At 39.4% G+C, this 72089-nt stretch overlaps 2 protein-coding genes across 2 annotated transcripts; one reads left to right on the forward strand and one right to left on the reverse strand.

Moving 5' to 3' along the window:
• Positions 1–7160: 7160 nt before the first annotated feature.
• On the reverse strand, positions 7161–40347 carry gdap2 (ganglioside induced differentiation associated protein 2). The gene is made up of 14 exons (XM_062431369.1): positions 40144–40347; positions 38329–38562; positions 33810–33949; positions 33084–33237; positions 31757–31845; positions 30556–30632; positions 28715–28874; positions 26658–26808; positions 26102–26178; positions 22157–22233; positions 20651–20790; positions 13510–13564; positions 12591–12734; positions 7161–10123 (listed from the first exon to the last, which is right to left on the reverse strand). The coding sequence occupies exons 2-14, from the start codon at positions 38508–38510 to the stop codon at positions 10082–10084; spliced, it is 1488 nt and encodes a 495-aa protein (XP_062287353.1). The 5' UTR covers positions 38511–38562; positions 40144–40347; the 3' UTR covers positions 7161–10081.
• Positions 40348–41572: 1225 nt separating this feature from the next.
• On the forward strand, positions 41573–55296 carry wdr3 (WD repeat domain 3). Its single transcript, XM_062431367.1, has 27 exons — positions 41573–41602; positions 43214–43416; positions 43512–43721; positions 43858–43976; positions 45099–45177; positions 45711–45806; positions 46270–46383; positions 46512–46613; positions 47512–47612; positions 47846–47950; positions 48271–48501; positions 48611–48704; positions 48947–49048; positions 49201–49283; positions 49657–49795; positions 49912–49968; positions 50909–51009; positions 51399–51510; positions 51961–52095; positions 52196–52246; positions 52990–53055; positions 53243–53335; positions 53706–53756; positions 53847–53890; positions 54001–54129; positions 54789–54882; positions 54980–55296. The coding sequence occupies exons 2-27, from the start codon at positions 43243–43245 to the stop codon at positions 55133–55135; spliced, it is 2838 nt and encodes a 945-aa protein (XP_062287351.1). The 5' UTR covers positions 41573–41602; positions 43214–43242; the 3' UTR covers positions 55136–55296.
• Positions 55297–72089: the final 16793 nt, after the last annotated feature.

Consider the following 72089-nt stretch of genomic DNA (forward strand, 5'->3'; position numbering starts at 1 on the left):
AACGTCTTCCAAACTTCCCTCCACTTCCGTCACATAAGTTTGGAACTCTCGCGATCATGGCCTGGATGGAATAGTCCATTATAACACAAAATGGGAGGGGGTGTAGACGGATACTTTATTTCTTTGTATTTTAGTTTGTTGTCTTTGTTTCTTTGTTTTAAACATACAAATTTACATTTACATTTAAAAACGCAATGGCTGGGGATCATTGAGGGCCCCGATTCCCAGCTGAATGGAGAGTGGGCAGCTGGTCTGGGGGCCCCCGCAGTTCGGGGAAGTTGGTGGGGCCCCAGGCAGTTGCCTACCTTGCCTCTATTGTAAAACCGCGTCTGAGCTGCGTGTTGGATATATATTAGGGATGTAACGGTATTTGTATTCGTCCTGAACCGTCACGGTACAAGCGTCACGGTTCGGTGCACGCAGTCATACGACGAATACGTCGAGTGAGTTTTTATAAAACTCGAGTCCTCACTTTAATCCAGGTGGCGGTAATGAGCCTAAAAGCTGCCAGAAACAGTCATTACAGAAGAAGGAGAAGTAGTTACAAAAAAGGACAAAGAAGAAAAGTGATGGAAAGTGTGGAGTTGGAGGAGCCGCTGGCTTCATTTAAATCAGCTGTTTGGGAGCACTTTGGCTTCCCAGTACAATATAATGGTGATGGCACGTGAGTGGTGGACCGGACAAAGACTTTCTGCCGGCGATGTTTCACGGAGGTGCGGTATGTCGCTGGCAACACCTCAAACATGCTAACCCACATAAGACGGCATCACCCCGACATATCTGTCACTGGTGCGAGGAAAAAAAACCTCTTTGGTGCAACAACTTATCCCTGCTGGTTTTAAAGCTGCAGTTGGTAAGTCTTATAAAAGTAACTTTTTGTCATATTTGCTAAGACTGTCACTATGTAAAGACAGCATTACATGAAACTAGTAATCTGTAAAAAAACAAAAAAAAACAAAACAGGCTCATTTAGCCCCACCTACTGCAAATTGGCAAATTGCCAGAATCCATCGTGACTGGACAAAAAAAAACAATCAGAGCCAGGATGGTGTCTGATGGAGTGTCTGACAGCTGTCAATCACTGCTTACGCACACAGCCCCCTCCCCCTTCCTCCTCAGCTCAGGAGAGCGGCTTCAGGAGCGTAGAGAAAGTAATGGCGCAGCAACAACCATCAGCGAGGACAAAACTACCGATACCTCCGTTACCAACAACAGCATACACGGCACATCTATGGTCGCATGCTGTCGTGCGCACGTCAGCCTCCTCTGGGGGGGGCGGACTTTGGAGGCAGGGCAGGAGTCCAGCGGAGAGGGAGGGGGAGGGATCTGAAAGTTGTACTTTTTCAAATTTGATTCTAAGTCCTCTCTCTCCTCAAAGTTACCAACTGCAGCTTTAAGCCACCTCTTGACATTAACACTGACAGGGCCAAAAACATCACGTAAGCAAATGGCATATACATATCAACATCTATGTGCCCATATGCCGTAGTAGGGGAGCCCGGCTTCAAGTATTTATTAAAGGTGCTTGAGCTACGCTACAGTCCCCCGTCCCGTGCGCACATCAGCCAGTCTGTGGTCCCTGCCATTTACCAGCGTGCACGAGCAGTGGTGGAGCATGAGCTGTCTGCTGCACAAACTGTTGCACTCACAACTGATGGGTGGACCTCCCATTTTTTATTTAGCAGTCAATTGGTGTCTGTTCAAAATAAATGAAAAAAAGCTAGTCTTTTACATGTGATTTTTTGTTTTCCGTTGTAGAGAACCCGTACCGAACCGTGACCCCCATACCGAGGTACGTACCGAACTGTGACTTGTGTGTACCGTTACACCACTAATATATATGGTGTGATTTTGTTACATTGTATCAACATGAAAGATATGGGAGGAGGGGAGGGGGGGCCTCTCGGTGTCGCACCATCCCCATCACTTTTACCACCAGATGTCACTGTAGTGCAGCGTCACACATTTGCATATTTTGCTCAGCTTTATTATGTTTAAATGAAAGTGTAACACACACAGAGACAGACACAATCCCGATTATGTTAAAAAAGTAATTTAAATGTTGAATAACTGAGACTGTCTAACATTTCGCTCCTTGCGTTTGAGACTAAACCATGCATTTTCTAGCGTCACAGACATAACATCTATGCAAGCAAAGCACTATTTTAAAAAAGCTCCAAACTACAGACAGAAATGTCAAAAATGTTACAACTATCTCCGGTCTCCCCTACACAATTATACTGTAATGTACAATTTTACTATACTGTTATATTATAATGTTGGATGTCTATGTTAAACATGGTCAATGCTCCAAAACATGGTGAACATGTGCAAAAATCCTCCCTGCAAGTCAAAAGCCAGGGCTTCAGTCTGCTATGAAGCTCAGTTCACAGTGTTACCAGTGTTACTCTACTCCCCCGTCGAACTGACATCAGATTGTCTGTTCATGCTGACAGAACAGCTGTCCATGCCTTAGCCTATGTACGGATGTATTTGAGAAGTTTATGTTTCCAGTGAATTATGAGAAAACAAATGTAAAGCCTGCTACTATTACAGTGGAGCTACAGAGGCTGAACTGAGGGGCTGCAACAAGGGTTAATATGAGTAATAAAGATAATATTTTTTTGAACTATAAATCATGCAAAAATATTCCAAGAAGAATAAAAATAAGTCCTAGAAAAAAAATATATAGGCCTGAAAATATGCATATTACATCCCCTTTAATGTTGGATTAACTGCCAAAAATCTCCACTGGCATCAGAAACCTGCTGGATGTGAAAGCTACATGCAAAGGCCAAAAGGTTTCACCATTGTTTTTTGTTTTTTTTAATGTTATTTTTTAACATGAGAATTGAATATTGTTGCCTTCAAGTCTCACAAATCAAATCTCAGGTCTAAAGCTCTTGCAGTATTTCTTCTGATCATCTCAAGATGTTAATGTTAATGGTGTGTGTGTGTGTGTGTGTCTGATAAAGACGGAGAAAGATTAGTTGTTGTCATATATCAGATAAAGGTATGTTTCAATGTTACAAAAATCACATTTCACTCCCTGACTTTGAACACTGACAAAAGGTGACTGATGATTTCCTGTGTTGTCGTGCTGCTTCTGCTCTCTGTTTCCACTAGTTAATCCCCATCAGTCACGGAGGGAGGTCCATAAAAGATGGATTTTCTCTTCTTCTCACCGCAGCGCTTCATTTACAGAGCAGACAGCAGCATCCTTCCATCCCTCGCCCCCCCCCGCTCAGCACTTTAATCCAGCTAGAACGAATAAAGAGATTAAAAAGGGCGAAGATGAGACATGATGAAAGAGGGTCACCGTGGTCAGCAGGATGTGGCCAGGTGAAGAGACGGGAGATGTTGAGGACAGCGGAGGGGGCAGGAGGTTTTTAATCAGGGCAGGACCACTTCTTCACTTCCTAGAACATGATGCTGTTTTTCTGTGGAGGGAATGTGAGACTGGTGGAAAAAAGAGAGAAAAAAAAAAACACTCCCGGTGAAACACCTGGTGTTTATCCTTCTTATTCAGCCACTTACGTGTCTCTGCCTTTCCTGTGTCCTTAAAGAGAAAACATATAAAGGCTCTGGATTTGATGTCACTTTGCAGGTAAATTGCTGACAGTTTGCTTCTTTTAAAAAGTGCACTTTGCTCATGGCACGATGCAGCTTGTTCCAACTGGTTTTTATATTCTTATATTTACATTCTTTTACTTGTCCACAAATCCCATGAAAAGACTAAAAACAACACTGTTTTGATCTTTCTAACAAGTACCACCTGTGTAGCCAGAGCCTGATATAGCATATTTACCAGTGCCACTATATTGTTAAAATACATCAGTTAGTCATGTTACACCGGTGACACGTTCCTTTATTACAATGAACACATGCACTGTAATTTATCTTGCATTAAATCCACATACAATGTCCTCCTGCTGGAAATACTCACTAGAAGACCAAATTGTGTATTAATCCACAGCTGAAAATAGTTCCCAACAGATGGACTATGTATTTGTAAGTGAGTAATGTTTGCTAAAAACTACAGTGCCCAGCAGTTTAGGGAAATGACTGAGGCTCTCTAAATAAGTGAAACTATACATTTGTGACCTTTTCAGTACAGTTTTAAGCATGTGGTATTCAGAATCACACGTCAAAGTGGAAAACACTTGCTCTATTAATACATAACTATCTTACTGTCATCTTAACTGTATTTGTATAGCTTATCATGATTTTTAGACTAAAGCTGGCAATTAGCAGTGAAAAATCCAGTGGTGAAATGCAACAAAATACATCTATTAACTTTGGTATTTCATTTTTAGTCTACACCATGGCACTTATTGTGAATGTATTGTAATATTAGCTCCACTTTGACCAAAAGCAACATTAAAGTGATGCTTAGACATAGTCCATTTGTAGCAATTATCCTATAATACAAAACTAACATGGGTCATCCTCTTGTGTCAATAATAATACTTTTGTACTTTTAATATTTTGATGAACAGTAATGCAGTATTTTCATTCTGTTGTACTTGTGCTTGCATAAAGTATCTGCACACAATTTTAACCAGTGAAAATAATCAGTGGCTGTACTAGGCTTAGACTTCCTTTATTTTATGGTTTTGTTACGAAAAACCCACATCATGCTGGGATAACAGAATTACGTATGTTGATGTTTCATTCATTAGGTTGAAAAGTAATAAAAGAACATTTGAAGAAAAATGTAACATACTGACGACCAGTGAAGTTAAGGGTAAGTTGAATCATGAGAACCACTTGATTCTCCTCCTCTAACCCCTTCTTTCATTACTCACGCTCCTTCAAAAAGATAAATCAATCCAATCAAAAAGTAAACAGTGATAATGGTTTTACTTCTCACTGGAGACATCACTACTAAAATACTTTTTTTTTATAAAACTTGGAACACATAGCCATGGGAGGATTTTTGGAATATAAAATTGAAAGTATCCATCAAATATTTTACAAGTGAACTCTGATTTAGGGAGTTTTTAATCTTCACAGCCATTTGGCTACAGCACAGGCTTAAGCTGTCCAACATTTAACACCTGACTGTCTGGACTTGGAGACTTTAATTGTAGATTTTCATCTACAATATTTTCCCGGACACTTAAAAAAAAAAAAAAATCATCACCCATTGGCTGCATGTTATGGATCTCAGTCAAGGCCGTAGCCAGGATTTTTCAAATACCGAGGTCAAAAATGAGACTATAATTTATGTGAATTCGGTTGAATCCATGATGTATTCATACTGCTTTCTTGCTGTGCATTTCTCAATCATGGTCATTCTTGTGGTCCAGTTCTTTCTTATCATTTCCAATTGTGCAACTTAAATCAACTCCTATTTCAGTATTCTACAACTTCCATGGTTGTATATTTAAAAATTATAACTGCAATATATTATTTTCTTTGTTTGTTCTTAAAATGTGGAATGGAGCACGGCCTGCTGGGAAAGGGAGAAAAGGGCTCATCCAATGAATGAACAGTTTGCAAAATCGGGTCAAATCCAATTCACAAATGTAGACAACATATTTCTGGCGATTTCAAGGCTTCACTCCACCGCTGGCTATAGCCGGATACTTTCGTTTTGACATGGCAGGGGAATCTTCAAGTACGTGTCACATGACGGTCCGTTGATGCAAGGATAATTGTCTCGTCGGCTATTTTCACTTCACAATTAAACAAAACTTCAAGAAAAAAATACCGAGGACATGACCTCGGTGTCCTCAATGGTAGCTACGGCCATGATCTCAGTTTTCCTTGGTGGATAAGTTTGAAAATACATAACTGACTTTTTATTTTAGTAGTTGCAAATATGACTACTCATGATTAAAAATAATAATCTTCTATATAACAAAAATTGTAGCACATGATAGTTATGAGCTTTATTGTCTTTGCATTAACTATGAATTAAGGATGTTGACCTTTCCACAACACCGGCGGTGGAGGAGGCAGTCAAGTTGAAGAAGGATGCCCTTCAGGACACCAGTGGTCAAAAAGGCTCAGGGGTTTCCTGAAGCAGCAGATGGGTACTGAAAGACCAAAAGGGTGGTAGCTCAGGTGGTCACTGAAACAAAAACCTGGGTGTGGGAGGAGTACAAGGAAGCCATGGAGAAGGACTTTCGGTTGGCCTCGAAGAAGATCTGGCAAACTGTCAGGCATCTCAGGAAGGGGAAGCAGGGCTTAGGCTGTTATCAGCGGGTGTGGAGAACTGTTGACTTCAACTGCAGACTATAGCTGGTGGTGGAAGGAATACTTTGAGGATCTCCATATCCTGAGTTGGATGACTCGGGGAAACCTCACCCATATCCATTGCTGAGGTCTCTTAGGTAGCCAAGAAACTCTTCAGTGGCAAGGCGCCAGGTATGGGTGAAATTCGCCCTGAGATGCTGAAGGCTCTGGACATTGTTGGGCTGTCATGGCTGACATTCCTTTTCAGTGTTGTATGGAGATTGGGGACAGTGCCTGTGGACTGGCAGACCAGGATGACGGTCCCCAGTTTCAAAAAATAATTTCTCCACATGCCCCAACTATTGGGGGATCACATTACTCAGCCTTCCAAGAAAAGCTTATTTGCGGCAAGCCATTCAGTCCTCATACAACTGCTGTGTGAGCATTCTCGGCAGTAAGTCAGCACCTCCAAATCTGAGGCCATGGTGCTCTGCTGGGAAAAGGTGGACAGTTCCCTCTAGGTTGGAAGTGAGGCTGCCCCAAGTGAAGTAGTTCAAGTAAGACGGTGTCTTATTCATGAGTGAGGAGCGTGAGGTTGACAGGAGGATCGGTGTGGCATCAGCAGTAATGTGGGTGTTGTAAGAGTTGAGCCACTCCTTCAAATCGAAAGGAGCCAGCTGAGGTGGTATAGGCACCTAGTCGAGATGCCTCCTTATAGAGGTATTACAGGCATGTCCAACTGGTAGGAGACGCCAGGACAGACCCAAAACATGTCGAAGGGATTACATATCTCTCCTGGCCTAAGAACTCCTCGTAATGCCCCAGGAGGAGCTGGAGAATGTTGCTAGGGAGAAGGATGTCTGGGTTTCCTTACTCAGACTAATGCCACCACAACCTGGATAACTGGCAGAAATGAATGGATGGACCTTTCCACAACACTTCCAATTGTTTTTAATAGGGCAAAATCAGAGCCTTTAATCAAAAAACAAACTGAACAATAAAACACATTTACAGAGGAAAATCATTTTAATCAGTGTGTAAAAAAAACAAAAAATTCAAGAAATCCAACAGTGACATCACTGGTGTTTACACTTCCTGTATTTAGACTGTAAATCTTATGCACAACCAACTTCCATTCACCAATTTGAAAGAATAAAAAAGTTAATGTACATTTCAAAGACGTCAAAATTTGGCTCATTGTTTATATACATTCTGACATGATCGCAGTTGTGATAGTTAAATGTATGCTAATGATTTCACTGATCTGAAGCAGCTCTTCTGGGTTCTTCTTCATAAATAGCTGAAGGGAGAACAGTAAGTGACATTTCATAGTAGTAATTATGACATTTTAAACAACTCTGTTATGTGTCATGTTCTTCAAATCTTCCTTTTTCTAAAAGCAGGTTGAGATATTTGGTCAGGCAAGGTGGGAAAACTCTCTTGTTTCATTCATGCAATTTTACTTTGAGTTATCGCACCCCACTAGATGTTTTTCTTCCATTTGTTTTTAGAAAATAAGATATAAAGACATTAGAAGTTGATTACAGGATCAACATCTATTTGACTGGATTTTACTAACAGGGTGATCGATTGTTTATTGATTTAAAACGTACATGAGTACAGCAATCTCTGGAGAAGTCTTTAAGTAACGACACGGCACATTTCCCCTTTTGATTATACAAACTCCAACAACATGTACGCCTCAAGTTTCTATTTGAATTCTGTATGATAGTGTCATGTGACTTGTCTGACTGGGACAGGATATTTTTTAATCGCTGATACAGTATCTATTGTTAGTGAGCACTTGAAGTTTCCTGACGGTGTGTGGAAGCCCGGCCAATCGGAGAAGACATGGTCAAGACAGAAGAACACGCGGGTGAAATTTCTTCCAACGGTGACAGAGTTGAGTTAAACAGAATCTACTTTTATTTTGATAGTGTTACCCTCTCTGTTTACCAGACAGATGGGGTTTGCTACATCATAACTGCTTCGAAGGTTTGGACAATTACAGGAATGTTTTCAAAGTTTAGTTCAGTACATTTGATTTGCAAATAGATAAGGTAAACCTTCCCAGTCTGGATGTCCAAGTTAAATTAAACTACTTGTGCATTTTGAAAAAAAAAACAAATTAAATGGAACCAACTGTGCAAAAAAAAAGCAAAATTAGTGATTAACAAACAGGCACAAAAAAAGTTAAACTCTTTTGGCAAGGGCAAAAGAAAAGTCAGCTAAATGTACTTTTCCTCCTCATGTGAGGGTGCCAACTGCTGTAAGGAAGTGATTTTCATTCTTTTTTTGGCATTTGAACTGTTCAAGCAACGAATAAACAGGAAGCAAAGCAGCTGAAGTTTCACAAGACATAAATTACAATTGTGGATGCAATTACACGATAATAAGTTAGTGCAGAAAGAGAATGTTGCTTATAGCCTCCTTCATCACGTCCGGACCTCCTGGTTGAGAACCGTCGGCTTAAAGCTATAAGACGCATCCTGCAGACAGCAAGGACCTAAAGCCTGATAAGCAGGTTGTATTTTACAAAGGCTAGCCTTGCTCAAGCAGGCAGTACCATTGAAGAAGAGAACTTCATGTCTGACCTTACCAGTAGGGCCACAACCTACAGTTATATTCATAATCAACTATTGTATTAATTTTTAAATTTAATAAACTACAGTGAATAATGCCCAGCAGAAGTTCCTAGAGGAGATGTCTTTGAATTGCTTGTTTTGTGTGACGTACGGTCCAAAACCCCAAAAGTATTCAGTTTCCAATAATGTACATAATACAGAAAATATAGAAAATTCTCACATGTGAGAAACTTTTTTGCCTGTTAAATAACTTCAACCATTAACTGATTCTTAAAAATGCAGCTGAATTTTGTATTGACAAAATTATTTATTGACTAATTATTTCAGCGTTGGTATCCTTGATTAGGTTCACCAGCCTAGCAACAACATATATCCCCTGCTGTGTTCCAGATGAGTGCGAAATTACAAACTTCGTGCAATGGAAAAAATCCTGTGAAGACACGACTCCAAGAAAGAAAAAGGAGGTTTCTGAGATGCAGATATCTGACATCGACTCTTAAAAAACATTTTCAGCGTGCCACCTCAAATCCACACATACGCTTTGTGTGAATTTAAAGATACACATACGTTTCAGATGTACAGTTAATGCTCTATTCTACCTAGCTAGCTAACATAGAGTAACATTCCATGTTAGATGTCGCACAAGGACCATTGTTTTTTGTCTATCAAAGACAACCTCCCAGATAGCCCTGGGGTTTTCAGAGTTTGACCGCATGAAACTAGTTATTTTTACAACCGACCAGGTGGGAATTTCCAACTTTCAACAGAGTGTAATGCAGCATTAGTCTTTTCTTGATCCAGAGTTTCTGCAGTGCAGCGTAGTACAATATAGACAGAAATGTTGTGAAAATCCAGACAGACGTCATCTTCCCAAGTCTTACTCCAGCGTTTGAAAAAGTCTTGCAGTGTTGTGAGACATGGGGAAGGACGTCTGATATGACCGCACAATGGAAACGGCTTTGAGCAACTGTCAGGCTTGACATTACACTTCATATTTAAGGGGTGTTTAAGGAAACTGCTGAATAGGAACTCTAGGTGTAAGGCATACTCCAGAAACCATATGAGATCCACAAATAGTTTGTGGTGAGTGAGATACAACCGCCTGCCACGTAAAATGCTTCTAAACGCGGGCTGTGTCTGTTAATTGTGTCCTTTTGGAAGAACAAAAGGAGAGTACCCCCACTGTGGATCAGATCCTGTAGAAGATGTAAGCAGTTCAGACCATACTGGCAACATAATGTCCAAGAATGGCTTCCATTTGACAGGCCGCCACCACCTTGATACCCCGACAGCGACGTTTGATCGGTCTCCGGTCACAGATTGGAAGACTGGGAGGGATGGTACGGTCCATTCACCTGTGATGGAGAAGAAGATAAAAATCACAAATCACAAGAGGCAAAAATGCCTGGATTGGATATAATCCACAGGGCATACGCCTGTATGCCAGCACTTTTTATATGAAACAAAAGTGTTGAGTTTCATTGACGGTAACTTAACCATGCTAAAAAAAAACAGCTAAATGAAAGCAGTTGGATTCATTTAGTGAATAAAAACAGTATTTCTGTTACCGAAAATAAACTCAAAGCAGCACGGTGAGTATTGCATGACTCTGTAGTTGTAGTGATGGAATTAGTGCTGCTAAAATGACATTATGCTGAATTTATCAAGAATTGTCAAGCAGTGAAATCATTTTTCCCCCACAGGTTGACTTATTGCTGGTGGTCGACCCTGAGGGCAGAGGGGCCGCAAATAGTGCTGAGCATCAAGAGTGGACATCCAATTCCAAACAAAGGACTGCCCATGAATGCATCATTCAGGCAAACTTACATCTGCTATATTACAATTGTGGTACCGTGCCATTGACTGTAACCATGACAACCAAATTGACTGCAGGCAAAAGGATTACGAAAGAAACTAAATATTTAACAAACAAAAAAAAAAGGTGGGCAATGGGAGCTTTTACTTTTTTTCTGTTTGATGAAACATCATCTCTCTTGGTGATTGGTGCCTTTGAATGGGAGGCCTTCAGAAAGCTGATTGTGCTCTTTATCTCTTCAATACACTTTCCAGGAAAGCTACAATTATCTGAACTCAGTGGAAATTCAAGCTCTCCTGTCATTCTCTCACGCTGCTTATCAGTGTTACAGGTGTCACTATATCACAGTGAAATACCATGGGACTCTGTGTGTGTGTGTTTGTGTACGTGTGTATGTGTGTGTGTGTGTGTGTGTGTGTGTGTGTGTGTGTGTGTGTGTGTGTGTGCGTGTGTTTGTTACAGAGGACTGTTATATGCAGCAGTTGTTCCTTTAAGAAGCTTTAAGGTTGTTAAAATCATTGTATTACACTCTATCTGTAATACAATCTTAACCTTATGTAAGATATGGTGTGTGTTCTGGGAGACTGCAGACCGAGAGGCTGGTCCATGACTGTGGTACACTATTTTTTCCCCAATATGGATACATTGCAATAGACTATGTAGGCTAACTTTCCTAAATGGAATATGTGGTTCCAGTAGTATAGATTTCACTGCTTTTGAACTGCCGTCATTATCGAATGAAGTCCCTGACATTGAGTCGTCAAGTCGACCAAATGCCTGACAATCGGCATCCAACAAAAAGTACATATCACCGCAAAGTCAAAATACGGAGTCAGATACCAGCCAATCACAGAGTACATGAGAAATCCAAATGTGGAGACGTGGGCATGGAAAGCAGACTTTCTGATGTCCTTATTTGACATATTTCTTTTTAAACAGCTGGCTTGAATTCAGAACAGTCACAGCTCTATGCCCAGTGGTCTAAATATTTCTTCAATCCTCCTTCTTCTCACAGGTCAGTGCACAAGAATAAAGCTGCTGTAAGAACTGCAGCTCTGCTGGAATATCTTTGCATGATTTACAGTTTTTAAAAAACCCAACCCCTCCTTACTTAAACTCATACTGACCCTTAATGCAGCCCATCAGTTCAGCCTCTGTCTGAAACAAGCCGTTTTAGCTCCTGCCTCTTTAAGGTCCCCATCCTGATGAGACCACTCTATTCTGATTGGTTACCTTCCAGAAGAAGTTTTCCACAGATCAACTGAATATTAAATATGATCAATATATTGAACCTAACTGTACTAACTGCATCACCACCAAATGTAAGAAAAAAAGCATTGAGTAGAATCCTGAAAATGCTTCCCCTCGTCTCACCGACCTACAGAAAGCAGGATGTGTCTTTTGCAGCTTTTAACAGAACTTCAAGCACTGTTTACAGATAGACAGTCAGGGGTCAAAGGTCTGGTCTGAACCAGACTTATCTGGTCTAGTTGATTTAGTAAAACACACTGTCAAGAAAATACAGGTGGTTCATCTTAAGCTCTCCCCAAACTATAACAGTATTACAGAAAAAACATTAACTGCTTATTAAAAAAAAGTGAATCGTATCATAATTTATAGTGTTTCTGTTTACAAAGCTTTTGAAAGGATCAAGCCCTGACAATTGGCAGATACAGCTTTGACTTCCATCTGGCATAAACACATCTGAAAATGATTAAATCTTAAAGGTGAGGGACTGAATCAAGATGAGGAAATGCTGAGAGTTGAATTAGAGGAGAATTAAACCTCCGTCCGTGTAATGTTCATTTCAGATCAGCAACTTTCTGCTTCAAAATGACAACTTTTAGGATTTTTGAATTTAATTGATAGATTTGAAAAAAATGGCAAATTGACACAGATAAGCATTGAAACCTTGATACAAAGTAAAACATGAAAAATAAGCGTTACAATTACACGTCTGTGTGTTATGGATCTATGTGTGTGTGTGTGTGTGTTTTGCTGCTTACCCGTGCGTCGTAATCCAAGACGAACGGAGGGATGTCGATCTGCTCAGGTTTGATCCAGGTGAAGAGCTGCGGCAGGTTGTCCAGGTAACGGACCTTGTCCTTCATCCCTGACACACTGAAGGTGGTGAAGAACCATGTCGAGACCTAGTATGTTTCAGAAAAAAAAGAAGGAAGAAAGCGAGATGAAATAAGAATTCCTTTCTTATTTCCTCTCGCTATCTTTCTTCTTTTTTTACTTACTTAATTGGCTACGGATGGTGTATAAATGATTATGTTATCAAGATATCAACAAAAGCAGGATTAAACGTCCTTTTCTGAGAAAACAACAGAGCTAGATGAGGTCTAATGAAATTTTAATGATCACAGAGGGATTTGGCCGCTGAAGCAATAAGTGCTGAAATTCCAGTAAACAACAATACAAAAAGACATAAACCAGAACACACTGTGAGAGCGCATACCTCCACCAAGACTGTACAGTCCTCTGGATTTGTTACTTTAACAACGGAAAAATATTTAGAAGTTCTAGTTTTGCATTTGGATCTGAATTAGCATCTAAATACACACAGTGTCGGGACATCAAATAATGCAGATTTTCAGTGGAACATTCCTTTAAATGGTTTAGACTCGCTGTTGAACTTTTACATCAGTGTCACTACTGGACCATCACATCTTTCGTGTCTGAGGTTTTGGAACTCAAATGTATTATCATTTAACTCACTCTTACTAGACCTTTGATATGTGAAAATTTGGGTTGTCTACATCCAAGACTATCCTGACATAAAGCCATAAATGAAGTAAAAATGTATGAATGAAAATGTGCAATCATCTACTATACTACTTTGTCTTAATGCCTGAATATACATACATAATATATATAATATATAATATATCAATTTCTATATATATGTCACAATCTTACCTTTGAGCGAAATGTTGGATGTACAAAGTAGAAGGCCTTCAGATTCTTTTTAAACCTGCAATACATAAAACAGAAGACCTGAGGAAGAATACTTTAAAGCTATTATGACAATGACTCACCAATTTGATAGTACACAGACGAAAAGCTAAAGAGTGAGGAATTTAGCGAAACTGAGGACGGGACTAAGATGAAGAGAAAATGATGAATTTTCTGAAATAAAAGACAACTGTGAGGTCACTGTAGTTGAGTCCAATGGTGTGAAGTGTTCTCCCAAAAAAAAGACAACTTCAGCATGGAAACATTTATATATACACACACACACTCAAAAGCAAACATTATCCTTCCCTTTGACTTCTCACACAGCACACCAACCTGTAGTGTGTGCAACCTGCTTGAGGCCAATGTACTTGGCAATATCTTGAATAACTGTCTTCAGAGAACATTATATGATATCCTGCAGAACATATGCAAAGACATGTAAATGCTCTGTCAGGTTGACTTTTAGTATGTGCATTCACCTTTATCTCTTGTCCATTCAACACTGATGATGGCTACTCATGAATATTAACTGTCAACCTCTTATCTTTGTTCCAAACTAAACAGAAATGCAAAAACATACTAATTTGCATTCAAAAGCTACCAAAGTGTAAAAAAAAGTTTGAGGACTCCAATGAACTTTATACAAGTTGAATCATTACTGCGTAACATGAATCGCTGCTTAAGATATTAAAATATATAAAAATGTCACTGATTACTATTTAATGATTTGTAAACTGCAAAAACTCAAAAATGGTTCCAAACCATACATAGGTGGTCAATTAGTGAGCCCAGCCGGTTGTCTCTCGGTTGGAGTCCAGCATCACAAAATTTCTACTTCTGCATAAATGTGACCTAAAATGTGATTAAGTGAAATCTAACAAATATAGCTGCCACGTTAGTTTGTCTGCATGAAGTGAAGTTTAATTTTTAATTTTTTTTTACCAGACTGAACAATAGCACAGCTTTTCTGAGGCTGTACATGTACAGATATCATCACATTTACACCGGATTTTCCATTTAAAGACCACCTGTCACATCTGCATTTGATCAAACCATCTATTCTGGGGCTTTAATACAACATGTCAGTGGATCCAGCAATCAGTTAACAGTGCCATTAATCATCTCCCTAAAGAAGAGACGATCTGTCTGTAGGTTCGTCTAGAATTACAATATTTTGGCAAATATTGGACATCCCGTTAATCGGTAAAGACATTCATGGTCCCCAGAGAATCATATGAGGTATTGAGGTTACCCTTTTTCCCCTCAGCGTCACCATGATGTCACAATTACCAACATTTGTCCAACATTTATTTCTTGATGCTATTGAAAGTAATAGATAGATTACCTCCTGGCTTTTCCTCCAGCACCATTCCCATATCAGATTGTCCAGATTAGTAAAAAAGGTACCCAGGAATATAGATTATACAATTCGTATAATGTTGATCGCCAGATTTTTTGGGCTGTCAATCCATGCATGAACACACCTGTTGCTTAGTTTACCTCCTGTTGTACCAATGCCACAAGCTAACATCCAACCACTGGAAGATGTGGCTTACTCACAGGCTCTCGATACTTGCATTAATTGAACTGAAGAGCTTGTTTACCTCCAGTCTAGGAAGAAATCAATACATCACTTGTCTCCATGATCTCATACCCAGAGGTGAGGATTAGCATAGACTGGTAAATTGAGAGTCTCACCTTCACATCAAGCTGTTTTTTGTTTTTTTTTCTGCCACAACAGACTGGTTCAAGTGAGGCCAAAACTACAGATGGTACCACAATCCGCCTGTCAATCTCGTAAATCTCACTGATGAAAAGGACCCGAAGACACTTGAACTTCTTCACTTGGGGCAGTAACTCAATCGCAACCAGCAGAGAGCAATCCAAGGTTTTCTGGCAAAGTCAGATAACCTCAGAGTTATAGGTGCTGACCCTCATCCCAACCACTTCACCCTTGGTTGCAAACCACCCCAGTGTGTGCTGGAGGCCCAATGAAGCAACAAAACCACACCACTGGCAAAAAAACACAGATGCAATCCTGAGGTCACCAAACCGGTATAAGCCAGTTAAGCAGATGACTCCCTAATAATTGGAGTCACCCGTTCAGCCTCCCTGTTTTAAAGATGGGAGCCACCGACCTGAACTCAACTATGGCAACGTCAGAATATCCAGAGCTTCAGGGTGAATCTCATCCACTCCTGACGCCAATGAACCTGAAGTTACCTAAAGTGTTATTACGAACCGATCACAACATAAATATCAGCAGTTATTTTTAAATATCAGTAACTGGCAAGCTTTTATAAACAGGTCATAATTCCCTCAGCACTGGCAGTGCAGACTTGGCTGTCCATATCATGGCAGTACATTGTGTTGACAATAATCCGCCACATTTACAACAATTTGCATTGTCATGCCACACACACATAGTGGTGGTCTGGCTAGGGCAGGATGCATTTGTTCATAGAATACAAAATGTCAGCCAAGAGCGAAGACTCAATCTTTTAGTGGGCAAACTAACTCAGGGGGGGGGGATCAAGAGTTCTAAAGCATGACGTACGGCTGCTCGTTTGGTCCAGCGCCGGTCCCTACGGGGCCAAAAATATTAATCAATCTCACAACCTCGTCTGTCTCCTGGACAAAGTAATCAACATTTCTCAACACAGCCAGACAGAACTGGAAACTTTTTTGTTTTTATGTTTGGCTTCAGTCTGCTGGTTAAGTCGTCTGGAGCCAAGATGCATCTGTAGCAAATCAATAGCTTGATGGGTTGAACATGCTGACATGCCTGGCCAGGGTTAGTGGTTCCAGTGCCTGTGTAGATCAACACTGCCTGGCTAAGAGTGACTACTTGAGAGGGCAAAGTGAGAAAAATTGCTTCAGAATTACACATCCTGAAATGAGTTGGGGTAAAGTATAAAACTATACGCCTTTGATAACATTAAAGATGGAAGATGTATTTCTATGAAATGTGAACATGAACTAAAACACATTTGTGTAGTTTGCCCTGTTGGACAGAAAAAGCTCAACAATTACCAGAGGAAATGGTTTGTTTCCTACTTGAGCTGCCTGTGGCCCCATAATACTGTAAGGAGTCTTATATACTTTATAACCATCCACTAAAGTTGTGTTAAAAATGAATCATGGAATAAAGAAGCAGACTGCTCACCAAAACATGGAGCACTACCAAGCCTATGTCTTTTTTCTCTCTACATTTTCAAATGAATGCAAAAAAAAAAGGCATTAAAAAAATCTTTAAAAAGTTTTACAAATAAATAAAAACATTTAATTCGGTTGGTTGCTGTGTTTCAAACCAGTCCAAACTGCAGTCTTACCAGTCCATCTTCTCATTAGTAAGGTTTTATATGCCAAGGCTCAAAGTTTGCAGAGAGTCTGTGGAACTTTAAATAACCTTGACATTTTAAAAGTAGTTGTCATTATACCCTGAGCTACAACTTTCTGTTGTGAATCAGCAAAATGCTCTTAAACAGTCATAGTTATCGTTCATGACTGAATGAGGTTTCATGTTCCGATGAAAAGGGAAGCTGAGTGAAGCTGTTTTCATTCATTTTCAACATTGATTGTATGAATGGGGAATTTTTGTGTGGCATTCTTTTCTTCCAATTTATCAGTGTGTGATTGAAATGCCAGCATGAGATTTTGGAAATCTTTGGATGATATTTTCTTCTAAAATAAACAGGAAACATTGTGAAAATGTGCCTACATTTGAAGTTTAAGTGCACCACTTAAAGAAAAGCAACTACTGAATACTAATTTAACTCTTGACTGGACTTTTCAGATAGAAAAGGGTAAAGTGAGGTGTGGCAAGACCAACTGAATGAGCAGTCTCAGGAAGTTATGAATAAAGGAACATGAGGGTTGAAAGGTACAAATTGACTTCATGGAGTTCCCCACGAACACAGGAAGCTTGTTTGGTTGTGGTTACTAAAAACTAGAAAGAGACTAGAACTAGAAATGCTTATTAAGACCGTGGGCTCTGGAGTTTCTCTGTAAGTTCCCCCTTGAATATCAAGTCAGACAAATACAAAATGATTCTTTCCAAATTGTAACAGTATTTTGTATCTGTTGTCTTTGTCTATAGCACACATGCTTTGCAGTAAACTTGTCTTGCTTTAAAAAGTATATTTGGCTCACAGTGAATTATATATTAAAAAGGTCATTCTGGTAGTTTTCAACTCGGGCGAAACTTTCCTCATTTTGGCAAAAGATACAATGGGTTATGAATGTTTATTGGTTATTGAAGATATTAACAAGTAATTGCTGAGATCTGGGAACATGTAAGCACAACAGGGGACCAAAACACGTGGTTAAACAACTGGAAAGGTTGTAAAAAAAAAAAATTTAAAAAAAGGCCACAGTTTACCAACAGTTTGTCGAAGATGATCTAAAATACTTTACTTTGGAGATAAAACTGAGAGAGAGCGCCAATGAAATATTGGTAATGGTTCTTTGTTGCGCTTAGTGGGTCCGTGCAACAGTTTGGGTAACAACTGCAGCATTAGCCTTTGTTCTGTTTGTTCTCTTTCAAATTTGTCTGGCAAACCTGACAGTTTGTTTAAAACCTTTGTGATCATTTCACTGCTTGTGGAGGTGTAACTTGGGAGATTTTCATTTGGAAGACGTGGCTCCTATTAAGCTTGATGAAAACTCTCACCCTTGTGAGATGAACCTCACAGCTGATTGCAGGCAGAGGTGCACGCAATGTTAGGCTTGATCGTGGTTACAACATCTGACTCCATGTGTGTAAGTATTTGTTGTGATAATGTTGCTGTAGGCACTACGATAACAACCTCCGGTGTACTTTATAATTTTCCAAGTTTCTCGATGGACTTTCGATTCGGGTCCAGGAGAAATTCTGGACTGCATCTGTTGGGTGTTTGAAGAGCAATGGTCTGTCATGAAAGACACGGTACTGACCTCATACTGTATTTATCAAGAATAATAAATAAATAAATAATAAAGTTAGTAAATCTGGTGTGTGAGCAAGTTAATGCTTCTGAAGTCTCTATTCATGTGATGAGATGAAACACTGAGGGATCTTCATCTTTAATGCTTTCACAATCCAACATAATGACTATAATGACTAACAATTACTCTTTAGGTATGAAAGACCTGTCCAAATCTGGATGAGAAAAACAATCTGCTTTCAAATTTAAAACCATCGGATTAAAAGGGAAACAACCCTGAACACTATTTTCCCATAATTTTAAATCCAAGTGACTAATGGGGACAAGAGTTTTTGAAATTGATCCAGTACCGAGAACGAGCTCTTCAGCTGGCAGCCATGAAAAAGGCTACAATATAATCGTATGGGGTAATTGCGCACCGTCAATGTACGTTCACTAAAAGATTGTTTTTGCAACCAACAGGCTCAGATTGTTCTTGCGAGTGCCTGACAACGAAAGTAGATTTAAACACAAGAACTGTGCCGCCTGTAGCAGCGTTATGGCTAACTGCAAAGGGCGAGGCAGAGGCTGTGGATGGCCCAGTGACTGATCTTGCTAGAGAAAGTAACATTAGTCACGCAGTCGTGTGTTGAAATCACATTTCTCTCACCATGTGTAGCTGAGCATTCGCCAGCCTCGCTCTTTTCGTCCAGTTGATTTTGTGGAGGTGAAAGTCTCCAGGATGACAATGTTGATAAACGATTTAAATCCATTTGTAGTAGTTACACAGCTGGGATTACTCCGTAAACACTTCCAGATTGTCGAGTCTGGCAGCAACAGGTCCCACTCTACAGAAACTATTTTCCTTCTTCACTCCTCAGGAGAGCAGCGACTGCAGGAAACCCAGGAGTTTTTCTGAGGTAACCGCCACTGTTCACTGTCTTTCATGACAGTCCTGTTGTCTTTCTGCCTCCATTCTTTGGTTTTTCCTCTTTCATTTCCATGGGAGAATTTGTCATTGTGCTTAGTTTTTTTTTTAAGAAAATGTGATCTTAACTGTGATCTCAAATTGTAATTGTGACTAATGGTACAATATGAACAAGCATGAACAGACGCTGAGCCATCTTCAGCCTTGGACATACACAAACCAATGTGTCAGGCACTTACAGTAACAATCTGAGCCGGTCTGTGGCAAAAACAAGCACTTCTAGTGGACGTACATTGATGGTGCACAATCGCCCCCATATGATTACATTGCAGCCCGTTTCATGGATGCCAGCTGAAGCATTCTCGCTGAATTCTCAATACCATAATCAAAAACTGTTGTCCACCTTAGTCACTTATACCTAAAATGATGGAAAAATAGTGTTCAAGGTTGAACAATCCTGAAGTTTTCCTTTTAGGCTGAGTCACAGCCAATACTTGACAGGGAGAAAAAACACTCCAAGTTTGTGTTTCCTGTTCCAAAGATGGCCGCCAGATTTCCAAAAGCTTTTCACAGCTCGTTTTGCTTTACCCAAAGTCTAAACACTGTAGCGTTGGTGGTGTCATACTGTAGCATGAGCAATGTATTTGAACTTCAATCTGCAGAAGTCAGCTTAGTCAGAGGAGAACCAAGGCAAGAGCCAAACGAAGGCCAAAAAAAGGCTCAAAATGAGGGCCAAGCCTCACAGAAGATGCTGAGCTCTGTTAACATTATCAGATCCAGCAGCAGACACACCGAGGAGGCATGAGAGCATTCTCCTACTGCACTTTTACGTTTTATTAAGATGTTGCACTAGGCTAGACTTGATGTCTTATTACTACAAACAGAGAAGCAAGGAAAACACCGGGGTGATGTTGAATCCTGTCAAGACCTTTGATCCATCTGGAGCCTGTTTCTAAGAAAGTGTGTATCTGTAGTAAAAAAAGAAAAAAACCTTCACGCTTTATGTTCAACATGCAGTTCTACACTGTTAAACACTGGAGACATGGGTGGCCAGTGGGATTAGCCAAATGACGTTAATTCTAGTGTAAACCCAGAAAATAGAGCACGGGACACTAAAATCGTTGCCCTTGGGTGGGTGAGAGGTTAAAGCAATAACAGCTTCAGAGTCTTCTTATTGGAGTCCGGTGATATAGAATCACTGGTGCAAAATCTAATTAATTATATCAGTTACTGGCTCAGTTCATTTAGGAGTGTAAAATGTGACACTGACTTGGCGTCGACGATGTCGTAGAGGTTCTTGAGGAAGTCAGAGTTCAAGTGGTTGTGCTCTCCGGTCAGCGTGTGAAAGTACACCATCACATACTCCTTCACTGTGATGTGATCCATCACATGGATGAAATACAGCAGGGCCTGCAGACAGACACACACACACACACAAATAGACAAAACAAGTTTTTCTTTGAAATTTTCTTGGAATTTAATCTGGTAACTGGTAGTCTTTTGGGCTGTTTCTAAACCATACTCTTTGGGGATAAGGAACAGTCGGGCCAGTGCAGCCATGTGGCTCACGGACGTGTTTTTGGTAGTTTTTGAAGAACAATGGAAGTTCACAGCACAGAGGAATAAGATACAACGAACTCTGGATACACACAATACTCGATTCCCTAATGAGTTCATTGTTGGTTTGGCTCTGCACGTGAGATTTGTTGAAAATAAGAAAAATATAGAAAATAACCAGCCTTATCTTTGAAATCATTTTTTGGTAAAAGTCTTGCTTAATTTCTAGACAAACATGTGTATAACTCTCAAAGTAGGTTGAGAATTAGAGAGAGAATGGAAAGAATACTTTTGGTAACATTATCAGTATCAAAACTCCAGACCAGTACCTGAAAATGTAAATCTACACGGTTAGATAGATAGATTCCTTTATTGTCATTGTATAGAATACAACGAAATTCAAAACCCAAGGCAGAGAACGGAGCTCAGTTAAAAAGTAATAAAGCACCAGATATCAGTGTAGTAGGTTTGATCTTTTTTTAGGTTTAGTTTTGGTTCAAGTTTGAGTGTTTGGTGGGGTTGAATATAAAAACCTCTGCATATTCTGTATTTGTCTGAAATAGGTTACAAACAATACATTTATTTACCTTCATTTCTTTGCCATAATCAGTGTTCAACAAGGTAAACTACGTTGTTTTTTTAAAACTCTGAATACGGTACTGGATCAGTGTTAAATAAGCAGTGTTTCCCCTATATTCATTCTGTTGTGACACACTGCAAAAATGTGAGCACAGCTGCAAAAATGTCATATAATTAATATCAATGATAATATAATGATTTTCACTTGCACACTCTGCAAACATGATAACACCCTACGTTACCATAGAATCGTTTTGAGTCATCATCCCTCTCTTCATTCTTCAAAGCACATCTATGTGAAAGATACTGTTATGAGAGTAGTAGAGTTGCTTTTAAAGAATAGGGCGGTGTGTTAATGTGTGTACGTAGCGAGCGAGCAGCAGGAAAGGTTAGAAGTATAGTACAGGCTTCAGTGTGTCAGTTAATAAATGCTGCAGCTTCTCAAGAGCAAAAAAAAAGTCTTTGTTGTTTCCCCAACTGCTGCAAAAGTGATGGGAAGGAAACATGTACATGAACAATTCATCTAAGAATAATATTAAGATAATACACAGATGAGATCAAATCTAACATTTAAGTCTTTTTTTTATTTATTTTTTTTTAATTGATATAATTTAATCTATCAGTGAGTGCAGCACGTTACCTTTTCAACGTCAATAAGGGTCACTGGGATGTTTCGTCCGACCACGACCATCACTGTTCTGCCGCACATATCCACACCTAGATACACACATAGACACATGGTCAAAAGGTCACAGCACAGCACACAGTGAATCAGACTCCTCTCACACAGAAACACTGGCAAATGAACCGACAGTGTTGATTGCAGAGTTGAGCAACCAAAACCTGGTAACTGGAGAGCTTCTTGAAAAGCGCTCAATGACGCAGTGTTTCTTTTAATCAAGCGGTAAGGGATTATTTTGGTTGTCACAGCGCATGATTGTGCTTTATTTATTTTTCACAATTTAGCTTTTTCTCAATAATTACAATAATCAGTTAAACATTTAAGTAATTTATCAAGGTGAAGCGGACAAACAAGTCTTTAATTCTTTTAACATTTGTACCGAAGTAAGGCAAACTATTTACATAGTACATTTGCACTCTTTCCTGGACCGTCTAATTGGGGTATAATCTGCTCCAATCCTCTGAATCTATCTCTCAAACTCTCCTGGGTCTGGAAAACTGTGTCTCTCAGTCTCCACCACGCCTGGTCTCTCCACCTGGTCTTGCAACCACATCTCCTCCTCCTCCCCCCTCCCCCCTCCCCATCTTCACTTAAGCACTGGCCTGCTGTGCACTCACCACACACACATATATATACACATACACACACTGTGGATAGAAACAGGGGCGTTTCTTGTCACTTTGTGCGTTGTCTGTGTAGGAGGTACAAGCAAGTGTTTATTCTCGGGTGAGTAGATCTACCAATGTGTTTTGCTCGCTCGACATTGATTGTAGATGCACTTCCTCTGTGGTTGTTGTACAATAGGTACAAACCCCAGAGCGGCTGGCACAGGACATGAACTTATCATGAAATTTACCCAGAGACTTGACCCGTCTTTAAAGCCATCTGGCTTAAAATACCTACTCTGTGTTCAATGAGAGATCTCCATCAGATTTAATGTATGAAATGCCTTGAAAATTGTTGATTGTTCTAATATTACTTATATATGGTAAGCATGCAGCCTAACGCTAGCCCTGAGCTGCAGTATATTGATTCCGTCTGTTTTTAAATCAATCTAGTCTAAATATTGTTCATCTCAATGCGTGCAGCTTGTTATCCAACATGGATATGATTAGAGTATGGATCAAATCAACAGATACAGAGATTGTTGTAATGTCTGAAATTTGGTTGAGAAAATCAGTTAGTGATAAAGATATTGACATGGTTGGATAGAAGAAAGGTGGTGGTGTAGCTATTTAAGAAAAAATTAACATTTCTGTCCATCTGTCTACATTAATCTGGCACTGAATGTGGACATTTCTGAGGGCCTCTGTGTAACTGTTGTTGGGTGTCATAGGCCTCTATCTGCTTTAAATGATGCATTGCAGCCTTTGATTAATCTTTCACCCAGATTAAATTACAGCTAAATTGTTTCAGCTGGTGATTTTAAGTGGGATTGACTTAAACCAGTATCTGATGATTTTAAATCTTCTTTGATTCCATCAATCTCACCCAGTTGATTAACTGACCCACTCATTCAAATCTTAAATACCCTGAGAAGCCCACTTTAATTGACTTGATTCTGACTAATGCTCCTCATAAATGTTCAGCTGTTGGGTGGTTTTTTTTCCCAATGTCCTAAGAGATCATTTTGTGGTTGATGCTAACAGGAACACTGAGGTCCCTAAATTGAAACCATGTGTCAAAAGGAATTTTGATGAATCTTAATGAACTGGGGTTTTATTACGTCTTGTCTCATTTTAATTTGAGTAGAATAGAGCTGACATCAGATCCCTGATGTTGAGACAGTCTGGGCATTTTTAATGAGGGTTTTAAGCAAATCATAAATACACATACTCCATTCAGGAGATATAGTGTAAAGGGACGGGACAACACCTGGTTCTCTTCTGAACCAGAAGATACTATTGATGAACGTAACTTGGCTTGAGTTAAGGCAGAGACAACAGGTCAGATTGGCTTATTTTTAGACAACTAAGAAACAAATGCTACTTTTTAAATCAAGAAAACCAAATTTGATTATTATTTGTCTGTTTCCAATGAAAATCTAAATCACCCTAGCAGGTTTTGGAGAACCATAAAATCATTTTACTGTGAGCAATAACTCTCAGGCTGCCCCTTCCTTGGTTATTAAGGATTCTGTTGCTGTTCATGACACAATGGAGATATTGAATTGTTTAAACAAACAATATTTTATCTACATCTCAGTCAGAATAAAAAAACCCCCCCAAAAAAACATAGTCCCATCACATCTGCAGTGGAGGTAGAAAACAACATTAAAGTACCTTAGTAAGAGATCTCATTACATCTGTTGATCAATGTTCTGATATTGTATCTGTCAACAAGGGTGTTCCACAGGGTTCTGTATCCAGTCCACTTTTATTCACTATTTATATAAATAATCTGGGTCAAAATGTGGCAGATGCTAATTATATATATACTGCTGTGTGTCAACTCTTGTACAGGCCATTGAATACATGGAAAATACTGTTATTGTTATCCAAAGTACACCACTTAAGATGAAACTTGATCTTAAACCAGATCAGACCAGACCTATGTTGTTCACCAACTCTAGGAATAGACCACAAAATCCCTTTGGTGGCCAACCTTGAGGCAAGTGAAACAGAGGTTGTTAACTCTTATGAATACCTTGGTTTTTTTGGCTAATGACTCCCTCACATTTAAACCACATGTGCAGTGCCTGGTGAAAAAGCTAAAACTGGGGGTTTTATTTTTAATGTACAAAGCAACTTGTTGATGCCACTTTTTGTACCTGTGTTGGACTATGGCGATCTTTTATGAATGCATACCTCTGCTCAGTGTATTGATATGTTTGACACACATGCTTGTCATGCTCCCTTTAGGTTCACTCACAACTGTGAGTTATACTCTTAGTTAGAATGACCTGCTCTGACCACCCGCATAGGCTTTTACGTTGGTACTTTTATATATAAGGCAATTATTGATCTTCTATACAACCTATGTTTTTTTTAATAATGCAGAAAAGTTCCAGAGAGTTTGCATTGATCAGGACTTCTTTATGATTTCTGTCCCAAATGTCTGTATAGAAATTGGAAAAAGGCATGGAATAGAGTGCAGAATGACTTGAAACTCAACAAATTAATCTCAATAAACAAATTTAAATCCCAAATGGAAAAATTAGAGGCTGATTCCCTAGTATGTTAATGTTTTGACCCAACTGAAATATAAGTTTCCTTATGCTTGTTTTTCTTTTCTTTTTTTTATATTTGTCTCTTTTTGTGTTTTCTGTCTGTAATTATTTGACCAGTTCTCCCTTAAAAAAAGACATTTTTCATTTCAGTGCGACTCTCCTGATTAAATAAAGGTTAAATAAATAAGGTATGTCCGATAGAAAAAGGTGGGGTCAGTAGGTTCAGAAGGGTTTAAATATATCCCTGTTTGACATCCATTTTTGGCTGCTAGCCAGTTTGACAAAGCAGGTCATACAATGCAGCAGGAGTTTTCTAATATTACTTCAAACCTATGACCATGAACAAATGAGACAACGATGTATCACAACACTGCCTCTTACTGGAGATGACAGTGAACTGCATGTAAAGAGAAAGAAGATGGAGATGCTGCATTTCATTTAATGGCCTTATTTTTTTTAAATCCTGCAAACCAATAATGAGAAAATGGGTGACTTTATCCTGCCAGTGATGTGTTTAATGAGGTAAAAGAAATAAAACTCTTTCAGGATCACCCAACACCCGCAAGCAGCCTCGCACACAACACACACTTCTGTAATTGTGCTCCTTTTGTTGCATTGTTTTGTTTTGAATTTAAACTACAGAAGTAAGATTCACATTGGGAAATGAAAAGTTCCAATATGCCATTTCTCTTTATAAGTGCCTCTCACTCTCTGTCCGACACACACACACACACCTGTTTGATATAAGGCTTTCAGTGCAGCGATGTCTGACAGATCTTCTGCTCTCGCTCGACACAGCCAGCGGTTGTAACTGCAGGAGGGAAACAAACAGAAGTGGTTTTAATTTGTGGTTCATGGTTACAAGGCTGCAGCAAACAGAACTGATTACACACTGGACATGCAACTGAAACACTAGAACTGCTCCTTCTGAAGAAACGTCACTACAAAACAGTCAAGTCAATCTGGTTATATTTTAAATCACTAGGCTTCCTGTGGGTTAGTGTTTGAGCTGTAAAAGATCTCTGCTATTAGAAATGCACGTTAATCATGCTCTAACACTGTGCATTAAAATCACTTGTCAAACAGCTACAATTAATCATTTGAACTAATTATTATGATTGGCATTCCCCTCGCTCTCTTTCTAGGTTCCTGTCTGTCTCTTCGGTCAGCTTTTAAATAAAAGGCAAAAAATGTCAAAGCTAGTGTTGCTACAGGAAAGCCAATGCTAATGTTGGTAATGCTAGTATTCATCAGATAAGACTCCGTGTGAAAGTTTGATTGGACACTTGCTTCCTCTGGTGCTGCTTCTGCATGGCTGCATCTGACATTTGGCCCTGCAGGATCAGTTTGCGTTGTTTGTCCACGTCGCCCTCCATCCGGGCGAAAGCATGATTCCCAACCTGGCCCAGATCCGACTCCAAACTCTCCTCTTCAGAATCATCTACAAAAAACGTACAGATGATGATGAGGGCAGAATTCAGACCAAAGTTCAAGTTCTCTGCTTGTTTCCCCACAACCACATGTATTGCCGTATGAATGTCCACGCGTTTTATCTCTATCCAAATAGGCGTGTTTGTCTGTCAGTGTGTATACATCAGCTTGCTGTTATTGGGTTTCACTTGATGACAGCATGCTTGCTTTGGATCAACACCCCGAAACCACATCTTGCTTCCTTGAAGTGTCATGACAGCAGACGTCAGCTTGGAGGTCAATGGAGGAAACACGCTCAACATAGAAACCACAAACACACGCTAACATATGGGTGGTGTTACTCTCACAAGCCTTTTCATCAAAAACTTCACATTTAATAGAAGTGCAAGTAAAAGCACAAGTTGGCAAACTAGAGAGATCATGTAAAATACAGTATATGAGGGTTTAAGGCCTGAAAGGGAGTTTGATATGAACTTTAGTTGTCATAATGTCCCTGATTTCTGGTTCAGCAATTTTTAATAATCATTTGCATTTACCATTAGCATATCCAGAATTTAAAAAAATGCTTCAAGTATTAATTTAAATTTAAACTGCCTCCCAATGGAGCAATAGTCTGTTCATAGTTGGATTCCTTCCTCTGTCCTTGACCAGGCCAAAATTCATTCAAGCTTAAAAGGATTCAGAAAGAACATTTTTCATCTTGCCAGGAAGGACAAACCCTTAAAATTCTCAAAAAGCAGCTTTCATTGCACATTTTACACACTTACAACTGTCACACTAGCTACAACGATGCTGACAGCCCGACATCTGGAATAAGAGGATAGCATTTAAAGTATCAAAACCGTGCTGAAGCTCATGTCAATTCAGTGTATATATTACTTTTAAATACAATCTGTAAAGATCTTTGTAACACTTATTGTTGAAGAACAACAGATTGTAAAACAAACCTTAAGTTCAGAACAACACCATTAAAAAAAGAAAAAGCCCAACCAAAAAACACCACCTGCTCTGTATTAGTCAGGCTGGAACTCGATGATATGCAGATGATACTCTGAGGAACATATGAGGTCCTTCAGGAGGACAGGGCTTGCTAACAAGGTCTGTGTATGTGTGTGTGTGTGTGAAGGTACTAATGTGGGCTAAGGAACCACGCAGCCAGATGTTCCAATGACACAGTTAAGAAATATTCTGTTACACTCTTCCTCCACCTCCTCTGACCGACTTGGTGAATCACTGAGCTCCAACACATTGTCCTCATCAGAATTGTATACTTATCCTGGTCTCCATTGTTCTATGTTTGTTGTTTTGGCTAATATGTCAACCTGCTCAGTGGTTGAATAATCGACAGTTTGGCTGACTGAGTGTGTGGTTTGATGACTGAATTACTGGTTGATTGACAGGTTTACTGACTTGGTAGCTCTCTTTACCAGCAGAGAAGGAATAGCCCATTTTATCTAATGTGACAGAGAATGTGCTGTTGTTTAATCATCTTATTAACCTATTTAAATACTCTTGTAGTTCAGTCTTAATTGTGCCATTGACACTTCAACAATTAGAAAAAGCATAGACCCATCTTCTGAATCTGAATCTTTAGCTTCAGGCCAAAATTAAACTGACGGAAAAAATAGTTCTCTTTTGTCTCTGTGAGATGAGTGATGACAGATATGGAGAGAAAAATACATATATTAAGTTGCACCTGTGTGTGTTTATTTTTCTCACTCTGCTTTTACATCCAGACAGGCACATCAACTGACCTTCATCTATCTACTATTAACACAAGAAGGGTCTGATTCCAAGATTAAAATAGATGCCCTCTCTTATAAATAGACTGCTGACATGAAAGTGGTTGATACTGAGTGTTCTTTCTACATTCTTATCTCATCATGCATAAACATATTTGGGTTGAACTTGTGTACCTTCCAGGGTCCCTGGTTTCTCTGCGATGCGGATCTGTCTCTCAGGGACGACGGGTTCGCCCTCAGAGTTGCCGATGTCAGCTGGGATGAGAGGCAGGCAGGCCTTCTCCTCTTCCTCGGAACGAGGGTAGTACAGAGGCAGTAACTTTTTGTACACCGGCTGGAGGAACACACACAGACAGACAGACACACACACAGTATTCATGTTTAAATCTGTGAACTTTAAACCCTCAGTATATTCTAAACAAGACATCCACTTAAACCTGGACAAAATAGAAAGTTTGACATGTAAAATAAAGAAGAAATATTTAATATTCTGCACCGTTTCTAGGTCAGCAGTTAACTACTTTGTACAAAAGGTTACATTTCCGTGAGTTATTAAGATGACACTCAGGTGAATTTGATCTACTCATCAGAGGCTGGGTTAAAAATAGCAGATCTTTGTTAAGTAGCTTTGTGAAAGTGGGAAACATTGCATCAGAACTAAGTGAAAGTGTCAGAAGTCAAATTGTTATTCTAAGCAAAGAGCGGCTCTGTCAGCGTGAAATCACGGCTATAGTAAAGGTTTCTAAAGGAGTCAGTGCATTGGAACTCAAACACTTTGCATAAACTGGATCGGTTGTGTCCAAAGCACAATCAGGCAGGCTATAAGTGACCACACAATCAGAAGATCAATCCATCAAGATTAGTTCTCTGAGAGATAGAAAAGCAACTTCATCACAGATACAGAATTTGCTAAATAAAGAAAACAAGACTCCAATCAGCAAAAGCGCTGTCGAAAGAAGGCTGGGTTGTAGCGGACTCAGAGACTGAGAAAGTTTCTAAACCACTTCTAAGGAAGGGGAAACAAGGCCAAACGTTTGGGGTGGGCTAAAAAAAACAGCATTTCACAGTGGATGACTAGAAAAAAGTCCTATTTACTGATAAATCCAAGGTTGAGATCAATGGCAGTGATAGAAGACTGTTGTAAGGAGATGAGGGTGGGGGGTTGACTTGGAGTTGGACCCCTGCATTGTACTGACTATACCCATATCCATTCTTCAGAGACATGTTGTACCGTCTAATTTGTGGAGAAGGATTCATACTGCAGCAGGATAATGACTCCAAACACACCTCAAAGCTTTACAAGAACTACTTGAAGACCAAACAAGATCAAGGAGTGCTGACTGTCCTGGACTTTCCTCCACAGTCATCTGACCTCAAAGCCGCTGAACATTTATGGGGGGGCCCTTTAGGACCGAGAAAGCCGATCATGCTGTGACATCACAAGAAGCTCCTTGGAAGATTGTCAAATCATGCTGGGATAAAATGACTCATCAGGTTTTGTCCATGCCAGCAAAAGCAAAACGGGGACATAGCAAATACTAAGATGTTCTCAAATTCATGGACATTTTTTTTAAAGATTCAACTTGTTAAGATGATATTATCATTTTGTGATGGAAAAAATTAGTATTATACAAATGCAAAATAGAAGTATCTTGACTGGTGCTCTTGTAAAACTAAGTGTTGAGTTTATCATTTTAATGTATGATTGTGCATTGTTTTGGCCTTGCACTATTGTACTATTTGTGGAATGTGCCCGTTGCTATTGTTATATAGTTTACTGCTACTTCCTTTTTTGTTAACACTTTAAGTAACTTTGCCTCCCAGAAATCATGTCACATAGTGACACGTTAATATAATTTACTGATATTTTCAAATAATATATATGTGTATGTAGTCTGGACTCACACAGGCCACACCAGATATTAACCCTTTTTTCCCCCAAACACACCTTCACAGTTACTTAAACTGTAAAACAAAGGGAGCTCGTCACAGATGGACACTGAAGTCCTACAAACCTCCTCTGTATCAGACACTGCAAACACCACCGCCTCGATGCTGTTCCCATGATTCTCCAGGAACCTGCGCACTGTTCCTGTTAACACACAAACAAAACACACTCATTACCTTACAGATTAACACATGCAATGCATTTAAGAATAAAAGGATTGATGTTTAAGTGGTCACACTTAGGGCTGCAGCCAATGGTTATTTTCATTATCTTCTTTTTTTGTTGTTGGATTAATTAAGAAAATTTTACAAAAATTGTGAGGAATACACATCAAAAGTCCAAATTGTTTGCTATATGTGACCAACAATGTGAAACCCAATAGGATTCATTTACAGTAAAACAAAAACCCCAAACAAATCTGCATACTTAAAAAAATGGAACCAGGGGAATGAATATGCATCATTACGCAGTGGTCCTCTGAATCACCTGTGCTCCTTATAAGCAACATATTAATCATGAATCCAGTCCAGGTCCAACTTAGCCCACAGCTTTGTTTTAAAATCCAACCAATTCCAGTTAAGCTGACCCTGTTCTAAAGCTAGTCAGATGCTAAGTGATGTGGCGATAGCTGCCTACTGTGTCTCCACTGAACATTTTGTTAATGTGATCTGATGCATCACATCAAGAGGAGGTTGAGGTCATTGGATCTGTGAAGCGTTTGCATTCATCTGAAACACAGATGTTTTAACTGTTTCCATCATCAGATTATGATCATATCAGAATGTCAGAATGTCATGTGCTTATGTGAGCGGTTTATTTATGTTGAATGCCAGCCAGACATAAAAGATCTAAGTGTGTGCTATAGTGAAAGGTGCGTCTGTTTGCCTGCAGAATTTGTTGATCTAATTTGGAGCATATAACCATGTTGTGTGTGTGTGTGTGTGTGTGTACTCGAGGAACTCCAGTTAAGTGCTGTGTTATTACTTTTCAGAGCAATTATCTGTGAGTATGTGAGTCTGCATGTGATTGAGAGACATACATGAGTTGATAAAGCTCTATCAATGGGCTTTTTAATAATTTTTTTACAAGTTGTGTATTTTTGTACCTCACAAATAAAAAGTTGTGTATGTCAATGTATGTCTTCCTTAAAGATAACTCTGTGTGTGTGTGTGTGTGTGTGTGTGTGTGTGTGTGTGTGTGTGTGTGTGTGTGTGTGTGTGTGTGTGTGTGTGTGTGTGTGTGTGTGTGTGTGTGTGTGTGTGCCTTACTGAAAGCGATGTGTGTGGCGTCCTCCAGTGGGTAACCTCTTTTGGTCGTGCTCACGACACAGAAGCCAACAGATGACATCGACTGCTCTCTGTGGGCAAAAAAACCCCCCCCCAACACATTATCACATACTGCCCACCACATTTACACACACACTAGTGACAGTTGGACGCTTTACACACACACACATACACATACACATGAAAACACCCCGTCTCTCTTTGAACACAAGACAACTGCACATAATATAAGTACTTCATCATTTAAATTGTTTATAGTGGAGCACAATGTATTCATATCAATATATTTTGCATCACTCTATATGCAATATCTTATTTTACATGAAAAATATGTTATTAAACAACATTTCACATTAAAGCTGGAGTGCAGGGCTTTTGGCTCCCTCTTCTGGCAGTGACAGTAAATACAACAACACTTATGTCACATGCTGCTCTGTACTCTGTCTGTCACTGCTGTTGTAGCTGTAAAACGGTTGATAAATTGTTTTGAGCATCACATAACACAGACAAAATGGTGCGTTTCATTATCAGAATTTTATCCATTTGGATCAATAACATTTGGAAAGTCTCGATTCAATTATTTTATTCCCATTCAAGTTAGCAGAGAGCTAACTGGAAGTTACAAGCTTATATTTGGAGAGAGATTTATTTGGCTGTGGTGTGCTTTATCAGCACTATGTGAACTCGTTTGGCAAGAGCTTGAATGTAACTGACAAAATATATTAATATGTAAAAATTCTGCAGTGCAGGTTTAAGAATGATTAGATATTTTGCCTGTATGACTTTGAAAATTCCTGCAGCGATTTTATAAACCTGGTTCAATGCTACAGCTTTTAAAAGTGGCATAATCGAATGGAAACCTTCATCACCACAAGTACAAGATGTGAACAAAAACATCTTGGCTGAGAGGCTCTAACAGCTTCTCTGAGGTCACCTATACGTATGTCTATAAAGGTTTAAATCCCTTATTTTTCACTTCTGAATTACTGCCTTCTACACTGTTACAGCTGTAACAAGATAACATATTTCGTGAGGTTTCATAAATTTCAATCAACTGCAAAGACAGATGCAGCTTTTTCTCCAAACATTGTTTTTTATGATGTTTACTCCGGCAATCTTTCAAAAATGCATTTTCTGAGGATGAACTAATAAGCTTTGAGCGGCTTTCATTAATTCATTGTTTATTTGCACCTGTCAGACAGATATACTGTTCGTCAAACAAAATCAGGGGAAAAGAAGGAAAAGCTGAAACGTATTGAGCAGTGACGTATATGTTTATATGACAGATTGAGTGATGGCTGCTTCTTACATGGCCAGCTGCAAGATGTTTCTGTAGCAGCTGTACAGCGAGCTCTCCGCTGCCGTCCTGTACTTTGCTTTGTACTTTGGTCCCACCGTGTGGACGATGAACCTGGCTGCCAGATTGAAGCCTTTGGTCAGCTTCGCCTCTCCTGTCCGACATCCTGCACAGAAAAAGCGCACACAAAGCGGATTTATTATTTAGTGCAAAGGTGATAAAAGAAAAAGAAAAACACCAGAATTGACCCAATTATATAATATGTAAACTAGGGTTATTACACCTCTTATGTTTGCAAATAAAAGTGTTTTTTTCCCAGCTGAAATTAGAATTCTCCAGCAATAATGCCAGACTGTTGGAGGGTCATTTCTCTAAAATTAGTATCTTGTACACTTCCATCGATAATTTGATTTTCTCGTCTAACTTTAAAAACTTTTTTAATTCAGTTTTCCACACAGCTCCACTTTGTGTATCTGAGGCGGAGCAGCTGTGGAGCCGTTCTCAAAGGGAATACGTTGTATATCAAAATAGTGTTGGCATTTTACAACCCTTTTTATTCAATTGCAGCTGAGCAGCTGATCATCATGTGTTTGGTCGTTTCTATGTAAAGCCGCCGGTGAACACGTTGATATTTGTCCCGCGCCTCCAGGTTAGAGGCTTCAACGTCTCTGAGCTCAAACCGGAACTTTTCTCGACCTCAAAATTGAACCCTTTTTTTTTCTTCCCCCCTAGCTCCACCTTTGAGTTTGGGCAGCTCGTCCCTCAGCTCGGGTCCTGCCAGCTGATGGATGCTGTCAGACACCGGGTTCTTGTCGTTCAGCGACTCGTTGCTCGTGTTGGTGATGGCGGTGCAGTTCAGCAGGGCCACGTCACCGGTGCTGTTAAGCAAAGAAAAGCAAATACTCACTACAGTAGTATGATTACATTTCAGATGGCATATTGCCTGTTAAATATACTTTCAGATGTCAGATGTTTGTTCATATTTATCTAGCATGCATCTCTATTTGTTGTAATTCAAATATTCAAATCTCCAAATTTCATCACAGGAGCCATTCAACATTTATCATACCTCCAAACACCAAACAATGCTTATTTGATGTGTTTTGGGTGATGACACACACGTACCCATAAGTGTGCACGCATTTATCCACACAACCCTGAAGATACATACTTAAGTAAAATGTTTTTTTAATTGCTTCAGTTAGGTCATTTCTGCACTCGGAGTCCCTGCAGGGTTTGTTTGGAAAGAACAATGAGCAACTAAGTCGAGCATGTGTTGAAAGCATTTGGTCACAAGACAAGTTCAGCCTCCAGGACTGAGAGAAAAGGGATTTTTTTTTTTTTTAAAACATCACGCTTCTTAGGTTAATAAAAGATGAGTTGTGAACCAGAGAGCGAGAAAATAACAGAGGCAGTCACTGCTGCTCAGATCCTGTTTTACTGAGTCTGATCTTCATCTGTATAAAAGCTCCTTTAGTCAATAACACACTTTGTGAAGCACAAAGGCATTAAGTACTGTATATAAATTGTCCTGGCACTTAATACACCGTAGGATACCGTTCATCAACCAGAATATTTCACTTTTCCTGCTCATGTTCTCTAATGTCATTTATCATGGGAACAAGTCTTCACACATAGTTTCTAACTATCATCCATTTCTTTAGTCTGCCCTTTTCCACAGAGAAAACAACACATGTATGAATCATGTTTTTTGTTTTTTTTAAGAAATCTGACTCACTCAACTGTTAAATAAGCTACATGCAGGGTGTGAAAGTTAAAATTAAATGCCTTCAAAAAATAAAAAACAAACAAACGAGAAGACAGTTAAGTATTGTGTTCATATCAGGCATCAGTATAGATTGGAGGTGACCTTTTTTTTTTTGTGTTTCTGACATTTGAATTAAATCTATTCATGTGATTGCATCAGAAGAAGGAAAGCAAAAGCAATAACTAATAATACTTTAGGATTTAAGATTAAGAAGAATTGGCTTCACTTAAAGACAGCACCTAGTATTATATGCCTGCACTGGTCACCTTTAAAATTCTAGTGTCCTACACTTTACATCATCTTCTAGGTAAATGGTTTCCAAGCTGCGGGTTAGGAAACCTTAGGGCCTACATAATGACTAAGAGACTCTAATCAAGTTCTGTTACCAAAAATGATAGATTTTTTCTGAATGTATGCCTTTGTTTCTACTACTACTAGAAAGGTGGATGGTGGAACTATGAATTGATCAGCGCATGGGGCCAGTAGACACTGCTTCATGTTAAAGGGTCACATGATAAACAGGTACAAACATGTTCAAGGGTCCGTTCTTCATGGGGCTGTGATCATGTGTATAAGGAATGTGAACGCTGCTGATGATTGAGCAGGGGAGCGCTGCTACAACAACAACAAGACTCTTATACATAGAAGCTTCGGCCAAGCCGGACTCTAGAGGGTCATGTGTTCCTCCACAAAGAGGATTTATGGAGGTGATCTGGATTCTGGTCTGGTCTCAATGAGCACATGGAGACATGCAGGCGGCAGCGTTCACACTGCACGCTCCAAACGGCTGCCTATAGCTTATAAGTTTGAACTACTGCTCCACCGTTTTTGATAATTGATTCATCATTTGAAGTCATTTTTTAAGAAGAAAACTGAACTGAATATCTTTGAGGGTCCAAAAAAAGACCGTTGCATGTCTCTTTGGGCTGTAGGAAACAGTTATCACCATGTTTCACCATTTTATAGGCCAAACAACTAATTCATTAGTTGTAGCTTGATCCCAACCGATATTTTGGTCAACTGATATTATCGGCCAATATTGGCCCATCGCAGATATACCAGTATCAGTGTTTATGCTGTCTGATATGTGCTGATATTTTTCAAAGATAAATAGGTATATATGTATAGTAAATCATTTTTCCTAATTCAAGTTTAATACATGCATATTAAATTACTGCAATGTCTGTATTGTTTTACTCCCTAATGTCAGTATCAGCATCTGCCCCAAAAATCCAGCATCAGTCAGACCCTGGTTATAGCCATAACATTTCAACTAACTCAGTTTATCAGCTGATTGAAGTAATAAGTGGAATATTTCCAGTCAGGGCAAAACTGACCACAAACAAACGTGTTTCCTGCATCACGTCTGCCGTTCATTTAAAACAAACATCTGATCTGAGACCACAGAGGATAAAATAATAACAATAATAACAATGGGCAAAGAACACAAAACACAAAAACCATGTGGTACAGCAGTCAGATCAAACATCATATTTGAGTGAAAGCAAATAAATTCAGTCCCGCTGAAAACAGAATCCATTTCCTTGAATGTGCTGGATTTAGTCACTAATAAATCCTTAATTCAAAAGCCAAGATTTTAAAAAAGCCCTGCTACATATTTTAGGCAGAAGGTCTAAAGTCTAAATAAGATGCAAATATTTTCCTCATGGTATAAAATGGAAATATGTGTATATTTTAATGAGCTATGACACCAACGTGAAGCTAATTATGTAAATACTGCTTTAAAAAAACAAGTCCAGCTGCTTCTGACTCACTGTTACTTTCTTCTTGAAGAGCCGGGCTCTTCAGTGAGTGGAACATCTCATTTCTTTACTCGATATTTAAAAAAAAGAAGAGGATTTATGGCTTCATCAGAGGCGTGCTTAGCTCAAGAAAGAAAATCAAGCTTGACTAATTTGTAAAATTGAATTAGTGATTTTTAAATAAAAAGGTCAGCAGATGTGAAAAGGAGATTTTTTTCTTAAATGAACTACAGCCAGATGAAAACAATGCTCACTGTTCATGGTGATTGGCCACTTCACACCCAAAAGAAATGTAATCCAATCTAATTTTCCAGTGATTAGGCTGTGTGAAAAAGAGTAGTGTGTGTTCTGCTTAAGAGTGTGAGCTGCATGCTTTAACTGTGATGAGAGGAGAGAGTGGAAACACACGACTGCGGTCAGTTGACGCTTTTTTCCCTGAAGTTTGATGAGGAGGATAAAAAAAAGGAGCCAAGGATAAACATGCAGACACAAATACAACAAAACTATATAATAAATAATAAACTGAGAAAAATATAGAAAAATAGAAAATATGAATGAATTATGCATGCATTTGCATACATTTTAAATTTAGCATACCATTCATATTTTTACATTCTTTTCATTACATGTGGACTCAAATAAAACAATAGAAAATAAAAAGAAAGTAAGCTAAATAATAAGGAGTGATCACTATTCACTATCTACACACACCTAAAATGAGTCAAAGAAGGCACTCTGTTAAGTTTTTGACCACTAGTGAAGCTATGGGTCAATGGTTTTAGGGGTGGGTCACTTTTTTGTTCGTTTTTTCATAGCTGTGTGGAGGGAAGAACTTTAGCAACATTATCTTATTTAAACCAAGACATGATCCTCAACAGGAGAAGAAAATCCTCCTACTGTAGACTAGAACTGTCACTATAACTGCTTTTGTTGGAAGATTTATTGCCTCATAAATAAATGCGATAAACAATATCATCGTCATTTGAAGATCATTTTATAACACTGATATAATGATAATATAGTAGCGGGGGGTTAGAGAGTGGGTGCTACACTTGTGTAAAAACACAGACTCTCATACAGTCTCCACTCAGGACGTACACAGTGAGGAATGGAGGACACTACTTGTTTAGTCAATGTGACATGAATAGCCTCTTAGCTGCTAATGTGAAGTGTGGCAAAATTGAGGTCAAAAAAATGATAGTCCATATAAAGACATGATGATGTTGATAATTCCGTTATTGTACAATAAGTGTATAACGTCATTATTGTGACAGACCTAATGACTGTGACCAAAAGTGTTTAACACACAAAACTTTCGGCAAAAAAGAAGAATTGTGCGAAACATTTGGATTTTGAATGAATAATAGTTCTGTTTAAAAGGTACCCTGTGAGGTTTTTGACCACTAGTGAAGCTATGGGTCAATGTATTTATGTGTGGGTCCCCTTTGTGTTATTTTTTTCATAGCTGTGTTGAGGGAAGAACTTTATCATGCAATTCATTACACAATGATGATTCGATATTTTTAGGAACATTTCTGTGAAACCAGTAACGTTTTCTTATCTTCACTGAAATGATGACATGATCCTCAACAGGAGAATTAAATGCTACTACTTAACTGACATTCTGATCTCCTGAAAATGTAACAGCTTAAAGAAAGGAGTTTTTTTTTTTTTTTTTTTTTACACAACAGCAGTGAGTGTGAAGACATATATACGAGTGACTCACAAGAGGATGATTTTGCGGTTGATGTCTGGTCTGAAGGGGAAGGGTGAGGGGAAGGCCTGCTGGTTAAGCAGGCCGTTGTTCTGGTCCTGCAGAGTCTCTTTGCCGTCATCGCCAAGCTGCTGCTGCCATGTGGGGAGAGTCTGGGTGTCCACAAACTGGGAGCGAGCACCCAGAGGATCCATCCCCCTTTTGTTTGGCACCGCAAGGCTCACGGCCGATCTTCAAGCTGCTGCGCTGTAAGCACCAAAACGAGAGAAAGAACGATTAGATGAGTCAGCGTGGAGCACATCTGCTATCAACCTGAACTCAGCATGACAGCGAATGGGGAAAGTGGGACTAGTTTTTTTTGTCATTTTAAGCAAAACGGTTGCAGCTTCTAAAATGTAAGAATACATAAGAAAGCTGCATTCTCATCTATTTTCTGCTGACTCTTGGATTTTTATAGGTTGGTACATGACAGCGGCTCTAAAAATAAGTCCTTCCTCTCATCCAAACCTGATATCTGCCACTTATGTACACAGGAGACACTTTGACTAGTAGGAGAAGCACAGGCGTCACCTCCTCATGACATTAACAGTGGCTCTGTTCTATTCAAGCAAAAACATTTCTATTAAAGTCACCTGAGCCTGAACCTGAAAATATGTATTATCCATCTTACCATTTACCAGGCTACCATCAGTCTCACCGCAGCCACAAAAACTAGACTGAACTGGAGAAGTTGACTTTATGTGTGCGTGCGTTATTAAATACATTCGTGACAGCAGTCTCTCTGCTCAGGGATGTGCTGGAGGCTCAAAGTTAGTCACATTTGAAGGAAACAGAAAGGAACTCTGTGCAACTCAGCAGAGCGTGTGAATGAAAGTCATCAGGCATCTGGTTCTTCTAGTAATGCTGACGTGATTAGTTGATTGATCAATCTGTCAATGGACAAAATCTTATTAAGCTGCAATTATGGGTCACTTATTAAGCAATAAATCTCAAACGCTTGTTGATTCCAGCTTCTCATACTTGAAGATTTTCTGCTTTTCTCTCTTATAATTTCATTATAAAAAAATTACATATTTCACAAAATATTTACACAATGAGATTTTTGATAAATAAACATATTTATGTGGATATAATGACTGAGTGGGTAAAATAAAATAACATAACAATCTGGAAAGTTCCAAAAAAAATCCCAAATCTAAGATGATCTCTAGCCTCATACTGATATGATAATCCAGCCCTCGTTCGGATAAATGATTCATCGTTTATGTCAATCATCATGTTTACTTAAATGTTTACTTATCAAAGATGCTCAAATGTGAAGAATCTCTCTCTGTCTCTGCTTTTTATCAGAGTAAATTGAGCATAATATCTGAGTGTTGGACTGTTGGTCGGACACAACAAACATTTTCATCACCTTTACTTTAAAATACTGATATGGTCACATGTTTAAAGGGAACAAATGTCATATTACAGTAATAAACGATGGAGTTAATGGTTAGTTCAGTCTCTTTTTAGCTGAGGTCAGCATTATGCCTGTGAGTTTTGCTTTAGTTATAAATGACAGCATGATCTCGCCATTATGTCACTGCTACATTATAGGAAACACGGCATATTATTTAATTGGAGTTAACTGAAACATGGGATGATTTGGAGAAAGCATATATGGTCTTATAAGACAGTCGTGCTATCGTCAAAACTGAAGTTCCCCTTTATAAGTTAACTCCTCTGTTTGCCTTTACCTACTCAGCAGACTGCCCAATAGGACAAATACATGTATACGTTGTTTAATGTATTCCTGGACAGCCATGAAACCACCAGTTTACCCACCTAACTGTTAACGTTAGCCAGTTGTATTTCCCGCAGGCAGAGGTGATGTCCACGGCAAAAAAAGAAGAAAATAAATGTTGACACGACAATTTATACACTCAAGAATTATTATCCTTCCTCGGAGTTTTCATATTAGCGAGAAAGCTAACAAGAGAACTGCTCAAAAATGAAGTTTAAAAATGCAAATTACAGCAGGTTGACACATTTAGCCACCATGCTAACTGCTTATTGGTGCAACGTCATGTTATCCGCAGTGTTCACAGCAACATCCTGTTTTAAATTTCAAAATAAAATTTCACTTTCAGCCCCAAATTAATAACGTTAAATATTGTACAGAGAAGCTTGTTTATCTTCATTGGCCAAAAATAACATAATGTAATGATGCTGTTTTAGACATACAAGCACATTATTTCTTCCCTTCGCCTTATTAATGGTTCTTACTATGTTTCCTACACAAATAGAGTATGTAGATATGCATGGGGAAGGGGCACTCATTCATTTTGAAGGGTTTGTGGGGAAAAACGTGCATGTGATAAAAGCTGCATTTTGTATTAAAGAAAAGTATATATAATTGAGTTTTACACGATATGCAAATTAACTGTAACTGTCCTAAAATGATAATAATGATCTGTTTGTTTTGTTGTTTTTTTGTTTGTTTGTTTTTTGCTTACACATTACATTACATAACTAATAATGTTTAACTAAAAAGTTAACATTTAGTTTGAATAGTTGTTTCTTACAGTAGTTTATAGGGGACCCCAGTTGGTAATCCTTGTATATTAAGTATGTCGGTAGGATGAAGGTTAATGTGTTTTTTGCAATGTGATGTTTGTGATGTCCTGTACTCATCTCAGAATCACACACATTTTTATTTGTAATACATTTCCGGTGTTGTCCTTGCTATTTCTGTCGCACTTGACGAATCTCTTTTGCTCCTAATCAGCTGACTAATAGTAGTAAGTGAAAAACACTTCCGCTGTGTCTGTTTAGGGACCTGTGAAAAGTCACTGCATTGCTCTTAAGCGCAGAATCACTGACGTTGAACTGACACCTCTAACCAGCATTAAAATAAATAATATATATAATATGGTGGGTTATCTGTAGCCAAATATGAGGAGTATTTTGGACTATTTGTACAAGTTTACAATAAAATCTCTGAGTGTGTTTGTGCTTCTTCTGGCTCGCAGACAAAAGCAATAGAATGACAGCGGATGAGCTGCTGCAATCAGGACAAAGCTCTCAGTTTCATACACTTGTGTCCATAAACTGCAGCTGAATATAGTTGTAACGATACTTTTGTGTTATATTCGTACATTCACAATAGCAGTGCACGGTGACAACAATAATCTATCCTTTCTTTTACTGTGGTATAGATGTGTGCTCGATGTGTTTGGCCTGAACTACTTCCAGCTCTACACAACACAAGACGACACAACCAGCCGAGAGCCGCATTTCAGAGGTAAGAGACAAACTAACTGAATATAAAACGAGCTGCAACTAAGACAGAAAAGCCAACACTTTATTAAACACCTACAGACGCATATTTATACGACACAAATGATTTTATGAGCTACATTTGCTCAGAAACGTCACCACGTGGGTTCAGGAAAAACGCGTATACTTGATTTGTTGTAAAGTGGTAGCTGGGCGGGCGGGGTTAGTAGCGTGCTGAGTTGTGTACGGCGAGACGACATGAACCGCCCACCGCTAAGGTAAGTCAGTGTATTAAAACAATCGCTTCTCTGACAAACGTTGACTAGCTTGCTGTAACTAGCTAAATTATGCCGAAAAGAAGTTTGTGGTTGGATTATATTGTATTTAATCGCATGTTATAAGCATATAAGACATAAACAACGATTACATTAATGTAATATACCTCTACGAATATTATTGTGAGACCACAGACGATAAAACTATAAAGTCAATATGGTTTACCCAAGACACGCAGTAGAGTATTAAGATACCATGAGACAATCAGTCACTATTAACTCACCTTTATATGTTTTATTTATTTAACCAGGAAAAGTAAAAAAACACAAGAATTTACAATGAAAATAAAGATTAAATACCGTAATCATAACATATTAATAAATATACGTTAGTATTCGTTGACAATTATCAATATTTGGGGCAGTATGAGTCAGTCAAAACATCTGTAACCAGATGTGTCAGCCTCCAAGTCATGTAGAGTGACTTTAAATCATTTAGCCAGAGCAGGTCCCCAGGATTCAGCTGATTTAGATTCCAATCAGAGGGAGAAGCATACTTAAAGGCTGTTTTTCCCACTTCAGTACAGGCTTTAGGGACAGATAGTAGGAATAAATCCTGGGAGTGAAGACAGTAACTTCCCATACCATTTTGAAGGATGTATATGTGCAGGTAAGATGGAAGCAGACCAAGCATAGCCTCATAATAAGACTTTGTCAGTGGTTACATCTAGAGCAGTGTGGAGTAAGGGCTTTGAGATTTGTAATAAACCTCAGTGCTCCATGGTAAACACTATTGCAATAATGTGTGCATGTATATAACTTTGGTATAGCACATTACAGACATAAAGGTGGCAGCAACAAGTCTCCTGTAGGCCCTGAAATGACTTAAAAAGACTTATTTTTAAACTCAGTTTCAACTTAAGTTTTTTCACCAAGAGTTAAATTGGAGATGTAAAATTGAGAGAATCATCTATTATGATTCCTGGATATTTACATAGAGATACAGACTCAATTTCAGAGCTCTGAAAAGTGGTCCAATAGCCTTGATTTTGCATTGGAAAACATATTTCATATTTTGAAACATTTTAGTCGTAATGTAATTTGATAGTTTTATCAATTTGGAGACTGTACCAATTATCAAGTCTATTCAAAAGCCATAACATATATTCTATAATTACCAAATTATGTGGATAAATCTGTACACTTTTGATCTGGTTAGGTTTGGTCCATGTGTCAAAGGGAAATCCTTTTGCTACAGCATACGTTCTACTGTTCCTCCAACGTTGTAACGGTAGTTTGGTGAAAGCCGACAGTGACCCCCGATCATCCTAACCGGTCTCTTCAATGTTCTCATGTATCAGGGATCAGAGTCACCTTGAGGCCGCCGGTCATGGGTTTGACCAAGCAGTACCTGCGCTACGTGGCCAGCGCCGTGTTCGGTGTCATCGGCAGTCAGAAAGCTAACATCTCTTACGTGACCCTCCGCGGTGGGGAGAGGGGGCGCTACGTTGCCGTGGCCGCGTGCGAACAAGTCTTCATCTGGGATACCCGCAAGGCAGAGAAGGTGAGCAGAAGATGTGATTGTGACGGCGGTGAAATGAAAGATGAGTAGCGTGTGTCGGGATATAAACCTCAGTCTTCCTCCTTCTCTTTGCGTAGGTCCTGATCCTGCAGGGACAGAAACACGAGGTGACCTTTCTCTGCCCCTCACCCGATGGCGTCAACATCGCCGTGGGCTACGAGGACGGCGCCGTGCGGATTTTCAGCCTGCTGAACGGCGAGAGCAACGTCTCCTTCAACGGCCACAAGTCCGCCGTCACCGTCATACACTACGACGCGCTGGGAGCACGACTCGTCACCGGCTCCAAGGTAAATCAGGAGGGTTTGGACTCTGTAATAATGTGTGGATAACCTTTGAGATCAAGATGAGAATGCAGTTACACATACGCAGCTTATATTTATAGCATATATTTATCATGATATTTACCTTTACCTCCCCCTACAGGACACAGATGTGATCGTGTGGGACATCATCAATGAGTGCGGTCTGTACAGGCTGAAAGGTCATAAAGACATCGTCACACAGGCCTTGTTCCTCAAAGGCAAGAACCTCCTGGTGACCAGGTAACAAGAAGCATCATTACTGTAATTTTCACTTAGAATCAGTGAAAACAAAGAAAAGTCAGATGTGTCACATAAGCCTGCCACAATAATTACGTTATCGATTTATCATACAATAACATAATTATGAACATCATCATGTCTATATATGGACTCATTTTTTCAGTATTGCCAGAACTCACATTAGCAGCTAAGAGGCTATTCATGTCACATTGACTAAACAAGTAGTGTCCTCCATTCCTCACTGTGTACGTCCTGAGTGGAGACTGTAGAAGAATTAAAGGTAAATAACTATGTCCTCAACCATAATGGTAGTCTGTGTTTTTACACAAGTGTAGCACCCACTCTCCAATCATTATTATACTATTATATTATCATTATATCAGTGGTATAAAATGATCTTCAAATGACAATAATATCGTTTATCGCAATTATTTCTGAGACGATATATCACAGTTCTAATGTCACACTGGAGATTTCTCACTCTAAAAATCCTGTACTGTAAATGATTTCCACTCGTCGTTATTATAGTTTTAAGAGACCTCTTCACACACTTTTCGCACACGTGTGCTCCGTATGTAGGAGAAGAGGAAATCTTATTCTCAAGCCAAAAAAAAAAAAGGCAAATCAATTCTAACCTGCTGCCAGATGTTGATATTGCAGCTTCTTCACTGGCAGAAGTTCAGAAAACAAAATTGACGGCACGCAATCGAATGTCAAATATCATTTTTCATGGATTCAAACAGATAAAAAGTCGTGCTTTTTGTGTCACTTTCACAGCAGCTGTTCATTCCGTATTAAAGAGCTCATGCCATATTGCGCAGAGCTCCGTACTCACAGATGGAAGCGAGCGCTTTAGGGCTCTTATCAGCAGAGTTACAGTGGTGACTTCTACACCAGCTGCTGAGGCTTCCATTTGAATTCGATACTAATTTGGGATTATGACTTTTCTCAGATGTCGTCACTCAAATATCTGCTTTGTATGCACCATGCATGTATGTGGTAGGTGTGAGGTGGTGAACTTGCATGTGGATTCAATTTGAGCTTTCAGGTGTTACATTTAAGTTTAATACTGTTCAATTCAAGACGTGCAGCGTTACTAACACAGTCTGTCCCTCTGTGCAGCTCCAAGGACAGCTTTGTGAAGTGGTGGGACCTGGACACACAGCATTGCTTCAAGACTATGGTGGGCCACCGCAGTGAGGTGAGTGTCTCCTTACTTTATAGTCATTCACATAAACGGGAGGGGGGGTGCTTTCTGTGAGGAAGGCTCAGAGGGATATTTCTTAAAGGTGGCTCAGAAAAGCCTGTCTTGAACGAGCCTAAAAAAACGGAGGCGATCGGACTTCATGTGACTGAACACATTGTAAACACAAGCAGTGTCGTCAGAGGAGTTCTCAAGATTTTCAAACTCTCTAAAACGGAGTTTATATAGTTTCAGTTCTGTCTCAAAAAAAGGTAATTTGATTACATTATATATACTGTTGACATTAGGCAGAGGAGACAGGATGGAATGGATGTGGGTTGATGAGTAGTTCACTCTGACTGAGACACAGTGTCGTCAGCAAGAATGTACATCTTGAAATTTAAGAGGAAATGCTAACAACACTCACACATTTCTACACATCTTCATTGGTTTTGGTTTATTGTAACAAAAAGTGAAATAAATCATGTACTGGACAGTTACATTACAGCTCTCTCTCTCTCTCTCTCTCTGTGTGTGTGTGTGCGTGTTAGGTGTGGGGCATGGCGCTGTTGAACCAGGGGAACAGGCTGCTAACAGGCTCAGCAGACAGTGAACTTCGAGCCTGGGACATCAGCTACCTGCAGGAGGTGAGGAAGATCTCAGTTCTCTTTATAACCGATTGATATTTGGTTTATTGTGTTTCAAATTTATTAGGAATAAAAAAAGAATCGCTGCCATCTATGGAAACTTTGTCAGAATTGAATCCCAAAGAAAGAAATAGTTTATGTGCTTGTTGATTCTTCTGTATTAGAATATTTGTATCATTTATTAGCTGCTGTATTTGACACTAGTTGTTGCATTGCATCATTAACTACATTGAATACAGTGAATGCTTATCACAAAAAAACAAGCAAAACTAAAATTAAAAAAATCTTGATAAAACAGATAAGTGTGAGGTTTAAAAGCTAAAAAATCCCACCATCAAGTGAATTGATTATTGATTGAAACCCTGATTATGAACCCTGCAACAAGGACCCTGTACTACATCACAGGCAGCAGGCTTTGTGCAGTATAGTATGTTATTATTGAACTCTGTCCGGTCCTGCTCAGGAAAAAGCTGAAGGTGAGCCCAAGGTGAAGAAGGGGAAATCACTGCTGGATGATGATGATGATGATGATGATGATGAAGACAACAAGGAAGAGCTGGATGAGAGTCCTGAAGAGGTTTGAGAAATGTCATTTCTTATGGTTCATGTAAATAACAGGAGCAGGAGAACAGTGCCAAATCTTCTTTTTTTCCTCTTCTTGGCTTCACACTTGTTCCTCTCTCTCTCTTTTTCTTCGTCTCTCAGCGGATCTTGAGTTGTAAGAAAGCGGGCTCCATCCTCAGAGAGGCCCGAGACCGAGTGGTGTCGATAACAACAGACGGCAAGGCCCGAGTCATCGCCTGCCACGTGAGTGCCGAAACATCTCCGAATACCCTCAGACCGCTCACGAAAAAACGCACAAACACACAATATACGAACGACGTCAGCGTTCCATCAAGAAGTGTAAAACTCACAAACTTCCAGCAGACCACAGACTGACAGCAGCAGAGCAAAGAAACGCTTCACAGACCCATCTGCAAAATGTCTGTCTCATTATTTGTTTGTGTTTTCCGACCACATGAGACCGAGACGGGACCGTTTGATGAGCTTGGCCAATCCGTTGTTTGGATTAGAAAAACATCGAACTGACAAGTTATTTTCCTCTCATGCAGGCACAGACTCAGTCAACATGCTTGTCGGTGTTCAGCTGGCTGTCAGCTGGAGTCACTGTAATGTGTTCAAATGTGACCCTTAAAGGAAAAGTCCGCTGATTTTGTTTATTTTTCTTACCGTTAACAAATCTCAAATGCAGAGCCAAACTAAGGTCTGATTAATCATATTCCTCTGTCCAAAAAAAAAAGATTAAAAACATGTCAGTGAGTCACTATGACACTGTGACATGTTCATAAAGAGAGGTACTCTTTGGATGCAGGATGAAGGAGCGTGTGACCCCTTGCAGCCAGTTACGTGGCTCATTAATGTGTTTTTAATGTCTTTTGAGCAACAACAGAGCTCTATGACACAAGAATGAAATAAATCAAGACTTTTGGATACATACACAATACTTAAAAGTAGGACGAGTTCATCGTCAGTTTGTCTCCGCTCATGAAATTTGTTGATAATAAGAAAAAAAAAAACATAAAATCGACAGCCAAGTCATTTATCAGAACAGTTCGACACTTCAAAAGGCATTATTGATATTTAATATACAGGCGATGAATGCTTTACGTCAAACTCGAAAACATTTGTCTCCCCCCATCGTCAGGGCAACGACTCAGTCCTGGAGCTCTTCACCGTGCTGTCAGAGGACGAAGTGCAGAAGAGGATGACGAAGAAGCTGAAGAAAGCTAAAAAGAAGGCGGCCAAGTAAGAAAAAGATCTTTCTTCCTGTTAAGTTTCATGTCTTGTATTACTATTACTATTACTACTGCTACAAGTCAAACTACTTAATTACAGTGCACATTACTTTGAATACTTCTGCTTCCCATCTGTCTATTTGAATCCTTAATCAACTAAAACACCTAGTAATCATAGTCATAGTGTACACTGTATGTAGTAGTTTCCTAGTTGTTGAGCGTGTTGTGTGCCTCCTGCTGCAGAGCTCAGGATGATGCAGGTGAGGAGACAGCAGAGCCAGTTGTGGAGAGGATGCTGAAGGATGAGATCATCAAACTGGTTAACATCAAGGCCTCCGCCAAGATCAGGTTGGTGACGTTTTAAAAGCTTTTAAATGAAACTACAAGAATATACAATGAGATAACAAGCGTTACATCTGAATGAAGTGCTGAATATCAATACAAACTATAAACAATCATACAATGGGGAAATAGAGAGTGACAGAAACCTTAAATAAAGATAAAAATAATAAAAAATATAGTATTTCACTCAATAGACTGAATATTGCACCTAAGACTGAGTTGTATCATCCTCTGCAGAAATGATGTACTTATTCCCAAACTCCTCTCACACACACACACACACACACACACACACACACACACACATACATTCTCTGTCCTCTCAGATGGGTGGAGTGTCTGTCGTGCGCGGGCGGCGAGCTGAAGGTGGCGCTGCTGCTGCAGAACAACACCGTCGAGACCTACAGCCTCAAGACTTCAGACAAGACCCCCGCGGCCAATAAGACGGCGCGCCTCACGCTCGGAGGCCACCGCACCGACGTCCGCACGCTGGCCTTCAGCTCAGACAACCTGGCCGTCCTCTCCGCCTCCGGAGACACGGTCAAAGTGTGGAACAGGTGAAAAAAAAAAACAGCTTCCTACTGGTTATTAATTGGGTTTTCGTCGCAGACTTTTCGCTGTCATTGATTGGCCGTCTTAACACGATGACCCACCCTGTCTCTACAGGTCGACTCTGCAGGTGATTCGCACCATGGCGTGTGAGTACGCCCTCTGCTCCCTCTTTGTGCCCGGAGACAGACAGATCATTCTGGGAACTAAGGTATTCACACGCAGGATTACTCACTCAGAAATAACAGATTATGGTTGGATTTTTGAGGGTTTGACATATATAGAGATATTCTATAGCTGGTTTATTGATCCATATTTTCTACGAATTTGCTGCTATTTGGAAGCCTGTTGTTGTGGAATTAAAGGGCAGTGTTGCTATGTTTTTTAAGCTTCTAAGAGACATTTTTGTGGATTCATTTCTTGTGTGTTCACTGAATCCTGTTTCCTTGTCAGAGCGGTAAACTTCAGATTTTTGAGTTGGCGTCAGGAAGCCTCCTGGAGACCGTAGATGCCCACAACGGAGCAGTGTGGTCCATCTGCTTGGCCCCAGACCAGGTACACCTGACCGCACACAGCCCTCGTCCTTAACATGTTCTACCTTTGCATTATTCAGATTAGAATAAAAACATCTTTTAACTGTATCCACTGGCTTCCCTGGGCTTTTTTCCATTTGTTGTGTGCGTGTGCGTGTGCGTGTGGGTGTGTAGAGGGGGATCGTGACAGGAAGCGCAGACAAGACCGTGAAGTTCTGGGAGTTTGAGCTGATCAAGGACCAGGGGACTAGCCAGAAGTAAGTCTGTGTGGTTAATTAAACATGATCTCATATGGTTCAGTTTAAAAGAAGACAGACTCAGTTACAACAGAGAACAAAAATCTTTATTAAATTGTTTTCATTTCATGGTAAAAAGAGTCTTTCCTACATTCATTATAAACATAATTAGTTGGGACACATACACATAACTGACTTCATCATGTCTTACAAACAAATACTAGATTTAACACCACATGTCTACATTAAAGCTTTATTTAAGATTTTCTTTCCATATTTCATTTCCTGTTTATTCACAGCTGCCAGCCAATCAGAATGCAGAATTCCTAGTGTCCCAGGTATAACACTGTACGTGATATGGTGTTAGATAACAGTGTGTGTTTGTGTGATACAGGAGGCTGACAGTGAAACACACACGCACTCTACAGTTGGAGGAAGACGTCCTGTGTGTGAAGTTTTCTCCTGACCACAGACTGCTGGCCGTCTCTCTGTTAGACTGCACTGTTAAAGTCTTCTATACAGACACACTGAAGGTAAAAACACTCACACACACACACACACACACACACACACTGTATACAGCATGTTATTATAATGTCATAGATTCTGTTTATAATGTATGAAACATTTCTGCGTCTTGCTCTTTCAGTTCTTCTTGTCTCTGTATGGACACAAGCTGCCTGTACTCTGTCTGGATATCTCACATGTGAGTAAAGCTGTCAGCTGCTATTAGACATTAGTAGTAAAGGTGTTAATGTACTTTATTTTGCATATGATCACTGTTAGCAGTTGAGCATCTGCAGGTCTTGAGAAGTCTTTAAAAGCACTGAATTCAATTCTCTAAAAATGTCTCAGAAGATATTAAAATGTCTTAAATTCCACTTCATAAGGTGTGGAATGTTTTATCTGGACGGCCACAGACAGTAACATTAGTTCTAATGCTTTTCTGGATGTGGATTCAGGCTGTTAAACGATGTTCAACATCTCTAAACTGCAAGTGAAATGGGTGCAGCAGTGGATTGTGCAACAGGAAGTTGTTTAATGCTTTTTTTTGTAGAGTTTCATTCAGCGCAATCAGACCTTTAGCAAACACTGTTTAGAAAGCTGCAGAATATTATAAAGAGCAAGTGTCAATTTGAGCAAAACCAAGAAATGAATTGGCAATCGGTGAATACATTCATCAATTTTCTGACACTTCATTGACGTAATTACACGACCAGGAACTACACTGCTGGGAATTACTGATAAATATTGTTTGAAGTTTGAATGGACTGTATTGGATGACAGCAACAAAGAGAGACCTTTCCAATGAATCTTTATAGAGTGAGTAGAGTCACAGAAGAAACAGCAAGAAAGCATGAAGCTAGATAGGCATAAAATAATGATTTGCATTCAACTTGTATTGAAGTCACAAGTCAGAGCAGCAGAAAGCATTTTAATTGTTGAGGGAAAGTTTCACAATGTTTTATCAAAAAGTTGAACTGTAAAACAATCAAGCAGGATTTTGAAAAAATCTCTTGTATGTACTCATGGCTCTAAACCTTGTTGATCACCTTTGAATTGAACCCCGTTATAAATAGAGAGTAATGTAAATCATCTCCTGCCTCTTTGACTCTGACCCTTTGTTTTCATTTTAAAAAATCCAGGATAACACAATTATCGCCACCGGCTCCGCTGACAGAAACTTGAAGATCTGGGGTTTGGACTTCGGCGACTGTCACCGTTCCATGTTTGCTCACGACGACAGGTAACGCCCAACAACGCACACTCCGACCCAATAACAGCCACGGGGGTGTTTGGAACAATTTTTTTCCCGATCATCTATACGATGATGAAATCATTTTTTCCACGCTGTCGGGCTTCCAGCTCTGACTTCATCCGTTGTGGTCAGGGACTCTGATCCGTGTCCGGTTAACTCGGACATGCCCTGTGATCTCACACCAGCTGCTCTTTCATCTCACCGCTCATCTGTGTTCTCATGGATCCTCTCACCTTCTGTCCTCGCTGGGGTTTTTTTCTTGCTTCATTTTCAGCCTCTCTGAATTTCGTTTTTTTTAAATTGCCTGTTTTTTAAATTTTAATATGTTTTATCCTTTAATTGAACTCTTCCCTCTCTATTTGTTTTGTTCTCCGCAGCGTCATGTTCCTCCAGTTTGTCCCCAAGACTCACCTGTTCTTCACCGCAGGGAAGGACAGGAAGATCAAACAGTGGGACGCAGACAAGTTTGAGCTTATCCAGACGCTCGAGGTGATTTTCGGCTTATCCTTCATGTTGGTAGTCCGTGGCCTTGAGTGTTGCTCCACATCTCAAACGCTGTAATGTAAAAAAAAAAAAACAAACGTCTGCACCTCACTCGTCAGCTGTAAAGCAGATTTTGTCGTAAAGAGATCCAATCTAATTTATTAGATTGGGTACATTTTAAACGCACGCGGGCAAAGCAGCGGTCTGTACGTGCGGTCGGGGTGAAAATGATTTCCAGGTGATTGTTAGGTTGAATTAGTAGCAGAGTGGTGTTAATCGGGTGGTTTTGTGTTTGATTGAGGATTAAAAAGTTAGGATGTGATGCTCAATGTACACCAGGAAGAAACAGATGGATAAAAAAACTCTCTAGCGGGGGTTAAAAAATGTAGCTTTTTGGTCCGAAGGCGGCACCAGCAGAAACATCTAAATAAAAAAGAGTCTTCTCTGCTTTTAAAGGGCCACCACCGTGAGGTTTGGTGTCTGGCCATCAGCCCCAACGGGGACCACATCGTGTCAGCATCCCACGACAAGTCCCTGCGCCTGTGGGAGAGGACCAGGGAGCCAATCATCCTGGAGGAGGAACGAGAAATGGTGAAGAACCGATTTGATAAAATTAATGAGATAAATAGACTCAACGACAGCTCCTCCAGGTCTCTAAATCACTCTGTTGTTTGTTTTTTTGCTTTCACAGGAGCGAGAAGCAGAGTTTGAGGAGAGCTTGGCCAAAGGAGATATGCCTGTGGTGAGCACTCAGTTTCTAACTTTCAGCATTTTCATGATTAAAAAAACACATTACAACACCAGGTTAGATTACTGCAGCACACTTTTTACCAGTCTCCCAACCGTCTATACAGAAATGATAACTCATACAGAACCTCTGCAGCAAGACTTTCAACCACAAGCTAAAGGAGAGAGCACATCACTGCCATTTTAACTGACATGCACTGGCTACCTGAACTTAAAACATACCTTTACCACTAAGCTTTTTAGTTAATCTCGTGTTTTAAACTTCTCTTTTAAATCTATTTCATTTTTATCTCTTACTTTTCTTTAACCTATGCTGGTGATTTGAACTTGCTGTGCTCATGTTTTATTGCTTCAAATGTAAAACACTTTGTTAGGTTGACCCAGCTGCATTTTATGTATGCAAGGTGCTATATAAATAAAGTTATGATTAATAAAGTTATTACCTGTATTTTCAATAATTAAGCTTCACACTGATTTTGGTGGTGCAGATGAGTCAAAACCAGACTTGAAACAAGCATTACTATCTTATACTCAGATGTCAACATTCATTAACAAAATAAACAGCTGTCACAGGCTTTTTCATGTCTGCTTATTAACAGTTTGACTTGGTATCATTCTCACCTGGTAAAACCATTAAAGAAAAGAAAGAAAATGATAAGATTAGAGGAAAAGCTGTAGTTCTGTTGTATGAGAGTGAGACATTTACTTGATTTTAATTGCTGTTGGTTGTTTCTACAGGTGCCTGGAGAGACTCAAGGAGAAGCAGCACCCGCTGCAAAGAAGACAGTTGAAACAGTCAAAGCTGTGAGTTCACTTCACATCTTTAAAGTCAGAAAAGATGCTGTAGTCGACTGCTGCTAGTCTCTGATTGGCTCATTCTAGTGTCATTCTTTACTGTCCTGAACCACAACCTCCTCCAGTCTTCATAGATTACCGTACGAATCTCTGTGTCCTTCGCTGATGTCTTTGCTTTTGTGTGATCTCTCTACAGGCAGAGCGAATCATGGAGGCTCTGGAGCTCTACAAAGCAGAAGAAAGGAAGATGGAAGAGCATAAATACGCTTGCAGGAGAGAAGGCAAAGAGGTACACACACATTATCCACTTTACCCTACTTTTGACAACCTCTGCGTGACACCGCTGCTCCTCATCCTAGAGGCAAAACATCTTGTCTCGATAATGTTGAGCAGATGCTGAGTGAGAGGACTCGTCCAGCAGCTGCAACTTGCACTGATAGAACACCACACATCGACCAATGAGAAACAAAAAGAGAACATCAGCTGTGATGTTGCAACTCGTACTCCCAAAAGAGATGAATAATTAAAGGTTTAGCTTTGGGTGGATTTCTTTTGTTTATGGATGTGAGATCTAAAACTTTCCTTCTGGTGTATTTTTTTTATGATTAAAGGATGTTTTATGAAATAAATGTGACAAACAGCTGTTGTTGTTTTTGCAGCTACCTCCACCAAAACCTAACCCTATTCTCGTGGCCTTCGGAAATGTTTCAGTAAGTGATACAGCGATGTAGAATACATCAAAACCTGAATGTATTAGATTGTTTTCAGCTGGAGGTGACTCTTTTCTGTTCTTCTTGCAGCCGTCTCGCTATGTTTTAGACGTCATAAAGAAGGTCAGATCCAGGTAAGGTGCACCACTTCTTCTCTCTGACTTCATTTGCAGTGCATTTTCGTATATAAATACACTCATTGGGTTTTTTTTTTTCCTGTGTGTGTGTGTGTTGCGATGATCAGCGAGCTGGAGGTGTCTCTGTTGGTGCTGCCGTTCCCTTACGTCCCCCAGCTGCTGACGATGTTTAACAGCTACATCCAGCAGGGCCTGGAGGTGGAGCTGGTCTGCCGCTGCCTTTTCTTCCTGCTCAAGTAAGTGCTCAACCTGGGAGTGTAACAGAAAAAGAGAGTTTGTGTTTTAATAGAAAGTAGAGAAAAGAAATGTATGGAAAGATATGATGGTAGATGTCAAACATAAAATCAACAGCAGAAAACTTTTAAAAATGGGGGAAAAAAAGAAGTTGATCTGGGAGTGTTTTAAGGAGTTTTTCACATTAAGATGTATGTTTTGATGTTATGTGACAGACATGTAAGTGATGTCAGTGTTAGTAACTGTTGCAGAGAATGATTAAAAAGCTTTAGCGTTAAAAACCACAGAGCTTCAGCTGATTCATTTCTAGTTACAACATTTCATACACAGTCAACAGTGAATATATGAGACTGGAAAATACAAGTATCTTATTTTGAAAACCTAGACATTTTATTCCTTTAAATAATAAGACTTTTTTTACTTCCATAAAAAGAAAAAGGTGGACTAAAGATGCAGCTGCTTCAACAGCGCTACAACATTTATCTTCATAGCGCAGGGATTTTGTCATTTAGTGCTTAAGAACAGAAATATTGATAAATAAATCTTGTCCACTGCTTTTTTTGTAGAGCAAATATTTTTATAAACCTGCACAAGTTGCCATGGAAACATCTGCTGTATAAAGGATTAGACCCAGCTGACATCGTTGTCTCTTTCTTTCTAGGATCCATTTTGGCCAGATCTCCAGTAACCAGATGATGCTGTCAGTCATAGACGAGCTACGGACCAATACTCTGTCAAAAGTGGAAGAGATTAGAGTGAGTAACATCCAGGAGAAAAAAACCAAAACATTCTTCTACTTGACTGGATCAGAGCCTCGTCTTCATCACACACTTTTACTTTTTCTTCTTCTAGGACTTGATGGGCTTCAACAGCGCAGCCCTCCAGTTCCTCCAGCGGGAAATCGAGAGCAAAGAGGACGTGATGTTCTTCGCCGACGCCACGGGGCAGCTGAAGGAGAAGAAGAAGAAGAGGAGGAAGAGGGAGCGAGCCCTTCTAACTATCGCTTGAATCAAAAATGGACATTTTTTGACTGTTTGTGCATAAAAACATGCAATCCCCATCTCCTCCCAGCTGTATCCCAAGAGTCTGTTTTTTACACTCTATTTTTTGGAATGTTATGTGATCCTGATAGGATGTAACATATTCAATAACACGCTTCATTTCACAAACTGTGTCTGAGTTTTTCTCACAGTAAGTCAGGTTTTATAGCAAAGCTTTTAAAAAAAAAAACCACAGCTCCCTCTGCAGCTTTTATGTTAAACGCATCCATGTAAAGTTAAGCCTCACGTAGATACATGTCAGGATTCCAGCAGTATTAATACTCCCTCCATGATCACAATGCATGGAGGACAGGTACGATTTAAGGTGGCTTGTGTCCTACAGGCCTAAAGGGAGCGATTCAGGCCTGGAGCCAAGAAAAGTTCAGATTGTCAGGACTTAGCAGGGGGTTTTGGAACCTGTCAGGGACCACCTGAGCTCTCCAGACCACCAGGTTGCGACCGCACTGTCCCACAGAGCAAAAAAGCTCCCCTGTTCCCCCGCTGGCCTCGCTGCAGCCAGCCACCACTGAAATCAGGGAGATGTGGCTTGACTTTACAGCTCTTGTAACATAGACTGAATTTATAGGCTCAAGACCTAGTAGATGTGGTAAAAAAAAAAAAAAAAAATGTTGCTTCTCAGTTTTCAACTCTTTTACTTTTCGCCCCCAAATGTGAACAGCATACGTTACGGAGTGTCTAGCCCTCTAATCCTGTGACCTTTTTAAAAAATAAAAAAAAAGTTTCACACCCACATCAGACACTTCATTTTCCACAAGTGTGTTTATTTCCTGACCGTGGGGCACTGTGGAATAATGAAATGAACTCTTTAAAACACCTCGTGCTCACTGTTCAATGTTTTAATCTCACGGTGGACAAAAAACAAATTAACTCTGTATTTACAGGGCCGTAAAAAAAAAAAAAAAAAAAGAAGGAGAAAAAAAGGGGGCAGCAGCTCTTTATGGGGCTGGATTTCAGTCTTGAGGCTGTAAATGTCACACCTACCAAAATTAAAAATTCTTCAGTAAAATGCCAGACTGCACTCTCACACCCACCCTTGCATAACACTGGACAGCGTATTAGCAGCGACAGCAGTTTAAATGAATGATAAACTGTGATTTAAAAAAAAAAGGAAAATACGATGCTGGAGTGAAGGCCTTGAATCTACAACTATGTTTCACCCTAATTCTTGCTAATAACTGACATTTCAGTGAACTAATGGTGACGTATAGATCAGTAGTTAAGCTTTTTTTTTTTTAATGGCTAGTGCAGTATTTGAATATGAAATCCCACAGCAGTATTTTCTGGGTGTTAGGGGCCCATTAACGGAGCCTGATGCAGAGTTAATGAAACACCGACAGCATTTCTCCCACTTGACTCCTCTGTGCTGACTTTTTATTGTTCAATCTAAGCTTTTTCTTTCTTCTTTTTCACAGCTGTTTGTCAGAAGGTTAATGTACCTGCGAGCAAGTTATTGCATGGCTTCACTTTGATCATCAGCATGTCTGTTAATTGCGTCGGCTTTCAGTCTCATAAACTCTTAACTTACCTCAAAATTGGTTTAAAGCAAGTGTACATGGGTCAATGACGTGACGCAACCCAGTGTCCCAATATGTGTGACCAGTAGTTTTTCATAAAAATCTGATTATATACAGGAAAATAAATGTGGATTAAATATAATCCACTTTTCTAGTCCTACTCCATTTTTTTTAGACTCTACAGAGAATAAAGAAACGATAATAACAGCAAACAAAAAAACAAAAGTCAAAAAGACACACTGTACCAAATCATATTATATCCACAGATGAACTCCCCTTGTAGTGATACAATGAAGTTTTGCTTATGTCCTCACTAAGTGCTTTTTGAACATGGATATTCCTCATAGATCATGATAACCTTCCCTCATTTGGAACAACCCTGTGATAATCAATCAAACAGACACACATACAATAGATAAATAAATATGATACAACCAGATCTTTAAACTTTAGTGCTTTTAATTTGAAGAGTACAAGATCACTACATGAACACTATAAAAAATATTATAATTAGTGTGGTTGGAGTAAATGAATCGAGAAAAGGTTAACAGGAAGTCAGGAACAATCTCATAATACAACCACATGGGGCAGAAGCTACAAAAATAAAACATGGTTTGTTCATGTTTTCCTTAGTCTGCAGTCTTTGATTCCTTGACTCTCCTTTAAGCCAAAGTGATTATTTAAAGGTAAAAGGTAATGAAAGCAGTACACGCTACCACCACACACCTACTCTACTCCAGCCCAGAGAGGAGCTGGAATAGAACAAACTTAACATTTCAACCTATTTCACATGAATTGTTTCATTTCTCTAAAAACAGAAACTTGCTCCCCTGTGCTGTTCATAATCATTTAGAAGATGCTATAAAATGCTCTGCCAGTATGAACACTTGCAAACACGAGGCCTTTTAAAGATAATTACTTGGCAGGTTTTTTTGTTTTTTTTTGTGGCTGTAAAATCGGCCCTTCTCTAAACCTGACTTTTATTTCTTCCCGTTTTTTGTCTCTTTTTAATTTTTTTGCCTGGGCTGGAGTTAAGATCTGTGCATGAGGTGGAGGAGACACTCACATTTATATGGTTGTCTGTCAGCGGTGTGATCATTTAGTGACCTGTCTGAACTTAATGACTTAGTGGAATCACTAAGAACAGGAAACACATTTACTCCATGTTTGCAGATTCTGTGGTAAAGCTTTAATTCCTTTACATTTTGACTCATCCTTCCAAAGGTCTAAATACATTTAATTGCCTCATTTTTAGTAGATGTTGAAAGTGTGCTGCTATTCAGATAAGAAATCAGTCCAATCATACAGATCTGTTTTGTATAGTTTAAATCAGGGCTATGTGGCTGCCAATCCAACCAATCAGCACACATGATTCGACCAATCAACCTGAAAACTGAGATCAGCTGATTAAATGAGTCATGCCTGGTGTGCTCCTGCTTGGTTAGCCACATGAACCCTTTATGGAATAGTTTGGACATGCCTGCTTTAAAAATTGTTTCATTTCTGCTCTTTTTCTACTCTTTACTGCTCACATTTCAGTAGTGAAGACAATAAATGAGTTTAAATGAATAGTCTATCTTTCAGTCACTAGATGGCAGTCTTGACTTTTCCTAAAACCACTGCCTGATGGTCTCCTCTGGTATCTGGGCTCATATCCTGCTCCATGTTTGGAGCTTACAGGCCTCCTGCCACCTGCTGCAGCACTCAGCCTATAATGGTTGCGAGTCGGACAGAGTCCAGCACTGGCCTTCGTCCACAAGTCAGAGATACTCGGGGCAGAGTTAGTCATCTCTGCACTAATATCCACACATGGCATCACTGGCACTTTTAGTGCTGATCAGCGCTGAGCCATGAGCCACACTTCTCTACAGCCGCCATGTTTGTTAGTTAAAGGAGCACTACTACAAGAAATTCTCACTTTTGAGTGTCGAATACTCACAACCTGTAAGTGGCTCTAAAAGGCTAATAGCTACTTTGCTTAGAGAGGGTGAGTTTTAGATACTGAAAAGTGGAATATTCCTTTAAAGGAAGGATCTTCCTCCAAGCAATACACATTAAGAATAAACACAGATTTTCTTTATTTTTGTTGCTCATCTCTCATTGCCTTATACACTTTTTCTGATAACCTGCCAGTCAAACAGTGCCGTCTTATATTTTCTCTCATTTTAATAACTCATTTACTATCTACTTCATTTTCTCTATATTCCAAACTGACCAGACTGATAAAGAACGTGAATTCCTGTGTGACAGATTATTTACTTGCAGGAGCTACCAGGCAGCAACTGTTAGCGTCTAGAATGTGCAACGCCTCAGTGCCGTCTAGTGTAATGTGTTATTCTACAGCCACTATTTGCATTACACTTTGATGGACAGGAGATAGTGTTACTTTATGTGGTCAACACCGCTATAGTCTGTCATCATATGGTCGGCATGACATTATATACTGCGGGATATGATCAGCTCCGAGCTGCTGACTTGATTTGGTGGTGTCTATAGCTGGTGAATGTGATAGGAGCTATAAATGTGTATGACCCATACTTGAGATAGATATTGTTGGCAGTGGCTGGCCTCCTGTTACAGCTGCAGTGTTCTTCTGTTGAGCACTTTGCACTCGGAGCGCAACTGTGGACCTAAAGTGAACAACACAGAAGAGAGAGTGCAACTTTGATCATATGTGTCAATACTAGCCTATATTTGTACATGCAATTGTAATTATTCATCCTTTTTTTTATATGAAAAATATCCACTATCTAATTTTGTGTTTTTTAGTTCTAACTACATTTAGTGCATTTACATTTGTGCCAATTAATATTACATTTAAATTAAAAACGAAATAAAATATATGGCAGTAAAATTTTATTACAGCATAATAGGATCATGTTATTTCTTTACTGTTCTAAAGAGGTAAGTTAATGTTAATATAAAAGCTTGCTGTTGATTTAAATGTCGTTTTTTTTTTTACTTCACTCAGAAATACTTAACATCTTTATTTTTTTGAAACAGCAAACCTCATGAAAAAACTAATATCTTTTTTTCACGTGGTTGGCAGTAGTTTGGGTTTCACATTTGCATGTGTTTCATGAGATAAGGAGGTTGCTTTGATTGATAAGCTGGTAGATCTTATAATATATATATTATTATATGATGATGTGATAGCCTTTGCACAGTTTGTAGACCAGATGTGTATTAACCTGCAGCTGAAAATAGTTCCTAAAAAAAATTCACCACACTCTCCAGTCTGAGCAGAGCTTGTTAAAAACGACAGCTGTTTAAAGAAATTACTAAGTATTTAAAAACATTTAAACTATGTATTTTTTTTTAATCCATTTTACCAGATTTGAAGTCTTTAGCAGGGCTGAGTAGTCTCTGGGCTGAGTGGCACAGACAGGCTAGGAGAGTCAGACAGACACATTGTCTTCTCAGGGTTTTTTTTTTTTTTGCTGACAACAAAAAAGAAGAAAATCACCAGGCTTCTCCTTTAAATGGTTTAAACCAAAGCTCAAAACCTGACATTTAAAAGTAGTCATAAATCATTCCATAAAATTCAAAATGTTTTTGCAGCTTTTATGAGCAATGGCAGTTTGATGTCAATGTGAAGTTATCTAAAATGTCCAGTAAATACTTGACCTTCCTTAGTCAGTGAAGACTTTTTGTCTGACCTCTTAAACTTATGAACTTTCCTTTGTTCCCTAAAAATGTTGAATGTATTAATTTTTTTGTTGGAAATATACAAAACCTATTATCACTGTTACCAACCTAGTTTTACATTCCCAGGAAATATTTTCTTGTAATTTAAGTTAAATTTTCTACTCTATCTTTAAAGTTAAACTGGCGTTTTACTGTAGCTGTGAGAAAACCTCATAACTCCAAATGATTGGTTTCATGTTTTTAATTTGATCTCAAGCAATACATCTTCCTACGTGGCTGCAACAAATATATATTTCTTCAAACCCTCAAAATATATTTCAATGAACTGGCCAAGTAGCTCATCAAAAATAGCTTCCTGTGCACAGGAATATTTCCCAGCAGCACATTATGGTTTGCCTGTCTGCTATGACCTCAGCTCCGTCAAAAACGGCGTCCAGTCAGACAGCAGAATAGCTTCAACCGACAGACAGGCCGTCCATCAGTCTGCCAGGCCACCAGTCATCCCACCGACGGGCCTCGTGTTAAATCTGTGTCCAGCACTCATGAATGAGCCCATACCTGAGCTGAGATATGAGGTGGCGGGTCATTCTGATGAGATGTAGTTGTAATGTGGCTGCAGCAGCAGCAGCAGCAGCAGCAGCACCAGGGTGGGAGGGGAGGGGAGGGGAGGGGGGTGGGCGGCGGCTGCTGGGCGTCCAGGCAGGCCGGTGAGTGATGAGGTGATGGTGCATGTAGAGCCGGCCAACAGAACTGACTGGCCACTAACTGAACTGAGCTGAACTGCATAGCTGTACACATACGGCTATGAATGTTTCCTTTCTTAGTGTTTTCTCTGCTTCCCCCCCCCCCCCCACCCCCCCACCCCCCACCCCTCAGCTGTCCTCAAAGACTTTTCACACTCCATTCCTTGATGTTTGTTGGTGTGATCGCTCTTCTCTTGTCCGTTTGCAGAACTGAAATTGCTTAAATTGCTTATTTTACAGGTGTGAAAATAAATAATAAATAAATCCGTTATTTTTCCGAAAGGATTCTGCAGCGAGCGTTAGGATTAGTACTAGGTTTCCAGAAGTGCAAAGTCAATTAGTTTCCAGAGGTGCAATGAATACCACAATAAATCTATCAAATTAAATAATAAAACTAATCTCATCGACTCCTGTGTAACCGTTCTTTTCCATGTCAAGGTTTTTTAAAAGCACCCTTGGCTGAAAAAGTCGTCAGTGCACGTGTTGAGGGGGTCAGCAGCTCACCTCCTCTCATCTCAGCGGAAGAGGGAAACATGTTTTAATAACCAGAGTCTGTAGAGATCAGGGGAGAGGAAACCATTTTTTTCCTCCCGCCCTGCACCGAGGTCAGCCCTCTGTGGGCTGTTATGAAGCCACACACACACACACACACACACACACACACATACATACACACATGTACACATACGTACAACACGCGTAAGATCGTAACATTACAGCACACACACACACACACACACACACACACACACACACACACACACACACACACACGCACACACACACACACACACACACACACATACATACACACACACACACACACAGGCATGAAGTTAAGACCAGGCAACATTTTTTTAGAAAAGCGTAAAATAGACCAAAATATTCGCTTATGCACGAGACAGCCTTAAAAGCCGCTAACACATTAGACATATTAAGCCTGCACACACACACACACACACACATGCACACACACATGCACGTACACACACACACACAGCCACCGATACCCCTTTTAAGAGCTCTCCCCAGAAATCCACATAGCTGATGTAATTAGTGATTTTAGAGCTCTGCACTTCATATTACAAGTCATAAACAGACATTCAATACTGGGCTTTGAGAGAGCTGTTTATTCTGGAGTTTTATAGTCCACGCAGGACCCTTCTGTGTTTATTCTCCGAGAACAATAATGCCACTATGCTTCTGGGCTGGAATGCTATTCATTTGTCCAATTAAACACAGAAAATAAATACAAAATCGAGCCGACTTGTTCTGCCCCGATTTTTTTTTTTGCTCCTAAAACGCTTGAACAACGGCAGTGTGCTGGAGTATTTACAGGGTGATGTTGGCCGGACGGTGAAACGACATGGAGCTGAATGTTTGCCGAAGGCTTAATCTCGGTTATTATCTTAATACACTGTGGTTTAAATGTGGATTACCGAAGCAAAACACAGATTCTCTGCTAAACTGAAAAGCCTAGAGGAATTGTAGTCTGTTATTCAGCTTTAAATTAAGGTTTTTTTTTTAAAATATACTTTTTTGGAAAATGGGACGCTTAAGGCCAACACACCCTTGTGCATTAAGAGTCCAACAAGAATCTAAAATGTTCAGGTTGTAGGAGATCATTAAAAGGAAAGAGGGAGTACATTTGCAGAAGTGAACTGAAGTCAAGCTTTGGGTGATGTAGATGTCGCTGGAAAATGAGTTCAGGGACTTTTTAAATCAAATGTGGCACAATTTGCTGAAAAATCACAGTTTGTATAACAACAAATTGAAGGGAGCAGAGCGATTTTTATGTAACATAAAGTTACTCCGTGGTCACCGTTAGAGCCGTGATTTATGAGCAGGACTCTGACCCACAATTCTCCTGACAGACATGCAATTTCCTGTGTGAGAAAACACTAACTTAATCCATACAGCAAAGAAAGCCACGGACAGAAACTATTTGTACATGAATAATAGTCAAACCGCTGGCGGAGAGCGCCAGACGAGACAGTTGGACTGTCATTGCTTAAGAGTTTTAAGTCATATTTTCCTATAAAAACCTCCGACTATTTACTTTTATGGTATTTCCTGTGAAAATCCATAAACACCGACGGCACAATTGGCCTGCAAAGTTGACTTATTTCATGTAATTCCACAAATCTGGAGGCACACATCATAAATATTCGACACTCACATCAAAACACACACGACCACTTTTTCGCCTGAGTCAAAAGTTTCATCCAAGTACTGACATTATCATAAATCTTCCACTAAATTATGTTTTCATAATTTTTTTGCGTTTTTGAGCTGTGCGGTTTTTTTTTTAAAACGATGCTGGTTTGGATCATTAGTATTTCACATGGTTACAATGGTGCTTTATGTGAGAACAAATATGGGCAGTGTCTTCAAGAGGACACATCTGCAATAAAATCCATTAAAAAAAAAAATCCCTTGAGTCATTATTTTCCTGCGTGACACAAATACATATGAGCTTCTCTTATAACTGGTCTATCTGCACATTTTTGAATAATTCACTGGATGCAAATCACTTGATCCACATTCAGTGTATGAATGAGGTGATGCAAACCATGTATACCTGAAACAAAGCCAATTGTATGTTATTTGTATCACAGCTGGTGCCAAAAAGATGAACATATGTTTGTTAACAATGGAATGTTAATTGCTCTAGGCTAAAAAAAAAAGAAAAATTAAAAGGAACTTTATGGCAGGTAGGAAAAAGTACCATTCAACATTGTTGTATTTGTATCAAAAAAATATCTTAAACATGTAGTAAATGATAATAAACTTTATTTCTATAGCACCTTTTCCAAACCCAGTGTTTATATAAATATAAATGCCCAATTGTTTGTTTAAAGCCCCTTAAAACTTGGTCTCAAATTGTTAAAATATATATTTAATTTAACAACATGTTATAATTTGGGGGGAAATAAGATTCATTTGATATGATTGACAGTCATGGCAACATAACCAAAACAAGCCCCCAACTGTGTGTCAGAGTTTGATTCAGATGTTGCTAAAAGCTGATTCGTGCAAACTTGTGACATCACTTTTTTTCCCAATGTAGCCCCACCCACTTCAAACACAAATACAAAACAACTCTCATGTGTAATAAACAAACTTGGGTAGAACATGTCTGTGTTCATGCAGTTTCTCATCATTTTTAGCAAGAAGCTGATTAGGACATTTATGTTCACATGTTTTGTAAAACCCACCTGCCAACCAAAATCACATACTCTTCACTCTCTGTTTCAAAGACTACACCGAGTGTTGTACTTCCTTGCTTTTTTAAGCAGAAACCACAACACTCAGCCAATTACCTCTTTCAGTGGGGAGGTCCGATCGAACTGGTGACCCAAACATCCTCCAGGGCATTAAGACAGACATGCTCAATAGTCCATCCCTGCAGCCATGTCCTGGCTCTTGTGTTTGGTCTAGCATTGGATCAAGGTGTCAAAACTACTGTGGACTCAGTCAGAGGAAACGAGGAATAATCAGACAAAATGAGAAACAAGCTGAAGAATGTCTGTGAAGTCTGGCTGGCGGTAAAGACGTACATCTGGATGAGTTATGACACTCGAGGTAAAAGGTCAATGACTGTTTTAAGCCTATAGCGAGTCTACGGTTGTCAAACCTGGAGCAGGATACAAGTTTGTGGCAGGACGGTTGCCAGTATGGAAAGTTCAACTCTCTCCTGCCTCAGAAACTTCACCCGAGGATGTTCATACAGCCTGGTTTTACCTACCCAGTTCAAATTATAATCGAATTGAATACATGCTTACCTAAATAGCCAAGCTGACTTTCCAACATCATGAATGTCATGGACACAAATGACGGACTCACTGGTATTTAGCTTTTTATTACAGTTTGAGCGAACTGTTTGTTTTCCATTCTTGTTTGTCAGTTAACCAACTATTATTTCGGCTCCAATACGATTATTTCTGCCTCTCTGCTTTAAAAGAAAAAACAAGACTTTATACTCCTCACCCTCACTTACTCATGCACTATTCCCGCATTCCTATTTGACTTTTGTCCCCTGATTGTACTGTTGCAGTATTAAAAATGAAGGTGAGCACTTTAAATAGGTCATAGCCCAATTTTGCCGTAGGTCACAAACTGACCTACTGAAACAAGTGTTTTATAGGCAGAACCACAGGAAGGAGTGTGAGAACACTGACGCCACACAGGGCATCAAGCTGGCTAAGCAAAACTGTCTTTTTGTGTGACTGCATGATACAAAATACATTTTCAGATGTTTTTTCCAATAAAATGTGTCTCATTAGACACCAAAACTGAGACAGGCAAATAATGTAACATATGAGTCCATGTATAAGTCTAACAGATAGACAATGTGTCACCGATCATTCCTTATCTTACTTACATTCTTTTTAGTTGAGTGTCCAAATTTAATGCGAAAAATGTTAAATATGAATATTTTCTATTTTTCAATTTTTTCTCAGTTTTGGTGTCCAATGAGACACAGTTAATTCCAACAAAACCATATCTAAAAACATATTTAATACTGATAGTGTTGATTATGTACTCAATATTTCTATATGACAATATTGCTTAGCCCCTACACAGCCTTACCATTCACACACCTTGTCAGTTTGTGATCTACAGCAAGATCAGGCTATGACCTGTTTAACTGCATCTTTGAGGTGAGGGGACTAAAGTCAAATATGGGATGAAACCATGATACCCAGCCAGATGGGTGTATTATTAAACAATATTAAAGCCTCGGGTGAATTGAATAGATGAATTGTTTGAGATATTCTTCACTGGCAGACTCACAGCCTCTCTCATCTCTTCTCAGGAACCATGGTTCGTCGTCTGTGACTCCAGAATGAACCATGTTAAAACTTGTCATAATATCCCAAGTCGGGAAAGGGTCTGACATTTTTAAAGAGGGCAGAGCGTCTCTTAAAGGGAGGTGCGTTCGAATCGGTGTCGAACATGTCAGAGTCGCCTTTGGCGTTGAGAAACTGACTCTCGACATGGGTTATGTGGCTTTTCCCTTTAAAGTTTTTTTTTTGTGGCGAGGTAAAGCGAGGGATGAAAAATAGCTGAAAGGGTAACATAGAGCCTGTCAACCCCACCGCCCCCCTCCACACCCACGACCACTACCACCAGCACCCAGAGACCACCCAGAAAGAATAGTGAGCTGTCAATCATTTCATGCAGGGGATAAACATTGCAGTGTTTTGTTTCTTTGGGAGGTATTTCTCCTTACTTGCTTACTTTATTTCTCTTTAACTCACATAAGGAATACTGATACTGTATATTGATGTGGTGAACACAGATTTTGTCTGTCTGTGAGTGCAAGGGTTCACGTTTTGTGGTTGTTAACTTTTTTTTCTAAAGATCTTTTAATAGGAACAGTACATGTAATATGGTTTTCAATCCATTCTACCGAAATTCAGAGCGACAACTTGAATCCCACAAGCTTTTATATAGCCTTCCTTGTGTTGAGATTTAATTTCAGTTACTTTAGATAGCAATTTGTCCAGTATTTCTCAGGATTCATTTTCATTCATTTCAGTCATACAGATGTCTTTCTGTGCCTTATTTGAAGTTGAAAAACACCCTTCCTTGCTTGTCCGTATGATGAATTGTGTCTCTGCTTTGTTCTGTTGCATGAGTGCCGCAGATTTATAGGCGATGTCATTGAATTACGGAGGTATTCTCTAGATAAACTTGATAAGGACTTTGCTGGAGTGCTGCCCAGCCATCGCTGTGATAAACACACCCACACCAGGGTCAGGCGAGGGTGCAGAAGGAGTGTGTCTCCAGAGTTTGTGTTGACTCTCAGGGGCAAGTTGTCTGTCAGCACAGAGGCTTGAACTCCGGGCTCGCCGTAATCCCTCTGTCAATGACTGGCCCTCCTGCCAGTAACACACACACGGAGACACACCAACCACTGACAAACCAATCAACTGACCAACCCACCCTTTTAACATCAGTCCAAACATAACCTGCTGCCTCAGTTCAGCCTTACTCCAGACCACCATACAGCCTTCTGGCATCTGGCTAATCTAGGGAGATTTAAGAGTAGTGGATGTAAACGGCGTTCCTTTCATGTAATGACAGACAAAGTGATATACGATTACATATCGCAAAACACTGAGGGCCACTCATGATTGAGATATGAGACAGGCTCTCTGTTAACCTGAGAGGAGCTTTTGTCAAAGTGGCAGCGGATGCTGAAGCTCCAACATGATGCCTCCATGCATTCTGATTAGTTTCAACACGTGGATCAACTGTTCAGTAACAGACAGATAAGTAACACAGAGAGAGTCTACAGAAAACCTCAAATAGTCCGATTAACATGTCAGAGCAGTGAGATGGGATATCCAGTGACGATACCTCTTGCCCCATCTAGAGCTAAATACAACCAATGTAACATCTATCAATTTAAAGGAGCATACTAGTGGTTTGTACTTGTTAGCTCATTAACTATGAATTATATACACTTTAAATTAAAGATTGATATAAATACTGTACTACTGACAAGAAATAAAACCAGTGGCTGCTTGAAAAGAAGGAAAAAGACATTTATCAGTCTGCAAACTGGTCAGCGGTGAAGTCTGCATGGTTTGAAGTTAATGAGGTAAAACATTCAGAACCTAAGGGATGGTTTTCTTTTTAGAGATGTTAGCAAATCTTTCAGGTACCCATGACCTTATAATTCTATCCTGTCCTCAAAAGAAAAACAACAGTGTCGATCAAAAATTTTGTTGCCAAAAACAACCTATAGTTACACTGGAGTGATAAATGCCATCTAGTGGCCATAGCAATTATGACGCAGTTCAGATGACGTCTATTTAAGGTGACATATATATATTTGTAGGAGACAAGCTTTCAGGTAGCCATGATATTATACATCTAGCCTGTCCCCAATGGAAAAACAACAGTATAGGTCAAAAATTCAGTTGCCAAAACGATCTATAGTTATGTTGGCGTAACAGACGCCATCTAGTGGCCATACCAATTATGACGCAGTTCAGATGACGTCTATATAAGGTGACATATATCTATAGTCGGAGGAGACAAGTTGGACGGATGGCTAGATGGATATATGGCAAAAAGAGTATGCATGGTGTTAACTGTTGCCATGACGAAGGCTACCTAACTTCACCGAAATAGTAACTGGAACCCACACCATATTTCAAGTGACCACATCGTTGTCACACTATAAAACATCATTATTTTTTAACAGTGATTTAAACCGGTTTAGGAAAGCACAATAAAGGAGGCATATTAGAAAACGCTCCAATAGGTCATTCTGCAGTACATGGTACAACTATGTGGTTGTTTAATTATGAGGATATGTTGTATAAATCAACTTCTAGCGGTTAAAATAGTCTAACTATATACTACTGATGAAAGATTGCTGAAATTCTGCAATTTGATACTGAAAAATGCACAAGAATGTGAAAACAGAGCTAAAATGTACCATGGGTGCAATAATACTACAATATGTGTCTGGAATGTAGAGGTGCACTCAGCAGGGTAGACTATTGTAAAGCAAACAGTAGGTTAAAGAAAATACATATTTCAAAACACAAAGGATCACAGTAATAGATGGCATGTAAAACTCTTTATTTTTATATTTATTAATCAAATGCATTATTTAGTTTATACCTTTAGAGATTTAAATGTAGGCAATAACTAAGTGTATAATACAGTCCATAGTTTCTGAGCACTAGGCTATTCGGCAAAAATGATGATATGTGAACATTATTGTATTTGTGATTAATGAACATCTGATTCCAAAACCAAGAGCATAAATTTGCTGCCATAAAAGCTTCCAAACTTCTCAGAAGGCTTTACATAAAAGTTTGGATTCTGGCTGCAGGGATTTGCTCCCATTCAGCCACAAGAACATTTCTGAGGTTGGCCACTGATCTTGGGTGATAAGGCCTGGCTCACAGTCAGAGTTCCAGTTCATCCCAAAGGTGTTGGACGGGGTTGAATTCAGGGCTTAGAACTGTCAAGTTCCTCCACAGTAAAATGGATCTTTATGGATCTGATTTTGTGCATGTAGGAACATTGCCACACAATTGGAGGGACACTTTTGCCTAAAACTTTATAGCTCTAGGATTATAGGGAATTTTTTCCCGATTTTACAAATCAAAGTCTTGGGGAGTACTGCTGCATATGTGTCAAAAATTGGATAAAGCCTTTTTTGGCTCCAGAGGGGTCAGCACCGAGTCTGATAAGTTGGGTTGTGACTGAAGACTTTAAAGATTGAAATGCAAAAGAAAATCTGAGGGTGACCTCTGTAGCCTGCTCCTCATCTCAGCTTGAGGTCGACAGAAGAATAAAAATGTGCGCAATAAAAAAAGAGATATCTCAATTTTGATGCTTTTTGCAATCTGTCCACAGCCAGTCCTACTATGTTATGAAGTACAAAGTGAAATAACTTTTTCAAAAAATTCCCAAATTGTTCCACAGTCAAAAACACATACAAAAAAGAACGTTTTTTCCCCTGATAAAATAAGTTCCTATGAATTGAGGACTCCACACACACACACACACATACACACAACCTTGTGGCCTCTGACTAATCCTATCAGACTAATGCTATCAAAACACACGCTCCCACAAAGTGCTGCAAACACAAACACACACACACACACACACACACACACACACACACACACACACACACACACACACACACACACACACACACACACACACACACACACACGCACACACACACTAATCTTTCTATCCTCATCTAATAACACCTCTGACTTGGGCAGTATTGGAGACTCCGGGGGGGTCCAAGCTCACAAAAATCTCTGTCGAAGACTCTACCTCCAGCCAGACCCACACACAATTCACACACACATAAAAGCCCCCTAGAAGATGAAGAGAGGCACTGACTGCTTCGTATTAGTGTTTAATTAAGTTAAAAGACCTCTCTCCACCTCTCTCGCTCCACAGTCCAATAACTCAATTGAAGTCGTCTATTCTTTCATGGCTCTGAGCTGGCGTTCCTACAGCCTGGGATCACAGGCCATAAAAAGCAGATCGTGGCACTACTGCTGCGGCCCTGTCAGCTGCCTCTGGCCATAGCTGATGTCTCACTCATGTGATTAACTCAATAAAACTATTACGCAGACCTCCCTCTGTCCACAAACCTTTCTCTCACATTGTCTTTGGTGTCCCCTCTTCTTGTTTTCTTTTCATAATACCTGCTCTCTCATCTCTAATCAGCCCTCTGACAGCATCAAATCTTTACTCTCTGCGGTTCAGGTTTTAGCCTCTGGCCAAAAGTTCAGGCACTCTACTGCCAAGACAAGCAGGTAGGGCTCTTTTATCTTTACCGCCTTCCTAAATGTTGAAACAGGAAGCAGGCAGCCAGAAAATCTGATTTGAGAAGCAAATCTGATCTTTTTTAGGGCTGACTGTCCAACTTGTAATACACAGAACAATATACAGTGGAACATCTAGCGGTTATTTTATATGCCATAGCTATCGGCACCTTTTCAGCAGATGACATCAAGTGTATAATGACACAATTAGGTTATCTGGACATTTTTTCAAGATAGTCGAGATACTGTTCACACGTCTGAGGCTTAAAATCTGTAGAATGTGTTCATCACTTAAAACAATGGATGGCAGAAGTTGATATTTGCCAGGTTGTCTGTCATCACTTTCTACATCCTAAATACAATCTGTAGTGTAAACCAGTTATTTTCCATTTCTGTGTCACTTTAGAAGTCCACCTTACTAAAAAATGTGTGTGTGATGTATGTGCTTAGTTCGACACTAGAAGGCTGTTTTCATATTTATCTGCTGAAGGAGGAACGTTTCTCCACTGACTGAAAATCTGGATTTAAGGGGCATACAAGCAGGATTTCTGACATTACAACTAGTTTGGAGTCAATCCTGGTCCAGTATTCAACTTCCACAAGTGTGATGTGAAAACTTGAAGCATCCAGTGCTTTTTTGGTGAGGTAGGAGACGTCTTAGTCCTAGTCTTATATACAAAAACTTTAAGTCGTGTACATTTACATACAAGTAAACACAGAAAAAAATCATCCTGTAACTTAAGCATTTTATGTCCGCTACTGTTCTAATTGAACGTTGACTGGCTCCATCTACTTAGCAACGGTTATCGGTAGTGTAGTACTTCTGTCAAAATGATGGACAAAACATGATTTCTCATGAACAATGTTCAAATAATTCCACATTTAAGAAATTCTCTTCTTTCTGGATCTTAATGCAGCATCATAACCGCTCTCACTATCATATTCTATGCGTCGGTAAATTGTCACCTTAGTTTTTTATGTATTTGTTCAGCTTTTGTATGTATTTGTCTGTATTTCCTTACTCTCAAGTTTTTATGTTGTATGTCTCACCATAGCAGGGCCACATGACGAGCCCTTATGGATTTTATTGGCTCCTTCTGCACATTTCTCTTTTGTTAGTTATTGTTTTCTCAATCTCAAAAAAATCTGCATGTGTTACTTTTTTAATATTATGTATTGTTTTCTTTATGTGTAATAAATAACTGGTGGTTATAACATATGATTGTTACATTATCCAGGAGAGTTATACATTTCTATATTAAGCAACACTGGGGATATTATGAGATTACATTTTGAAGTAGAAGTCAAGTGATGAAAATTGAACCATCTGCATCATAAATGAGCAAACTGCTGATAATGACCTTAGGAAGTGTTTCTGTAAAAAGGACCTTGAGTAAAGCCTTTTTTGGTCAATCTTACATGTCATAGGGGAGATTGGGGTCAATTGAGCCATTTTTTAAACTTATGTCGTCCTCTAGGCAATGAAAAATGATACAGAAGTAAAATGAAAACATCTACCATGATTTCAGAATGTCTCCTATCAATGGAAATGATAAGAATGCATCTATGGGCAATGGATTATTATATTATATGGCTCAACTTGCCCCACTCTCCCCTATCTATATTTTAAGAGTCTCCCATTGAGCGATCCTATTTCATTCAGTTTT

This window comes from Scomber scombrus, chromosome 13 (assembly GCF_963691925.1).
Source record: "Scomber scombrus chromosome 13, fScoSco1.1, whole genome shotgun sequence".
NCBI classification, from domain to species: domain Eukaryota; kingdom Metazoa; phylum Chordata; class Actinopteri; order Scombriformes; family Scombridae; genus Scomber; species Scomber scombrus.

Excerpts from the sequence above, each read along its gene's own strand:
- gdap2 (XM_062431369.1), bottom strand. The coding sequence starts at position 38,510 with ATGGATCCTCTGGGTGCTCGCTCCCAGTTTGTGGACACCCAGACTCTC. Across the intron at positions 30,633-31,756 it reads CGCCACACACATCGCTTTCA|GAACAGTGCGCAGGTTCCTG; the intron begins GTAAGGCACACA and ends GTGTGTTAACAG. Across the intron at positions 26,179-26,657 it reads CAGAAGCAGCACCAGAGGAA|TTACAACCGCTGGCTGTGTC; the intron begins GCAAGTGTCCAA and ends TCCCTCCTGCAG.
- wdr3 (XM_062431367.1), top strand. The coding sequence starts at position 43,243 with ATGGGTTTGACCAAGCAGTACCTGCGCTACGTGGCCAGCGCCGTGTTC. Across the intron at positions 43,977-45,098 it reads AAGAACCTCCTGGTGACCAG|CTCCAAGGACAGCTTTGTGA; the intron begins GTAACAAGAAGC and ends CCCTCTGTGCAG. Across the intron at positions 45,178-45,710 it reads TGGTGGGCCACCGCAGTGAG|GTGTGGGGCATGGCGCTGTT; the intron begins GTGAGTGTCTCC and ends TGTGCGTGTTAG.